Source organism: Ascaphus truei, assembly GCF_040206685.1.
Source record: "Ascaphus truei isolate aAscTru1 chromosome 12 unlocalized genomic scaffold, aAscTru1.hap1 SUPER_12_unloc_1, whole genome shotgun sequence".
Lineage (NCBI taxonomy): Eukaryota > Metazoa > Chordata > Amphibia > Anura > Ascaphidae > Ascaphus > Ascaphus truei.
Window position 1 is genome coordinate 310,185 of NW_027453837.1, and position 72,089 is coordinate 382,273.

A 72,089-nucleotide genomic window follows, 5' to 3' on the forward strand; every position below is an offset into this window, starting at 1 on the left:
AAAACCTACATCTCAGATAACAGATTTGTATAATGAGTCCATTCACTTCTCCATCTCACCATTATGTGTCTGTAGTGACGATGATGGGATAAGCTGCCTAACCAGGATCACCTTACAGTGGGGGATTTGTGGAGACTAATTAGCAGAGAAATCATTATCCTCCTGACAATGATGGATGACATTAAACTATGAGGTCACATAGAAAGCTATCACAGAGCCCTTACCCCACCTCCTCCCACCCCCTCCGCACAGCGCTAGGTACATGGCCGCCGCTGCTTCTCCTCTTGCTCCTCCGTCTTATTACATGAACCACATTCACCCACCGTGCAGCCTCCGAACTAAAGCCCGGTGCGCGGGGGATCACGGGAGATGTAGTTCCGGGGAAGTGAAGCTGGGAGTCAGGGACATGCATAGTAATGTATTGCAATGGGGACCCTACTGCGCATGCCCATTAACAAGAGTCTCGGTCACCATAGAGATGATAGACGATGCACTCGGCGGCCATGATTACTTTGGGCAGATCCCATTGAGTGTAATGATAACTAAGGGCAGAGGAATGAGGCAACCAAACTGTGCAAAACAATGTGACTGGAATAACATGGGATCTTTGAATGAATATTACGGAGCTTGGATTTAGAATATAGACAGTAATTGAATAGATGTAAAAGTTTCACAAGTGATGTTGGGATAGTGAAGGAACAGCCCAAGTGTTTCTTATTAATGCGAGTTATACATTTGTGTTTTGCTGCCTTTCTCCCTCTATAGATGTTATGGGGAATGTGGCATCTCTGGCAGTCTCAGCACCTGTACATGTATTTGTGTGTTTTGCTCAGTGATCATTTTGCAAATTCAGGATTTTACTCAATGTTTTTCATTACATTATGGGCTATTCAAGGGATTAAACCTAAATGTATCAAGAATGATGCAGCAATGTCAGAGTCCTATTGATTTGGACTTAATTCACACCAATTCTATTAAGGGAAGCCACACAACGTGCAGTGTGTCACAGAACTATCTGGGGGTGAAACCTCTGATTCAGATCACGTGAGAAATCCAGGTCTCCGGATACACGTTAGTGCCAAAGCAATACCGCCACCGTGTGGTGTGTGTGTGAGTGGCAGATATTAAATCCTTTGGCCCTTTTTTACCTTCTCTGTATATTTGTGTTGCCTCGAGACAAGCAAACAGAGTGTGTTACACATTAAATGTGTGGTTTTAGGATTAAAAAAAACCAGGACGTGATAAATATTTGCGATTTAGAGTTCTGACAAGTTATCACAAAACCACATCAACTGCTACTGAAATCTGAGGGAACACATGTTGCTCAGCCTTGTTTTTATACTAAAAAGGTGCAATCCCTGATAACAGATTGAACAAGGTGACAATAGAAGCCTTTAATGTAACACATCCCAACCTATTTAATGCAGATTTGACCGATTTCTAAATTAATGTCCAACCCAACAGGACAATGAGAAATATCACTTGTTACATTTATGTAAATGGAATAAAAAATGTGCGACAAACTATAAAAGGCCAATTCTGATAATGCAAATGAATATGCTCGTATCTAACGCATGTGGCAAACACGGATTGCATGGTCTGTTACTAATCCCAAACTGCACTAGAACTTTCCCCCGATCAGATGCGGTATATACCATGCGGGTGTGAGGGCATCATCGCAGGTTATTAAACCCAAATCCTACTTCCCGAGCACGAACTCCATTACTAACACAGCAGCGCCACCCTGTGGGATGTGTGTGACCTGCAGATTATCTGAAGGGGATTCTCGGCGATTGTCACTTTGTCTGCGGTTCTCCCGCCTCTTACTAACAAAACAACACAAGTGCAGCAAACACGTGGCTGGGTAGGAAGCCAGAAAGAGCTAAAAATACATCACATAAGATACTTTATAATATATAATAGCTACAAAAGCAAATAACTGAAAAAGTGCAATGTATAATAGAACACTTCCCTTTTATCCCGAGCACAGATGACATATGAGCATATCTCTGATAGTGATAAAGTGGGTGGCTCTTAGAAGAGCCTTTGTGTTTGTGGGTCAGTGATGAGATCGGGGTTACTTGGCGCTGGTATACTTGGTGACCGCCTTGGTGCCCTCGGACACGGCGTGCTTGGCCAGCTCTCCCGGCAGCAGCAGGCGCACAGCGGTCTGGATCTCCCGGGAAGTGATGGTCGAGCGCTTGTTGTAATGAGCCAGACGGGACGATTCCCCTGCGATGCGCTCGAAGATATCATTCACAAAGGAGTTCATGATGCCCATGGCCTTGGAGGAGATGCCGGTGTCAGGGTGAACCTGCTTCAGCACTTTGTACACGTAGATCGCGTAACTTTCCTTCCTGCTCTTCCTACGCTTCTTCCCATCCTTCTTCTGGGTCTTGGTCACGGCTTTCTTAGAGCCCTTCTTGGCCGCTGGCGCAGACTTGGCTGGTTCAGGCATGTCGGGCTATGCTTCCTCTCCAAACAGCAGAGAAACAATGTCACCTAACTGTCACTGACCGTTCTGTTCTGACTGACAGATTAAATCTGTCAGTGGTGATATTGGATACCGAGGCTTGAGCCTCATTACTCCAAGTTCTCTTGTTGAGTGTATTGTCGCACTCTTTAGGAAGCTTCTTGATCTGTGTTACTTGCCACAGTTGAGTTGGTTTCACAGGTTCAGCGCTGTGATGGGTCGTGGGTAGCGGTCAAATGGGTTTGCAGAGATCGCAGCAAGCTTCTTGATCAGCGGGTTTGAGTTCTGGTCCAGTTCCTTGTAGAATTTCTTGTTGAGCTTCTTTAGATGTTCATCTAACATCTCGATACCCAGTTCCCTATGAAGGTCTGCTATTCTTGTAGGAAGTGGAGCGTTGGACGCAATCCGCAGCGCCTTGTTCTGTAATTTTTGGAGAGATGATCTTTGATGTTGGTGGCAACCACTCCACACCGGGGAGGCGTATGTCATTGTGGGTCTAATGATCGCCTTGATCACATTGACTTTGCTCTTGATGGGCATGGTCCTTGTCTTCAGCAGAGGGTACAGTGCTGCCAGCTTGGTTGTTGCCTTCTGTTGAATCTTCTCAATGTGGTTTCTCCAGCTTAGTTTGCTATCTAGGATTACACCTAGGTAAGAGCTGTTTGGCTCCCATTTGACAGCCTCTCCGTTGAGGGTGATTGGTGGGTGTGCCTTGATCCTCTTTTTGGTAAACAGTGTAGCTGTAGTCTTGCTGGAGTTCAGTCCTACTTGCCAGTCGCTGTACCATGTTGATAGCATGTCTAGTGCTTTCTGGATGTTCTTAGCTACTTCTTTCTCTCTGAAGGACTGGGAGATGACTGCCACATCATCTGCGTAGAGTGCCAGTTGAGTCTTGTGGAGGTCTGTGGGGATGTCATTCATGAAGAGGTTGAACAGGAAAGGTCCCAGGACTGATCCCTGTGGCACGCCAGCGCGGATGGGGCGTGTTGTTGAGAGCTCTTCCCGCACAGCCACGTGGAATGTGCGCTCCCGCAAGTAGCTTGCAGTCAGCTTAATCAGGTAGTTTGGGAATTTCAGGTTGATCATTTTGTGCAGTAGTCCTTCATGCCAAACTCTGTCAAACGCTTTGGCCACGTCCAAGAAGACAACTCCAGTTGATTTGTGGATGTTGAATCCATGGCTTATTATGTCAACGACTCGCAGCAGCTGATGGTTGGTTGAGTGGTCCTTCCGGAATCCAAATTGCTCCTTTAGTAGAATGTTTTGTACCAGAGGCAAAGTGGCGGAGGCGCGTAAGAATAACTTTCTCCAGGAGTTTCGATAGTCCAGAGAGCAGGCTTATCGGACGGTAGTTTGCAGGATCCCTCCGTGGTTTTCCAGGCTTTGGAAATACAATGACCTTGGCTTCCTTCCAGGATTGAGGAAAGTGCTGGAGCCGCATGCATGCATTGAAGATTTCTGTGAGGCATTCCATGGCTGCCGGCGGAAGCTTCTTGATGGCCAGGTTGGTAATTCCGTCACTTCCTGGTGCTTTGCCATTTGCCAGCTTTTCTGCAAGTTGCGTTATCTCAGTCCTGGAGCATCCTTCAAGGGTTTCCGCTTCGGTCTCTGGTAGGTGCTCGGTAAGATGCCTGTTAACTCCTTGCTCAACTTCCCGTGCTATTTTGCTGGCTTGGTTAGGCCTAAAAGTTGTCTCCAGTGTGTCAGCGAGAACCTCTGCCTTGTCCTTGTTGCTACATGCCAGGTGGGTCTGGCCCTGGATAGGTGGATTAGGCTCCTTCTTCCCGGTCAGGCGTCGGGTCATTCTCCAAACAGAGTTGTCGGATTCCTTCAGCTTGGCTGTTGCGGCCTCCCACCTCTCCCCCCGGTGTTGGCTGATTTGCTGTCGCAGTAGTCTGGCAAGTGAGTTGTACTTTACCAGAAGGTCAGGTGTGCGGAACTTCTGCCACTGGCGTCGGGCCCTGTTTTTCTCAGCAATCGCTTGCTTGATCCCGCTCGGTAGGTCGTAGATGGAGCAGCGTTTGGGCATCTGTTTCGGGATGCTGTGCTCTATTGCATGTTGGACTGCGGTAGTAAAGGTGTTAACAGCATCATCAATGTCTCCGTTGGTGTCCAAGGGGCGGGGGTTTGTGATGTTGCTCAACTCTTCTTTGTACAGGCTCCAGTTCGCCCTGGTGAAGTTGTACCTGGGTGTTTGCTGGTGGGTTTCCATCTCGTCGCCAACAGTAATGGTAACTGGGTTGTGGTCTGAGGTCATGTCCGCCAGGGTTTCCAACTGGACAGAATGTTTCACGTTCTTCAGTAAGACAATGTCCAGGACATCCGGTGTGTGGCTTGCAGTGCCTGGGTAGTGGGTGGGTTCTGTAGGGCCAGCCACTACAAAGTCACTCTCCTTTGAGTAAGCAAGAAGAGCTTGTCCTCTGGAGTTTGCTGTCCTTGAGTTCCAGCACCGGTGTTTGGCATTTAGGTCTCCCCCGATGATGGTTGGGATAGTGGAGTCAAGCAGAGCTTCCAAGTCTCCCAAATGTAGCTTCACCTTAGGGGGGCAGTAGGTGGCAATTAGTCGCAGTGGTCCTGTTGCAGTCTTTACCTGTACTCCAGTGGCTTCAATACTCCGGAGGGGTGGTAGTGCAATCTCATTATGGCTGACCCGTGTGTTAACAATCACAGCCGTCCCACCACCTCTGGCTCCTGTTGCCCGGTCGGTACGGTATACCCTGTGGTTCGCCAGGCTTAGTTTTTGGTTTCCTTGAAGGTGGGTCTCCGAGAGCAGAGCTGCGCATACATTCCTCGATTCCATCAGGTGAAGGAGTTCATCTGTCTTCTTGCTGATACCATTTGCATTCCACATCACGATGACAGAACTGCGTTTAGATGTTGCTGCCATGGTGGTTAGTTTCTGTGCTCCTGAGAAGGGCCGGGATGAGATTCGCTATCATTGTCACAATGGGGTGAATATCCATTCTCGCAATAGCGCTCGCTATTTTAAGGATGATCTCTAGCCAGTTTGTTGGGCTTGCGGTTCCGCCTGCGGGGTCCGGGTTGGCCGCCTCAACGGGGTTGGTGGATGGTGTCCTGAGAGTTTCCGCGTAGGTCTGTCCGTCTGGGTTTTGCATCCTCTGGGTGGATGCCGTGCCTAGGTCTGGGATCAGGTGTTCTGTGGTCCTCTGTCTCTCCGGCGCCAGGCGGGGAAGCTGGTATTGAGTAGTGGGTGTCTTCCTTGGTGCCTGCTCCATCAGGTGGGGTGTCCGCTTTTCCCGTTCCTCTTGCTTTGCTTTTGTGAGGTACGGGCAACCACGGTAGCTTGCCGGGTGTGGGCCTTTGCAGTTTGCACATGTCGCCGGCTCCTTCTTCCTATCTCGTGGGCATTCCTTGGAGTTGTGGTTCTCTCCACAACACACACAGCGTGGCTTCTGGTGGCAGAATGCAGAGGTATGCCCGAGCCGTTGGCAGTTGAAACACATGGTTGGGCCTTTTCTGCCCTTTGGCGCTTCTGTGGTTACCACACAGCTACAGAGCTTGGTAATCTTGGTAAGATCTGCAGGCTGGCTCTCCGGGGTTTCTGCCAGTGTGACAATAAACAAAGGGAACTTCTTGGTCTTGTCCACCGGGGATGTCAATTGGGCTACGCTCTTGACTAGAAGTCCATGTTCCGCGAGGTCGTGGGAAATATCCCCCACGGAGGCGTTTGCTGGTAAGCCGCGAATTACAAATTTCTGGGGCTTTAGGCGCGTCAGTGGGAAGGTGTAGTATTCTATGCCCTGCTTTGCAAAGCAGTCCGTTAAGCTCCGGTAGTCGTCCACAGTTGTGGTAGTGATCTTTGCGTGGTTCGCCCGTGGTTTAACTACAAACGGGGAAGTGCAGTGCTCGGTGAGGATGTCGACAAGGTCCTTGTGGGTCTTCATATTCCTAACCATTACCGGTGGTATGCGAATCTTTTTGGGTGGGAGTGCAGTCTCTTCATCGTTGCACCTGGGCCCTGAGCAGTCATCGGCATTAGCAAGTGGCTCGAAGCGGTTTGATGTTTTGATGCCTTGGTCTTCCTTGTGCTTCTGCATCTTTGTCTTTGCTACCGATGGAGGGGAAGAACCATTGGAGCTATCAGAGTTTGCTCGCCCTCTCTTCTTCACTAAAGTGTAGTCCATGTCTTCTGCAGCATCATGTATTGCAGTCTCCATAGGTGGCACATTTGCCTCTGCCATAATAAGGCGCAGACCAGAGCCACGCACCCGCACGGCGGCGGGCACACGGCACAAATCAGAGCCACACGCACGGCGGCAAGCACACTGCACAAATCAGAGCCACGCACACGGCGGCGAGCACACGGCACAAGTCATAGCCACGCACCCGCATGGCGGCGAGCACACAGCCCAAATCAGAGCCACGCACCCGCACGGCGGCGAGCACACAGCCCAAATCAGAGCCACGCACCCGCACGGCGGCGGGCACACGGCCCAAATCAGAGCCACACACACGCACGGCGGTGAGCACACGGCCCAAAGCACGCAACGCAGGGAGCAAAAGCACACGGCGCAGGGGGGGGGGCACGGCACCAAGTTCAGGGGGGGCACAGCACAGAGCGCAGGGGGGGCACAGCACAGAGCGCAGGGGGGGCACAGCACAGAGCGCAGGGGGGGCACAGCACAGAGCGCAGGGGGGGCACAGCACAGAGCGTAGGGGGGAGCAGAGAGCACAGGGGGGAGCACAGAGCACGGGGGCACAGCACAGAGCACAGGGGGGCACAGCACAGAGCGCAGGGGGGCACAGCACAGAGCACAGCACAGAGCGCAGGGGGGCACAGCACAGAGCGCAGGGGGGCACAGCACAGAGCGCAGGGGGGCACAGCACAGAGCGCATGGGCGCACAACACAGAGCGCAGGGGGGCACAGCACAGAGCACAGGGGGGCTCAGCACAGCGCACAGGGGGGGGGCACTGAGCACTGGGGGGGGCACAGAGCACGGGGGGGGGCACAGAGCACAGGGGGGGGCACTGCACTAAACAGGGGGGGGCACAGCACTAGGCAGGGGGGGGGGCAAGGCCGGGGGTCACAGCAAGTCGGAGCTCTGGGCTCAGTACTGCACACAGAACTCAGCATACAGTGCAATAAAGCTATAAAGCAAAGCGATGGGCAATGACCCACGTGGCAGCAGCAGCTCTCCCACACGTGGCAGCAGCGGCTCTCCCCCACGTGGCAGCAGCGGCTCTCCCCCACGTGGCAGCGGCGGCTCTCCAAACGGGCCAGTCAATACATCCCCGACTGAAACTCTGGAAAGTGGTGTCGGCGGCGGGCGCTGTGATGGGAAGTGGCCCACTCGAGGAGTCATCAGCCTCTCCGGTCAGTTCAATGAATGAATGAATCTCAATGAAAAGACTCAAGTGAACTCGACTGGATTCTCGGTAACAGCAGAGAAACAATGTCACCAAAACCCCCAGCAGCTCTATTTATAGGAGTCCTATGCAAACTAGCAGCCCCAGCATTCTGTTCTTCTATTGGCTGACTTTATCATGTGACCGTTTATGACATCATCAGTTTTCTTTCAAATTAGACGATTGGTGGTTTCAGGATTATGGAACTGATTGGCTGTTTTCAAAACTGACCAATCACAGAGGAGTTCAGCTGCTTTCTGAGTGTATAAATAAGGGCACAGGGGGCGGGGTTTGTCACTTCTCTTGTTACCCGAGCTGCTGTCTGAGTGATACACGATGTCTGGAAGAGGCAAACAAGGCGGGAAAACTCGCGCTAAGGCCAAGACGCGCTCATCTCGGGCTGGGCTGCAGTTCCCAGTCGGCCGTGTGCACAGGCTGCTTCGGAAGGGAAATTATGCTCAGCGTGTGGGGGCCGGAGCCCCGGTCTATTTGGCTGCAGTGCTGGAGTATCTGACCGCTGAGATCCTGGAGTTGGCCGGTAACGCCGCCCGGGACAATAAGAAGTCCCGCATCATCCCCCGGCACCTGCAGCTCGCTGTGCGGAACGACGAGGAGCTGAACAGGCTGCTCGGAGGGGTCACCATCGCTCAGGGGGGTGTCCTGCCCAACATCCAGGCCGTGCTACTGCCCAAGAAAACCGAGAGCCACAAACCGGCCAAGAGCAGCAAGTGAGCTTCACCCCCGAGACCAGGAGCAGAGATCCCCACATACCCAACACAAAGGCTCTTTTCAGAGCCACCCACAGCATCAAAAAAGCGTTATAGTATTTCACATTTCCTGCAGGACATGTGTTTATTATATTTCTATCTCCATTCTAAGTCACTTTCATTGTTTATGATAATAGTTCTCTTCATTTGTAAAGTAATGTATAATTAAGTCCATGTATGTGGAGGTGTCAGTTCTGTCATTAGAAACAGTAATGCGTTTGATACGACACTGCAGAAAGCAAATCAATATTTAATACCATAAAGGCACCTACTGTATATATAACTTGGGGGTGAACTTTAATTACCGACATGATGATTTTAAGGAAAAAATCCCGTAAAATTGATGAACTGATTAAAGTGCATTTAGTTTGCTGGAACCATAACTATAAAGCTAAACAAAAAAACTGTTTCTAGTTCATCGCTAAATAAATTAAAACAAAGTAGTGCAGCATGGCTAATACACTATAAAGTAGTGTTTGTTTCTGTTTGTGATTATACAAAAGGCGCAACGTGTTGGTATTAGGAGTCTATTCTTGAAACAATTTACCACACGGTGGCGCTGTTGGATTAGAAATCGGTATCTTCATTACTTGGCTTGTAAAGGCTAAAACCTGTATTTATATCGGACACAAATTCGCAAGCCATGTAGGTGTATTATACTGAAAATGTATATAATGTATCATTAAAGACAAGTGAGTAACATTGATGCAAGAACATTTAAAAAAAAAAAAAATTCAACCAACGTTGTTTACAGATTGCCCTCGAACATGCAAAATCAAGTCATAATATAATTAATGTTGACATGTTAGAAAATAAAATAGCATAATGGTATAGAAAGATTCAATAACCAAAAGGCAGAACACATAATTACAGCATCTGGTCTTCGAAATAAACAGCACAAGTTTTTTGGAGGTACAATTTATCAAATTAATTCCTTTATGAGCAAGAACAATAATCAGAATTTATGTTTGTACCACTAATATACTCTGTGCTATAAACTAAAAATTACAGAACCTGTCCCTGGTCCATCTGTGAGCATGTGGCCCATATACTATCTGTCACGGACCGCACAAAAGTGAGCATGTAATATGCAACCAGGGTTAATACACACGGCTACTCTAGCCAACTCACCTTTCTCCTGCACAAAGTACTTTCAATATGTTTATATTAACCCATTACTCAATTGCAATCCCATCTATGTGCGTACATCACTGGATAATTTAGGCAAAATATGTAATTATTTACCAGAGTCTCAGGTCCCTGTTTATTATAGAAAAAAAAAATTGTGCACTTAACACACAATCAGTTGTAGCTAAATGTGGCAGCCAATGAAAATACTCTGTACAAAGCGTGCACCAGTTTATTCTGAGCCCCAACACATTACTTATTAAATGTTTTAATACCCCCGTCCATGGTCAGTCTGGAGTCCCTGGGCTCTGTTCCCTGTATGGGAGCTGGCGGCACTCACAAGCCAATCGGTTCTGGACTCAATGACCGGTTTGGCAGCGTGCTGCCACATGCCGTCTAAGCTCTGATCTGACAGCAAGGTATTGCGGAACTGCCGACTGTGCTCCGGCCCCTTGGCCCTAGTCATACTGGCAGGGATAGGGTTGTCAGTTTGGTCAGGTTACACCCAGCTTACTTTACTGGTCTCCTCCAGGACATCCAAGGGATGAACTCCAATGTCCGGGGACTGATGGTTTCATTCTTGGGACCCTCAACAAACATAGTGTCAGAGGTGGCAAGGTCTCAAGTCTGACAGCAGGTCACAGCCACAATGGGAAATAAAATTGGCAAATAGCCAAGGATAGCGTCGCACCACGAGCAGGAACAGGTGAAGAGGCTGTGGTAAAAACATAGTTATTGGCAACCAGAGAAACACACTAACACGTTTCGCTCCCACAATAGGGCACACTCGACGGACACACTCTACCCCTATTAGTGGCACATAAAATTGCCCTAATCAGTTCCCAACAACATGTTGGTGTTATGGCCTGGGAGGTCTCTGCCATTACAGATGCTCTGGGCCATGCCCTAATCGATGAAAACACAGGCCACCTGCAGGGACTTAGGGGCACCATCGGACAGGTGGCAGATGCTCTGGCCCAAACATATCAGGTTGGACAAGAGTGATGACCGTGCCAGGGTCCAACTGGCTGGCCACCATCATAGTGCTGATGGTATAAGGGCACAAATATTTCAACCGCACAATGATCTGCTCTAGCCCAATGGTGGCTCCTCTTTGTTTTGCAGCACAGGCAGCAATCTCGGCAGCCTCGGAGACTGGGACCTGGGTTGCCTGGGTGATATGGTGGGTCACCTGCTATTGCTCGAGCATAAGAATGTGACTTACCCTGGCGTTTATATGAGGAGCTGGGTTGTGGGTCCCATCGCAGGTGGATCCGTTCAAAGTGCAGTGGGGCAAACCACCCTCAGGTGGCACGCACTGTTGAAACCAAAGCATTGCCACTTATGGGTAAACGTGGTGGTCGGGTTCTGGAACTAGGGGGCACTGGGCAGCTCCACAAAGATGCATCGGACCTTGGGGTTTAATGTGTGCCGAGGAGGTTGGTGGCCAGGAACTGGAACACTCCATTGGGGTTGTTGCCAGAATAGGAGTCGAGCCGCCATGAACTCATCCGTAATCTTGGCAGTTTGCTGAGCCATTGATGGTTTGCCATCCATAATGCATTCACTCACCTCCGGGAAACGTTTGAGTACAAATTGCTCCTTCACGATTAAGATAAGGAATACATTGAAGGTACTCACTGAACACACAGTTACTCACCTCTTTGCATGATGGGCTGACCGGGCCACAGAGTCAGTGTGCAAATCCGTGGACCCCTTGTGCATGGCATAAAACTGGGTCCAGTAAGTCTCGGGCGTGATCTCATACTGAGACCAGAGCAGTGCTTTTACCACCTGGTAGTCACCAGCATCCTCCCAAACCATTGCTTGATAGGCTTCCATATCTTTCCCACGCAGCTTGGGGAAGAAGCCTGTCACAGGAGACAAGATTTTTTAACACACTTCGCCAACTGGGGTCTGAGGGAGAAGAATATAGCCTCAACTAGGTGCAGGGGACTGCTTCAGTAGATTTGCCCTGTACAGCTCCTTCTCAGTGCTATTGTCCCAATAGCACTATTTAAAATCCCGCCAGTCGCCTGTCCGATCAGCTTCAAAACTTGTTTGGTACTCTGATCGGCTTCTCCCCTTACATAGCTCTCGGGCTCCTATACTTTTCATGGAGCAGGGGCAACCAGCCAATCGGAGGACATTGTCTTGTCCGGCTGTACAAATCAGAGGAGGGGGCCGGCTTAGTCACTCTTGACATCCCCTCGAGTAGGGAGGGTCTAGCGAGTGGGAAATTTGATATAGCCAATGGAAATTGTGCCTATGGGACTCAGACCCGGCAACGGTTGAACTAGCCAGCCCCATACATCCCGCTGGGTAGGCACCTCAGCCTCTCATGTGAAAAAAGTATTTGCACCAACGAGAACCAGTTCCCCGGACCTGATTACCATCCCTTCCCTACTCACCATTGTCCTCATACTCACACCGACCCCACCTTCTGTCACAAAGCAGCTTTTCTCCGAAATGCTAGCAAAACAAAAGGCAGTGCTGGCTGCCTTACTAAATGTATGGGGAACATACTGTACTACTACAGGGCACAAAAGTGCCTTTTTTTTACCGATACAATCCCTGTTCCCAATTCCTACTGTTTTCCCCCTTCTAGAGATTACACAGTGATTAGCTCTTTTCTGGAAGAGGTTACACAAAATACATTATACACAGGTCAAACGAGCCTCACCGAGGTGGCTATTACACACAGTTTTGGGGTATCCAGCCGGGCTTCATCTTTATTATGTGAGGTTGGTTACCCCATACCATCAAATATCCCCCTTTAAGATGAAGGCTCTGGGAAAGCTACCCCATCAGGTGTCTCTCCAAGGCTGAAGACCCTGGAAGTCCGTTTATTGGGGCTGGGATAATCATGCTGGGAATGACTATTGGTGTTGCCGTGCTCATTGCACTTTTTTGTGTTGAATGGTAAAATTAAACTCCTGGAGGTCACACCAACTTCCCATTTTCACCTTACACTGGCGACACACTTTATTCGAGCTCGGCTAGTCCCACGAATTCGGGTATACCCGGGTGTATTGAGGTTTGTGACTGTTTTCTGCCCGAGTGCATTGAGGTATTTTCCAGGCAGGGATTGAAGCATTTTATTCCCGCTGGCTGCAATACTGCACAGTATATATATATATACTGCATTACAATTCATGAATTTATGCCATCTGGTAGACACGCGAAGCATTGCAGCCTATTAAATCCTAATCATTATCATTTAACAGATCAGCCGCCCGTCAGCCAGGCATGAACCCAGGCTGGGAAGGCAAACGCAACGGGGCTTGTCAGAGGTGAGGAGCGGCGCATTCCAGGTATCTGCCAGGTACATACTGGGTATTTGCTCGAATAAAGTGTGTCGGTGCAGTACACCCGCTGCAACAAGCTAAGGGGGTTGCGATCAGTGATCACAGTGAAAGGCTTCCCGTAAACATGACCTATAACTTCTTGAGAACCCACACATTGTTGAGACTCTCTTTCTCGATTGTGGCATAGGTGATCTCCCAAGGCAACAGCTTGCAGCTTAGGTAGGTGAACGTATCCTCGCTGCAATCCTCACCTACCTGGCTTAGCACAGCACTGATGCCATAAGTTGAAGCATTGGTTTGCACCAAGAATCGCTTGATGTTATCGAGGACAACCAGGATCAGAGCACTGGCTAGAGCATCTTTGAAAGCCTAAGGGGAAGGGCAGTGGGAACAGCGCTAATGCAATGAAAATAAAAAAATAGTGACAATTAGACAACTAATAAATATAAATACACCCCTAAATATTGAGGTGAAGGCAGCCAGGAAAAATAGGTGACACAAACCAGAAAACACAGTAAAAACAGATAAACCGGCGCCTAAAGGAAATAAAAATCTGACCAAATATAGTCCAATTCAAAAGGCTGGGATGAGTTCCATGGAAGTGTCCTCAATGTAATCTCAGACAAACAGACATGTAAGACGACAACATGAACGAGAAAAAAAGAAAGAAAAAAAGATCATAGTGCAACTAAATACAAACAACAAATCACTGATATAGTATGCAAAATAAGACAGCAGTTTAATACAATGATTAAAAAGTAAATATAAAAACAACAAACATGTGCTTGTTCGGCAAAAACCACTAATGAAGTGATGGCATCCAGTGGGGCTAAAATTGAGACCCTACTTACAGCAATGCTGATATGTATACGCCTGTAGCTCAATCACACTTAACACTCCGGGGCCTGGAGGGAGGATGATACAGCTCGACCGCCTAGAGACTCTGCACCGCTGGGAAGCACAACTCCTGTGGCTCCACGCCGCCAGCCGCCACAACTGTCCTCAAACGCGGGTCAGCTCTTGGGTAGGAAGCCGCCCAAACTCAGTGCTGCCGAAGGACTCACTGGGACAGTCACGCAGACCAGAGGTCTCGCGATAATCAATGACGTCACCGCTGTGAGCCGGAACAGGGGAGGGACGCACGCAAGTGCTAAGGGCTCAGACAGCCAAGGCCACGGAGGGAGGTGGAAGGACTAACAGGGAAGGAAGCCAAAATGTCTCTGCCAGAGAATAGTCCACCCTACGCGTCCTTTGCACCAAGAATCACTTGATGTTATCGAGGACCACCAGGATCAGAGCACTGGCTAGAGCATCTTTGAAAGCCTGTAACGCTGCCCACACTCAGGAGACCAGGCAACTAGCACCAACAGCATCTTCTTTGTTAAATCAGTCATGGCTTGAGCCAGGGCACTATTCTGGGGCAAAAACATTCTATAGTAGCTGGTGGTACTTATAAAAGTGATTACCTGCTTTATAGTGTGGGGGACCGGCCAGTCCACTATTGTCACAACTTTCGTGGGCTCAGGCTTGAGATGTCCCCGGCCTACCCGGTAGCTGCGGTACAATACCCCCGCCATGCCGACTTGGCACTTGGATGGCTTTAGTGTCAGGCCAGCCTCCCTGATCCTATCTATGACTGCTGCTACATTAACCAGATGAGTGTCCCAGTCATTAATACAAATGGCTAAGTCGTCCAGATTAGCCCTAACATAGCCCTTAATCCCTTCCAGCAACCGGTTGACAAGGCGCTAGAACGTGGCCGGCATTTTCTTCATCACAAATGACATGACCAAAAATTCTTACAAGCCAAGGATGTTGAAAGCCGACCTTTCCTACGCCTGCTGGGTCAATGGAATCTGTACAGATTCATGGTGGCCAGATACCTGGCCCCGATGAGCTCATCTAAGAGCTCATCCATGTGGGACAAAGGATAGGCATTTGCCACGGTCTGAGTATTAAGCCGACGTTATTTTACACAGAACCAAGTGGTCCCACCCTCCTTGGCACCACGAATACCGGTGAAGCCCAAGGACACTGAGCACGAGAAATTACCCCTAATGCCATCATGTCCTCAACCTCCCCCTTAATGCTCCACTTTACCTCCGCAGAGATCCATTACGCTTCTTGAGGAGCGGCCAATGATCCCTGGTGTTGACCGGGTGATCGGTTAGATGGGTAATGCCCTGATTATCTGTAAACATGACCTGGTACTGCTCTAGCATCTCTCGCACCAGCTTGGGAACCGCGAGTTGGGGACCCATCTCCACCTGCTCCACTAAGCCTCCCTGCCGGGATTCTCCCAGGAGATCGGGCAGAGCCTGGCTTGCCGGATCCCCCAGCAGCGGGCTACAAATAGCAAACACCTTCGGCCCGCTCTTGTGATTCTCCTTTAGCATATTGATATGGTATGTTCTGTGCCTACCTGCCTCTGGATCCTGGTTTACCACATAATTACACTCATGCACCCGCCGGTGAACCGTGTACGGGCCCGCCCAGGCGGCAAGTAGCTTGTTCTGCCAAGTGGGCTTCAGAACAAGCATCTGCTGCCCTGGGATTAATTCTCTACTACGGAAACTCCTATCATACCAGCGCTATTGCCTGATCTGAGCTGCCTCAAGTTTAGCCTGTGCCAACCCCATGTGTTCCTCTATCTGGTCCCTGAGCCCCACCATGTAATGTAGCACCAAAGCATCAGTATCTCCCCCTCCCAGCCCTTATGAAACAGATTGAGTGGTCCACGGACATGGCACCCATAGAGGAGTTTGAAGGGGGAACGGATGGTAAACTCCTTTGGCACCTCTAGATACGCGAATAGCAGGTGATGTAAGTGAGCTTGTCAGTCTCACCCTTTCAGCTTCCACAAATGCTTGCAACATTGACATTAAGGTCCCATTGAACCGCTCACATAATCCATTCGTTTGGGGATGGTAGGGGGTTGTACAGAGAGATTTGACCTCGCACATTGCCAAGAGACATTGGAGAAGTTCGGACATGCACTGTGCCCCCGGATCAGCCAGGATCTCACTTGGGAAACCTACCCTAGTGAATATCTCAATCAAAGACTCTGCCAATTGACGTGCTTCAATCAAGGACAGAGCAACTGGGATCATGTGCGGATCCACTATATTTACAGCTAGACGCTGGAAGGACTCACCGATCACTGGTAGCGGTCTCAGGGGAGCCTTTGTGTGGTCACTCGACTTGCCCACTAGGTGGCAGGGATTACAGTTATGGCAGAACACCAATACCTCCTGTCATCACGCCGGTGAGTAGAAAGTCTGTAGTAGCCGGGCTCTAGTATGAGTGACTATCTGATGCCCCTACCAGCAGGATCACATGGGATATCTGCATCAACTGTGCCCTATACTCATGAGTAACAACTATCTGTCGCCTTAATGTCCCTGATCTGACCAGAGCACTCTTGGATTCCTGTTATGAGACACTGTGATGCCAAAGGAACCGATGGGACACACCCTTGGAGTCAGACTCGGTCGCCCAAAGTATCATGCCCTCCAGTTTGGAGTCCGATCACACAATGTCCATGAAATCCTAGCTCAGTTCTGGTAGGTTGGCCCTGTCAAACAGTCAGAGGAAATGTTGGGACAGGGTTCGGGACAAATGTCTAGCTTGTGCTGGCTTACCTGCTTGGTGTCCACCGGGATTTCAGCTCTCTTTGGCTCCAAAAGCTGGGGAGAGATAATTGGGGTGGTGTGCGGAAATGCCAAAGGCACTTCCACCTGGGCAACTGCCTGACTTTTGCTCGGGGTGACCGCAGCCACTGGTGCATTCTCCTCAGAGTAGGAGCAAATAAAGTGCCCCAAGTCATTGCCCAGCAGGATGTTGGTGTCCAAGCCGGGTTACACTGTGACATCCCAGACTCCTCTACTAGTGCCCTGATCAAGTAACACCCGGGCAACTTGCAATAACTTGGGGGCTCTGTCCAGCATTCTCACCGGCATCCCCGTGCCTTGGAGAAGTTTCTCTGGGCTGACCATATCAGGTCGCACCAGATTACCGTAACACCGGTGTCCATCAGGCCGGCCACCCGGAGATGGCCTATGGTAACCGGGCACAAATATTGTTGGCGGACATCATTGGATTCCAGCCCGATGGCTGCGATTCCATGTCCCTCCAGATCCACTTCTGCATCGTTGACTGCTGCTGCTAGGTCTGCTGCTGCACATTCTGCACGGCCTCCACTTGCTATGCTTTTGGGGCCAATCTCACATAGGGGATTGGTCTCGCTGCTTGTGAGCATTGCCCCATATTGGGGTTACTGGAGCAGGGTGGGTTGGGGCAGTCCACCCGCAGATGGCCTAGCCAATTGCACTGGTAGCACCGGCGCTCATGGGCAAACTCTACAGGCTTTAGCTGCAGCACCTCCGGCACTCCACTTGTTCCATCCCAGCTTAGTGGCCTTGGGAGGGTAAGTTACGTTAGGTGGTGTTGTCGCTGGCACTGGATCGGGGGTAAGGACCTACTTCTCCAACTGTGGCCGCATGGTCACAAATTCATCTGCCATCATGCCGGTCGTCTGGTGCATTCTCGGCTTATGCTCTATGACCCACTCCCGCACCTCCGGTACACATTTGGGCAAAAACTGTTCACGGATGACAATGTCCATCCTGTCTAGGAGCGAGGTGACTCTGCATCTGGCTACCCACCGAGGGCTGTGAAGGTCTAGCCAGGAGTTGAACTCCATGTAGGTGCCCCGCCTCCTTTGTCCAGAGCCCTGAACTGGGCACAATAGAACTCCGGTGAGAGGTGCACTGGGCTATGCTCATTATGTTTGGAACTATCGGTACTGCGGTCTTGAAATCACAAACTACTCAGAAATGAAAGTCCCGCAAGAGATTCAGAACTGGGCCAAGTGATGTCCATTACTATCCACCAGATAAAAAGCCTGTCACAGGAGACCAGAACCTTTACACACATCCCCCGGGATCACACAGTGATTAGCTCTTTTCTGGAAGAAGTTACCACTCAATACATTATAAACAGGCCAAATGAGTCTCACAGAGGCAGCCATTACACACAGTTTTGGGGCAGCGAACCGAGCTTTCCCTTTATTATGTGAGGTTGTGATAGGATGAGGCGGAGGAGAGGATAGTTGGTGATGGACTGATTATGGTTTGTGAGGTTGGGTTGAACAGTGGTAGTTCATCAAGGGTTAGTGGTAATTTTAGTGGGGATAATTAATGGAGGTGTCAGTTAATAATGGAGCAATCTATGTAGGGTTTTACAGGTACAGTTAATGGGAGAATCATATTTTTTTTTTTTTTCAAATAATTTTATTAGGCATTTAGATATGTATGCAGGTACAACAAGCGATAAAGCCTAACATTTTTAAATCGACAATTTTTTTGGGGGGGAACAGATTGACAACCTCAGTTGTCAGTAAAGAGGGGGGAGTGCCTTCAGAGAGGGAAGGCAGGGGGGGGCTGGAAGGGTGAGGAGGGGAGAGAGGGGGGAGGGGTCGGAGGGGGTTGGGAGTCCCATCTGGCTGTTGGGGATGTGGTCTAGCAGGTAGTTTTAGTTCACTTCTGGGGAGGGGGTAGACCTCTGTCTCGTTTGAGCTGGTTGTCTGACCCTTTTGCAGGAAATCCACGGTTCCCAGATGTCCTCGTAGGCGGGGAGTTTTTGTCTCATGATAGCGGTAAGCCTTTCCATGATCATCACCTAGCCGACTCTTTTTTTGATCGTTCCCAGTGCCGACGTGGTTGTTTTCCTCCAGGAGGCCGCAATACAGCATCTTGCCGCGGTAAGAATGAAGGATATTAATTTCCTGGTTGGCCGGACTATGTCAGTCATTGGTGCGGCCAACAGGTAGGTCAGTGGTTCGATAGGTAATTCCAGGTCAGTGACCACTTTTATCAAAATTTGGACCTTAGCCCAGTACTTCACAATTTCTGGACAGGTCCACCAGATGTGGGCCATGTCCCCTCTATGACCACAGCCTCTCCAACATAGGTCTGATGCCAGAGGGTAGATCTGGTTTAATCGTGCTGGGGTAAGATACCAGCCAAACATAATTTTATAAATGTTTTCCTTTATTGTAGTGCATAGTGAGGTCTCTGAGGCTGCCTGCCAGATTTCTTCCCAAGTCTCTCTGTCTATATTTATATTCAGGTCTGCTGCCCATTTGAGCATATAATCATGCTCTTTGGGGGTCGAGGAGCGCTCTAGAGCACCATATATGTCCGAGATTAGACCTATCTGGTGGGTCTTTGTCTCGCAAAGTTGTTCAAACGTCGTGAGAGTGGGGTATTCTGGGAGAGGGCATGTTGTTCTAATAAAGTTTCTGATTTGGAGGTATTTAAATGTGTCCAATTCTCTCATTTTATATTTGGTCCTCAATTCTTGGTAGCTCAGAAGCCTCCCTAGGCTCAGTAGGTCCGCAATCGCCTCTATACCCCATGTGTTGAATTGATCGAACAGTTTAGATCCACATCCCGGGGGGGAACTTTGGATTGTTAAAGATGGGGGTCAATTGGGAACTTTTGGTGGTAAGGCCATATTTGTATTTACATCTTATCCAGACGTCCCACGTGAACCGTGAGGCCTGTAGTTTAAGATTGTGTGTATGCCCCTCTCCTCTGTCCAGGCTCCAGAGGCAGGCTTGCAGAGAAGGCATTTTGGCACATCGAGTCTCTATCTCTACCCAACTACAACGGCTCGGGTCCGAGTTCCACATTACTACCTGCTTGAGCTGTGCAGCTAAGTAATATCTGTGTAGGTCTGGTACTCCCAGTCCTCCCCTAGATCTTGCTGCCAGCAGGACCGATCTGGCGACTCTGGGTCTCTTGCCCTGCCAAATGAAGTGGAACAATCTGTTCTGAATATGTTTTAGATCAGCGCCCGGAACGTGGGTCGGGAGTGTTTGGAAAAGGTATAACATTCTTGGGAGTATATTCATCTTAGTAGATATCATTCTACCGAACCACGATATCTGGTAACCTTCCCACTGATCTAGATCCTTTTTGATCTTGTCCCATAACTTCGGGTAGTTATCCCGGTATAAATCCCGGTAGTGCCTTGACACATTAATTCCCAGATATTTAATGTATGAAGGGCACCATCTGTAGTTAAAGTTAGTTTTGAGGAGTTTGACTTCGGGATCTGGGAGACTAAGATTTAGAGCCTCTGATTTGTCGCTGTTTATTTTGTATCCTGATACTTTACCAAACTCCGTCAGTTCCTTCTGAAGGTTAGGGAGGGAAGTTAGGGGTTTAGTCAAAGTAAGAATGATGTCATCAGCGAATAAGGAAATTTTGTATTGTGCTTTATCGATAGGGATTCCCTGGATGTTCGGGTTTTGTCTTATTTTAGACGCCAGTGGTTTAATCGTGAGGGCAAAGAGGAGGGGGGATAGGGGGCATCCTTGTCGGGTACCATTTTTGATTTGGAATCGTTCAAGGCCTCCGCCCGAGAGTCGTACTGAGGCAGAAGGGTTCTGATAAAGTGCTTGAACACCCTTTAAGAACGAGTCTCCGAAACCAAATGTTATCAGTGTTTGGTCTAGAAATAGCCAGTCAATCCTGTCAAATGCCTTCTCCGCGTCTAGGCTTAATAGCATCGCCTTTGAGCCTGAAAGGTGGGCATGGTCTACTAAGTTAATTATTTTACGTGTATTGTCTGAGGCCTGTCGACCCAGGACAAACCCGACCTGGTCCTTGTGTATTAGTCTCGGGAGGATAGGGTTAAGTCTGTTCGCCAAAATTTTACTATATAGTTTAAGGTCGTTGTTCAACAATGAGATTGGTCTGTAACTGCCACATTGGGTGGGGTCCTTCCCTTCTTTAAGTATTATCGCCAGATTTGCGGACGACATTGTGGATGGGATAGGACTCCCTTCTAAGAATGAGTTGAACAAGCTTAATGGGTGTTTGGACATTTGTGAAACCATCAGGGCCCAGCGCCTTGGAGATCTTTGAGGCCCTAACGGCCACTTCTAATTTGTCCAGCGTAATTTTTGAATTTAGATAAGTATTTTCTTCCTCTGTTAGTGATGGAAGATTGCAATCGGATAAGTAATCAGCGGCTAATGCCGAGTTCGTTATACTAGAATTCGCAGAGTGGGTCCTTATGTTATATCATTTGGTGTAGAATTTGGTGAATTCCTCTGCTATTTTTTTTCCGTTGTATTGGAGTTCACCAGAGTTATTCCTGATCGCCGTTATTTGTGACTTTTTCTGTATTCCTCGTAACTTACTAGCGAGAAGTCTATCTGCCTTGTTCCCTTTATCATAGTACCTCTGACCCGTCCATCTAAGAGCTTTTTCTACATTTTCCAATTGGGTTATTCTTAAATCGTTTCGAGCAGTTGTCAATTGTTTGTAAATTCTCCGGGAGGGGTTATTTTTATGCTGCTGCTCTAAATTGATTATTTTGTCTGTAAGCTCTTTAGTTAATTTGAGTTTATTTTTTTTCCGGTGGGAGGTAAGAGATAAGATTTCCTCGGATTGTCGCCTTATGGGCTTCCCACAGGCTTGCTGGTGAAGATACAGAGCCTTTGTTTATTCTAAAGTATTCCCTGAGGGATTTTTTGAGTTCCAGCACTGTCCCGGAGTGGTTCAGTAGGGAATCGTTTAGTTTCCAGCTATATGAGATAATTTTCCCAAATGGAATGGATAGGGTCATGGTGATAGGGGCATGATCTGACCACGTAATTGGGCCGATGTCTGAGTCTGTGGTGGCCTCTAGGTTGTTCTTGGTAGCAAGAAAGTAGTCAATACGGGAATAAGACTGGTGAGGAGCCGAGTAAAAGGTATAATCCCTTTGCCCCTGATGTTGTGTTCTCCAAATGTCCACCAGAGAAAAGTCCCCAACAATGTCCTTGATTTTTTCCCCCAGTCTTTGTGACTGAGTGGAGTGTTGTCATCCTGGGTGGCTCGATTTGTCTTCTTTTGGGTTGAGAGCCATATTAAGATCACCTGCAATAAGTAGCGAGGATAGGTACTGTGGGTCAATTTCTTCCAGAACCTTCTTCAGAAATTCTGTCTGGTTCTCGTTCGGGGCATATAGGTTAAAAAGGGCGATTGTCGTGCCTGAAAGTGAGCCGTAGACCACAATAAATCTCCCCTCTGGATCTGCCTGAATTTTTGTTAAATTAAATGGGGTGCCCTGACGGATCAGAATGGCAACCCCTCTGCGTTTGCTGCTGAAAGATGAGAAATAGCTCAATGGGAACGCGTGTTGAAATATTTTAGGAGGTTCTTGAGACGTGAAGTGCGTCTCCTGGAGGAAAACAACATCTCCCCCTGTATTCTTTATCTCCTGGAGGGCCAGGCGTCACTTTCTATTGTTGTGTAGGCCCTTCACATTTAGGGAGACAATTTTTAGTGCTTTTTGGTGAGACATAATGACCTCCCAGAGGGTACCGCGTGTGTTGTCCTTGGACTAGTGCTGGAGAGAAACAGCCAAAATGGGCAGAGGGAGAGGGTTGGGTAAGGGGCCGCTGGGACAGTAACAGCGGCTAGGAAAAGAAAGGAAAGTCGACCCTAATGGGGTCTAAAAGGTGTTGAACCGGTCTTTAGTAAAGGACCGGTTAGTGGGGTTTAAGACCCTTGGGGGCGGGTCCGAAAACGGTCTCCAGTGAAGGCGGGCTGGGTGGAGACCCTTTAGGCTCTATGGTTTCATCCGAAATTACTTACACCGGGGAGGCCTGGTAGATGAGATTTCTGGACAGCTAGGCCTTAGCCTTGTCTTTCGATGTGTGGGCGGAATTGGGAGAAGGAGGGGAAGGTGGGTAGGGGAGGGGTGGGTTGGGGGTGAGAGCGGCATGGGAGAATCATTTTAATAAGGACAGTCATGCGTTAGTATTTGCGAGAGGAGTTGTACATTTTGAGAGCACTGGGAAGGGGACAATCAGATTTTGGAAGCATTGTGGATGGGAACAATGAATTAGGAAATCACTGGGGAACAATGGATTACGAATACTTTGAAAGGGAACAATCTGATTAGGAAACAAAGGGGAAGGGGCCAATCTCCTCACTACAATAGATTAGGAATAATTGAGGGAGACTACATTGCTTAGTACTTGAAACCAAGCACTGGGAATGCCATGGAAGTAGAGGCGGGAAACAATACAGAGTGGGACCACTGGGGAAGGGAGCAACCCACAAACTATTACAACAAGAATTAGGTAAATCTTGAAACACTTGAGAAGTGGACAATCAAAACAGGGCACTGAGGGAGGGAACAATGTGTTTTGAGCATTGGGCGAGCAAGAATGAGAACAATATATGAAACAGGTGACGCCGGATAGTAAGGAGGGGAGCATAGTTCTCGTTACATATTGCTTACTAACAATAGTTGCCACAGCAGACCAGGACTCTTTCACTGGATCACGTGCCAGACAGGACACAGCGATCAAATAAAGAGGTGTTTATTTCAGCAGTAGCCATCAGACACAGCACAGAATCTCCTAACAGAGCTATACTCGCACCAACCAGGGAATACAGGGGGAATCCTAGCAGTCCTAGGTGCCCAGTGCCACAGAAATGGCTTACCCGGAGCAGCTCCCACTCTTGTAGAGGATCAGGAATTCCGGCAGTGCTGAAAACAAGTTGCAAGCAGGCAAGTTTAAATCTTCTGCTTCAGAAAAGCACACAGCCTTGTCTTGGGTGTCTCTGGCATGACATCAGAGAATACCATTTAGTCCATCTCCATGCCAGTCCAGAAATGATCTGTGGAATTGATATCTGCCACCCCGTTTCTAGATTCCTGTCTCCATAGCAAATCATGGAGATAGGGTGGTGACCCATCAGAGTGCCTGATGTGTGTGGACACAATCACAGTTCCCCAGGCCTCAGTACACACCCCTGGGACCAGGCTTAACCTGTATTATTCTGGACCCCGTCCCTCCCACCTACCTGTCCTTTCCTGGGGCTCATCTGGTCACCGGACCCTAGAGCTGCCCCATTTTAATGTGCCATGCAACCCCTTCCATACCCTGTAACTGTAATTGTTTACTCTCGTGTTGTAAACTGTACCAAAGTATACACTGTGTGTGCATATATAAAGCACAGCCAGGGTCTCTGTACATTGGGCTGAGAATCCCACTGAGCAGCCCACATGTCCGGAGAACTGCTATTGCTTGGAGTGGAGGGGGAGGAGAGGAGCAGGAACAAAGGGAGAGTGGCTGGGGAAGAGATCGGGCTGACGGGTAAACACCCTAAAAGTGCAGCATTGCGCTGTATCCCGAGATATCGCTGATGCTCATGGGAGATATTCCTGATGGCCGGGAAGCCGCTGCCAGGCTCCCACTGACAGGCGCTGCTCCCACTGACAGGCGCCGCTCCCACTGACAGGCGCCGCTCCCACTGACAGGCGCCGCTCCCACTGACAGGCGCCGCTCCCACTGACAGGCGCCGCTCCCACTGACAGGCGCCGCTCCCACTGACAGGCGCCGCTCCCACTGACAGGCGCCGCTCCCACTGACAGGCGCTGCTCCCACTGACAGGCGCTGCTCCCACAGGGACGTTCATATTTCTCCAAAAGCCCTTTAACTCTCACCCACCCCGCGCCCAGCCATGATTGGCCAATGCAGATGTGACCTCACGTCCTGTCTCCCATGCAGTATCCACACATGATGGTCGCGGCTCCATCTACAGCGATTTCCTATAGCAGCGGGGACTGTATGTAAGGGGAACCCAGCAGCGCTCAGGGTCAGTGTGATCCCAGCGTGCAGGGAACTAAGCGGTGCGCCCCAAGGCTGCGCCAGAGACACCTTCACACGTCGCTGGGAGCTTCATCCAGCGGGAGATGTGAAAACGGTTCCGTGCTGCGGGACAGAGTCTCAGAAAGCAAACAGGTTTGAAAGCGCTGCAGTCTCAAACCCCACAGGAGTGGGAGCAAACCCTGGGGAGCCTTGGAAATGGCGCCTGGCACCAAGAATTCCCCTGTATTCCCTGTTTTGGGGAGTGTAAGGGGTTTGTGAGTTTGTGCTGGGCTGGATACGGCCAGAATAAATTCTCTTTATTGAAACGCTTTGTCCGTTCTGGTGCCTTAATCCCGGGGTTACGTTCTGGTCTCCGGGATAATCTTTGAGATAAAGTGTGACTGAAATAAAAAAAAACAAAGGATCATGGAATTAATAGAACAGATTGATTTAGTAACATTGTTCACAAAAGTAAGGAAGACCCCAAGTGTTTCATGTTAATGTGAGTTACACACGTGTGTGTGTTTTGCTGCCTTTATTTTGGTGCTGCTGCGTTTTCCCTGTATAGATTGTGTGGGAAATGTGGCATCTTTGGCAGTTTCAGCCCCCACATCAGTACACATATTTGTGCGATTTAAGAAGTGATGCTAGAGTCCTGTTGATTTTCAACTTAATTCACTAATTATATTAAAGGGAATCCGCAAAACGTATTTAACACAAATATCTGGAGGTGAAACTTTGATTCAGATCATTGTGAAAAATCCAGGTCTCCAGAATCAAGATCATTTCCAAAACAATACTGCCACCGTGTGGTCTTTGTTTGAATGACAGATAGTAAAGCTTTGGCGCCTTTTTACCTTCTCTGTATAATTGTTCCGAGATCCCCAAACCGAGTGTTTTACACATGAAATGCGGGGTTGTATTTATGATCATAAAACCAAAAAACGTGTTCAATATGTATGAGATTTACAGTTGTGACAAAGAATCATAAAAGTCACAGAAAGTGCTAAAGAAAATCCGATTGCATTTTTTTCTCATCAAAAGCTGATACATGATGCCCAATATATGGGTCTATTTAATGGAATATAAAAAGAGTGACTATTTTATGAAACATTTGCATTGGGGATTCTGTTTTAAGAGCAGAAAAGACAGCAAAATAATAATGAATGAATGCTCAAACATTGTCATTGTTTTATGCAAGTCTATAAAAATGTAATTGTTTTCATAGCGGTTAAAATCAATACAGATAAGGCATTTATCAGATACATTTTCTTTTGCAGATTGTACTAATGTGTAATGTAAAAAAATGTGTATATGGATCGAGCAATTAAAATCACGTATTTAAATCTATGTCAAGTGCAGACACTTCTAATTCAGAGAAGTTATATCAAAAAGTGAAACCAATATTTGTAGTTTGCTTTATGAATGAGCAGTTAATAGCATGAAGGGAGTATAGCAAAGTTTATATAACTCACGAGTGTACATGTCAATTCATAGAAAAGAATCGTACATAAAGCGCTGTAACAAAATGCTGTCACATACTGGTGGTTTTGTAGTGAATTGTATTTCTCTAACCAGTTTCCAATATGAAATATTGAGTCCCGTCAGAGACAGCAACATGAAAACGGGTAAGAATAAGATGGCGGTGTAACCAGAGCTCTATACAGGAGAATGTGGGTGGCCCTTAAAAGAGCCTTTGGGTTAAATGAATGTGAATTCCGTATCATCAGTTGGTAAGAAGTGTCACCGTTTAGCCTCCGAATCCATAGAGAGTGCGGCCCTGGCGCTTGAGAGCATACACCACGTCCATAGCGGTGACCGTCTTCCTCTTAGCGTGCTCGGTGTAGGTGACCGCGTCCCGGATCACATTCTCCAGGAAAACCTTGAGCACCCCACGAGTCTCTTCATAGATGAGACCGGAGATGCGCTTCACCCCTCCTCTGCGAGCCAGGCGGCGGATAGCTGGCTTGGTAATGCCTTGGATGTTGTCACGAAGAACCTTCCTGTGCCTCTTGGCGCCTCCTTTCCCGAGCCCTTTTCCTCCTTTGCCGCGACCAGTCATTCTGCAAAGTGTCAAAACAAGAAGCGAATGAGGTAATTGCGGTAAAGCTGCTGCTTATATGCAGTATGAGCGGACCTGAGTGAAAACCACAGACACCCCATGAGGGGAGAAAGTGAATTGCACTGGAAGACGTTCCTTGATTTTGATTGGCTGAAAAAGTCTTTAGTCTGATTGGCTCAGTGAAAGCCGTTACTGTTTATAAAAAAAGGCCGCGTGGTAATGGGATTGGTTGGAAGTTTATCTCATTAAAACAGTGATCACATTTGCTTTGCCTAGTATTGCCCAACTCACACGAACACATTTGTGTGCCATCTATTTCATGTATTTAATTATGTTGTGTCTGCATCTATATATCTGTAAATGTAATTCATTTGTAATATTTAGATGTGTATGATCAACTACATTCATCAGTATTTTTTTGAATAAATATCCCTGTTTTATTAATTTGCTTTTATGTCTAATTTACCCTGCATGAGGTGACACGTGGAAGAAATGCAGACCGGGGAAACAAGTTCAGCAAACACAAATCCTCCAGTAGAAATGTCTGAAGTTGACAGTTACTCCACAGGGTGGCAGTGCTGCTTCGAAATTGTGTGTGTGTGTGTGTGTGTGTGTGTGTGTGTGTGTGTGTGTGTGTGTGTGTGTTATAAAAAAAAGACATGTGAGAATAAATTATTTTTTAACATTGTGCAACTTTGATAAATATATTCACGCACACACACACACACATGCATACACACACACACGCATACACACACACACACACACACACACACACACACACACACACACACACACACACACACACACACACACACACACACACACACACACACACACACAGACACACAGACACACACACACACACACATATACACACGCACACGCATACACACATGCATACACACACGCATACACACACACAGACACACACACACACAGGAGACAGGGATCGGGCAGAAGGGGGACAGGGATCGGGCAGAAGGGGGACAGGGATAAGGGCAGAAGGGGGACAGGGATCGTGCAGAAGGGGGACACGGATCGGGCAGAAGGGGGACACGGATCGGGCAGAAGGGGGACACGGATCGGGCAGAAGGGGGACACGGATCGGGCAGAAGGGGGACACGGATCGGGCAGAAGGGGGACAGGGATCGGGGCAGAAGGGGGACAGGGATCGGGGCAGAAGGGGGACAGGGATCGGGGCAGAAGGGGGACAGGGATCGGGCAGAAGGGGGACAGGTATCGGGCAGAAGGGGGACACGGATCGGGCAGAAGGGGGACACGGATCGGGCAGAAGGGGGACAGGGATCGGGCAGAAGGGGGGCTGGGATCGGGCAGAAGGGGGACAATGATCAGGCAGAAGAGGGACAGACCGTCAGGGGTCGGGCCGGGAGCGGGCGCGTCACTGGCCGGGGGCGGGCCAGTGACGTCTCGGAGCTGGTTCGCCCTCATTGGGCGAACCGCTCACGTGACCGGCCTGTCTCGCTGGCAAGTGGGGGAATTTTAAATTCCCCTAAGACCTGCGCTTCCACAAGCGCGCGGAAGCATAGGTGAGCCCCTACTAAAGCCGCTCTAATTGCGGCTGTGGGGGCTCAGTGCTGAGCGGGAGCGCACGTCAGCACGCTCCCGCCAGCAAGCGCCAAACATGGCCAAGGCCTAAGGCTGTGCCTATAGTTATAGTGCCGCCGATGGTGACGGCGACACGACGGGTGACGTCACCCGTCGCCACCGGCGAAAGTTATGTTTCGCCGGGGCGGCGGCGGCACGGGATTCCGGGCATTTAATTGGTTCAAGGACCATCACGTGAAACGACGGCCCTTGAAAAATCAAATTTGCCGGCTTCAAGTTTTCGCGACGGCGACGTTGTGTGCACTATAAGCGCACGCGGCGGCGGCAATGCTTTTGTGTTTGTGCGATGTTGTGTCGCTGTTGCAGGCACTATAAGCACGGCCTAAGGGCTGTTAAAAAGTGTGTGCAGCCGTGCACAAATGTATAACATTTGTGCAAACACACAAATACACACACACACACACACACACATGCATGCATATATGCATATACATACATACATATATACACACATACACACATATACATACATTCAGCGCCGGTAGCAGCGTAAAAAGATTATTTTTCCCGTCTTCGCCGCTGTCTGTCGGCTCCCCGCTCCCTGGCGTGCGCGCGCGGCCCTTGTATAGAAGAGCTGACTCACCGCACCCCCACCACTATAGAACGGCCCTAAGGCTGAGGACCCGCTGCGGACGGCCGCGCGCGCGGACCACCAGCCCCTACCTGCTGCCCATCTGTCCCCGCTGCCTCTTTCCGGCGAGGCTCACTACGCGCTGTGACGCGTCAGCCGCCAGGGGAAGCAAGAGAATTGCGATCCCGAGCGGTGACGCGTCACGTGGTGCGCTGGTGAGTCTATCAGCGCCGGGTCAGGAGTGTTAGAGGCAGCTTCCCCACCTCCAAAAGGTGGGGGGGAAGTGTGTGTGCGCGTGTGTGTGCATGTGTATATATGTGTATATATGTGTATATATATATATATATATATATATATATGGTGTGTGTGTGTGGGGACGGACCGACTGGGGAGGTATAAGGGGGAGGGGGAGGAGGGTCAGCACGGAGAGCCCTCCGCTCAAACCACACCCCCCCCCCCGCTCAAGCTCCCTACAGCCCGCAGGTTCAATTGCCTCTCAGCGTGCCGCCTGCATGCAGTGCTTAGCCTAAACTATAACAAGCTGTGCAAATCCAGCTAAAGGCAAACAGCCACCAGGCACTTTTCTTGGCTATAAAGGTGCAATTCCTGATAAGAACATATGTTGGAAAGGGAAATAAGGTGAGGAAGCATGTTAGCAAGGTAACACTCCCAGACTATTTAAACATAGTCACATAATGCCACAAAATCAGGTCCTCAGCGGGAAAAAAAATAAGTTGCATGCATTTATCCCTAACCACTTTGCTGTATGGTGTGTGTGTGTTGTGTTGTGAACCCTTGTAGAGGTGTAATGGGTAAACAAAATGTATATAATTACTCACTGATAAAATATAGAATACATTTTTAATAGGGATAGATTTTAATAAAATTACTTGTACTTTATAAAACATTAATGTAAATTAATCTGTGCGATCATATCTGTGTTAAATAAATGTTACGCTGTGCTCACCACGGACAAGGAGGGTCCCCGAAACTGAGGTGAGATGGGTAACAAACTGCACCCAGAGCTACGGGACACGCCTGGAAAGTGGAAAATAGGCGTCTGGAACCGTCTGGGAGTATAAGATAAAGTAAGATACTCGCCAGACGAGAAGGGAGGTTCCAGAAGATAGGTGGTACCGAGAGCCTGGGGTCCAGAGCCGGGAGGTAGGTCGGAATCCGCAAACCGAGGTGAAGGGGTCGGCGAGTCCAGGAGGTCAGGATACAAACCAAGGGTAGAAGACCAGAGCGGATCCACAGCCAGGCCGGTTCGGTACGCAAGGGATCACTAAGGAGACAAAGAGACAGGAACTGAGGCAGGCACGACCGTGGTTAACACAGGTCATACAAAGCTATGCTCAGTCAAAGAATGAATGGCTGAACAAGGTATAAGTAGGAGGAAGGACCAATAGGGAGAGGGGGAGTAACAAGGGAGCGGTCCCAGGAAAGATAGGAATTGGTAGGGAGAAACTCACCACAGCTGTGCTAGATGTGCAGCTTGTGAGCGGTGCACGCACATCAGGCATGTGCGCCGCGCGGGAGAGGCGTGCGCGGCCTCAGCTGGGGGAGGGAACTCCCCCTGAGGGAGGACGTAAAAGTCCTCTGCCGTGCGCGCGTATACGCGAGATCAGAAGCCGCCGCGGGAAGCGGAGGAGAAGGGAGATCCCACCAGCAGCGGCGAGAAGGCAGAGCTGGATCGGGGGTGAGTAAAGTCACGGGGGGAGCCCCTTTAGAGAGAGGTGTTCCCCCGGACCTTACAATAAATAAACAAGAAACAACAACATAAACTATAAGCAATGGTGTATCTCTTAATATGGGGAACCAGGGGGGCCGAGGAACAAGGGGGAAGTCCAGAGGGGACCTGGACTATATGTGTTATTTGTATTACTGTATTTCCTCTTGTGTAAGCTGCCAGTGATTGTAAGACACACCATAGATTTGACACTTACAATCAAGGAACATTACTTCTCACTTACCAGGTTTCAGGAGAGGTCCCAGGTCAGCGGACGATGAAGTGGGTGGCCTTGACAGGACAGGTCCCACATCTGCAGAGGATTGAAGTAAAGACTGTCAGCAGTAGGTGAAGACCATCACGGCATGATAAAATGTTTGTGTTGATGTGTAGTTACCACATCCCTATCCCCACTTTATACAGTTTTCCACTTCCAGACATCAGTGATTAGCTCTTTTCTGGAAGGGTTACACAAAGAAAAAATCCTATACATTGGGCACAATAAGCCTGGCAGAGGTGGCCATTGCACACGGTATTTTGGTAGTCAGCCGTGCTTTGCTTCCACTCCCACTGGGGAGCTGCGAGCTTCAGATCTGTATCACCCTGCTCCACTAAGCCTTCTCCCATTGCTACTGCAAGGGCGTTGGGCAGAGCCTGGCTCTCTCAATCTCCCTTTGGAGGGTTATATACTACAAATGCCGCCGATTCACTCCCAGCCTCTCACTGGAAATGCTCACCTAGTCCCGGTGGCATTCTCCTGGGAGCTCTCACACTGTCCCCTGGCCATGCCTTTCGGCAGGTTTGCCGGGACCGGTCAAACGCTGATGCCTCCTGGGATGCCTTCAACCCACAGAACATTTGCACTAGACAGGCTCTGGTGTGAGCAACCCCTTAATGCCCCATAAGCAGGATCTCCTTAGCTCCCTATAAACTCTGTTTCCTACCCACCCAGTGACACAATAGCTGGCCCCTCTCTGCCCATAGCTGGCCCAGTACAAAAAACACATATGGTTTGGGGGACTGAACAGACAGACTCAGCCAACTGAGGTCTCATGCCCTCCATATCGGGGGACCACTCACTGAGCTCTGGCCGTTCACCCTCCGTCACACTGTCAGAGGATTTGAAAAAGGTGGGGGGGGGGGGGGGTTGGTATTCAAGTAATTAGGGACACAGGTTTTGCTTGGTTGGGCTTTGTCTGGTCTTACCTGCCTTTTCTCTTCACAGATCATGACACTCTTTGGCACCAAAAGCTGGGGAACAAGAAACACTGTGTCTGGCAGCAGCACCAAAGGCACCTAAGCCAGGGTAACTACCCAACATTTGCACCCTGTGAAAGCAGTCAAATAGCATCCTCTGGCAGCTCCACCCGCATCCCCGTTCCTGGGATTGGATGCTCTGGACTAACCATATCAGGTTGCTCAAGAGGTGCTGTAGTGTTGGGGTCCCCCAGTCCAAACGCCTGCCGATTACCTGGGACCCCTGGACGCAAAACTGTTCTTCTATGGACTGCATAGTCCTCCAGCCTGATGGCTGCACACAGCCGTAGGGATCGCTGACTTGGTCCTCCGCTGGAACCGCACGACTGCTTGTGGTTCCTTTGCTGGGGCTAGCCTCTCATAGTCGGTAAGCCCTGTTGTTTGGGGACTTTGCCCCAGATTGGGGATACTTGATTGGGATGTGTTGGGGTACTCATCTGCAGATGGTTTAACTGGTCTCCCCGGGAGCACTGGCCCTAATGGGCATCCTCTTCCGTCTTTGCTACAGCATCTTCGGCACCCGGCTGACCCACATGGCTTGGTGACTTGCAGAGAGTCAACAATTTGGGGTGCTCTCCTAACCGGCATAGTAGCAGGGGTCAGTACACACTTTTCTTGCTGTGTACTCGGGGGCACACCGTCGTCCGTCATCTTGGCGGCCAGAAGTCAAAGCACCTGTGTGGCACATTCCTAAGCCAGCAAGGTTGCTCTCATGGAGACAGATTCACCGGCAATGTCTCGGTCAATCTCTCGTTCAGCCCCTCTGGCTCATGGCTGACTCAACCTCGGCTAGTGTCTCATGTAGAGTCAGCTTCTGGAAGTACTTGGCTTGCCAGCACTAGGGTTGCCAAGTGTCTTGTCCAAAAATACTGGACACAATGGTGAAAAATGTGGTGTGTGGGGAGGTATGTTATTTATAAATTATCAGACCCCAGGGAGGTACTGGGGCCTCATTTCGAGGTCTGGGATAGGGCAGGAGAAGGTCTGACAAGGTCTCTCAGTATTTAGGATAACTGGAGGTGATGGTCTGCCATTGCGCCTTGACCCAACATGGCAAACAGAGCCTCACAATTATACGCCATAGTAGGAATGACAACTGGGGAAAGCCCTGGAGGGTTGAGGTCCGCCTCTGAGATAGTCTTCAGGGTCTCGGCCTCCGGGTGCTTAGCCCCACAAATAGTGGCCACAACCACTACCACATCAGCGTCCCGCCTGCTACACTGAGCTTCCCTGCCTTTGCTTCTCCAAGGACATCAGGCAGGATCCGGCTCTCCAGAACTCCCAGCGATGGGCTACAGAAAGGGAATGCCGCTGTCCCACTGAACAGCCTTGTGCTGAAAGGGCTTACCTAGCCCCGGTGGTGGTCTAAGGGGAGCCTTCGCACTGTCACATGGCTTGCCTACTTGCTAGCAGACATCCCAGGCACGGCTGAATGCCGATATCTCCAGTGATAACTTTAGGACAAATAGAACATATATTTTTGATAAAGTGCCTTTCTGGCTGCAGTTTTAAATGTACAGGCAGGATGAGGCTTTTTCTACTTGCCTTTGCAATGCAACCAGTAACCACATGTTTTACACCGATGAGCTGGGGGCACTTCCTTCTGCAAACTTCAGAGACTCCCTGTTAGGGCAATGCCTATGGATCTAGGTAAGTGTTGCAGATGAAAGCCCCAGAGCCACAAAGTGTGAATTAACCGGGATGCTCGCTGACCAGGAGATCCTGTTAGTCATCTGGGCTAGTTCACACCTTGGGTCCAACTCCTAGCCTGGGAGAAGCCAGGTAAAAAGGGGAGCACTCATATGGTAAGCAGCCCAGGTGTCAGAGTTGCACAGGCGCTGTATCAACTGGAAATCCCTGTAGTACCCATCTGCAAACTGGGGGCAAGATGGACATTGGTGGGATGGAGGTTCCCGCGAAGGGGTGCTCCCTAAGCTATCCCCGTTGTCTTTTGTCTCTCTTTTACAATGTGAACAAATTTCCACTTTGCTTCTACAAGCGGATAAGAGCAGCAGCAACGATTCCCTAACGCAACAAGTTAATTACATCAGAACCAAGGACATAACACTTCTTCAGGATTCCGTTAGTGCTGGGGGTTATCTAACGAACCCCAATGGACCAGAAAGAACTTTGCAATATTCACAGACTTATTGGGCTGGCAATTTACGCCCCTTGCAAAAGGACAGCATTTTAAAAGACAATATTCTGGTGCTTTGTTTTACTTCTGGACATTCTATCCCATTCTCTTCCTCAGTAAGTGTTTTGTCAAGTATATTCTAAGGTTGTCGTGTGTCTGTCTATTAAGGAAATAAATGTCAGTTTATTTTGCTCAACTTGTGTGCTCAATCTATTTCCCTAAAATATAAAATTGTTGATACGTTCCGTCCATCGTGACAGTGGCCACACGGCCTCAGTTGGAAAAGCGTTTCCTTTCCCTTACTCCAGTGCTGGCGGTCAAAAGACCTAAGGTAGCTGACCCTCCCCAGGCCAGCAAACCAGGGGGGAAGAAGTCAAAAACCCAGGGTGTTGAAGTAGAGCCGATGGAGGTTGCCCACGAGGGCCAGTGCTCCTTGTGTAACTGGCTGGGCCACCTGCGTGTTAACTGCCCAAACTACCTCTATCCAGTGTAACAGGGTATGTCCCATAATACCTCTCTTTCCCACATAGTGTATCTATTATGGAAGTCCCTATTATGTTCAGAGCACTAACAGGTTAATCTATGAGCCAGTGACCCCCCAGTGAAGGAAGTAAGGTGGTGACTCATGGCCTGTGTAAGCCTATCCAAGATGGGTACAGTCCATGAGCCCGCCCCTTGCAGAGACTTCCAAGTGGGAGTATCTGTAACCCGTAGCTCACTACAAACGAGGCGTGACCGTGGGGCTGAGGTAGGGATTTGTATAGAACGCCAACCACAACCACGAGGGCACATCTAGAGTATAGGACAGTCGTACAGGCCGGATCAGGGTAACAGAAGACAGGGCAAGTGAGGTACTTGTGAATCTTGGAGTATAGAGCAGCGGATTGTTGGGGTACGTAGCCAGGGTCAGGGTGGTAGAGCGTAGAGTAGTCGTGGAGCCAAGCAAGGGTCAGTGCAGGAGAGAGTAGCGTCGCCGTGGTTCCAAATCCAGGGTCAGTGCAGGAGAGCATCACAGAGTAGTCGTTGCCAAAGCCAAGGTCAGTGCAGGAGAGCATCACAGAGTAGTATCCATGCAGGGTCAGGCAGCAGGGTTCAGGCAGACAGGAACTAGGTGATGAGTGCAGCGTCACACAAACAGAGGTTATGCTCGGCAATGACTGGGAGCTCTGAGAGCATATTTATAGGACCTCCCACCAATGGGAGGCAACCAGGAAGCAGACGTGCGGACAGGATAGGCTGCTGGATCATGCAGGTGTGTCCTATTACACAGCCAATAGCTACCGCGTCAGAATTTGTGCATGCCCCCCGCAAAACCCGTAGGTGACCTGGTCACGCGCTGTCATTGTGCGCCACGACACCCGCACCGCCATGAGGGCAGAAACCAGAGGCGAGACCCATGGAGATAGAGGAGGGGCGCAACTGCGCCGCATAACAGTGATATCAGGACAGGGCCGGGTACCAGAGGCAGGACCCGCTGAGGTAGAGGCGGAGTGAGGGGCGTAACCGCGCTGCATAGGGGTGATGCCAGGACGGGGGCGGGTCAGAGGGGCGGAGACCGCAGACCACAGGGAAGACCGTGTACCATGCATGCGCGCTGCGCATCAAGACAGGAGGAGCAAGAATGCGCTCCATGCCCAGAGACCGAAGGGGACTGCACAGAACCCGCGCACCGTGCGTAAGTTCCACCCCAGTTTGCCACTCTTGAGTGTTATGGTAGTCCAATGGGCAAGTGAGGGTTAAAGGGGCAGGAGGAGCAGAACAGTGAATCCTCACAGTATCACATTTAGTCAGTCTTGTGCTGGGAGGAGAAGAAAGCACAAGGGCTGTCATTGTTCCCCATCGGGGGAAAGCATGCCCACCCCAGGCTCAGGCCTGGGGACCATTAAGGCTCATGGTGAAAAAAAATGGTGAGCAGGAAAGGGCTAGAAATAAGGTCCGGGGTCCGGCTTTCACTGGGCTAGAGCCAATTGTTTCCCGCAGACCTGGTGGCGCCTTCCAAGCGGGATATTTGGGGCTGACCAGGGGGACCTATTGCAGGGTTGGTCTTGAGCACTTAAGCTGATCCCCTTCCCCCATTTGTGCAGCAGGGCGAGCGCTCATCCTGTGTTTGGCGGCAACGTCACAATACATATTGTGATTGGTCAAGGGCCCCTGCTCCATGTTAAGGATATCCAGCAGGGGCTATGTAAGGAGTGAGGCCGGTGTAGGGAACCAGACAACCTATGGAGGCGATCGGAGACGCGCTGGCAGGCTTTTAAAAAGTGCTTTGTGTTAAAGAGCATACACAAGCACTGATCTCAGCTGAGAAGCGCCAGAGAAGCCCGGTCAGCGGAGCAAGTGGGAGTTTTACGGAGACACAGCTGAGAGACGCCAGGCTTTACCTTATTATGTGAGGCTGGCTACCCCAACCGTCATATGTATGTTGTGTGTTTTCTGGCTTGCCAGAATAAACTTTTGTTTATTCAACTAGTGTGTCATTCGGGAGAAGGAGTGGCTCAGTGAGTAAACACTGAGTAAAACACACTGGCAGTGAGAGTGAGTTTGAAGCCTGGTTCAACTCCTAGTGTCAACTACTTGTGACCTTGGGCAAGTCATTTTATCTCCCTGTGTCTCTGGCTCCAACAAAATAGATTGTAAGCTCCACGGGGCAGGGACTGTGTCTGCAAAATGTCCCTGTAAAGTGCTACATAAAACTAGCAGCGCTATACAAGAACGTACTATTATTTTTATTATTATTATTATTTTCTGGTGATAGTGATCCTGATGTAAAGATGTTAAAAGTTCTGGTCTCTGGTGACAATGGTCACAAAACATGTCAGTTCCTATACATAGTGCTAATAGTGACATTACATAGTTATGTAACACACAGGGTGATTAATAACCTAATCTTCCATTAATATCACATACACATTTTTTGTAACCCACAGATAAACATATTTTTAACACTTCCCAATTGTATTATAAAGCTTAAACAAAATAGTTGTTTGATTATTACATTATTAAAATATATGTACTGTCATTCACATGATGTGTATGTTACTATGATTGTTTTTAGAAAACATAATTTACATACATATCATTATAAACTATTCATTTGCAGAACAGATGGAATACAAAACTTTTCGAATCTCCCATTTAATAACCAATATTCATAAATGACAATGGAATAATACAGAGCTTAGTACCGGGGAAATGGAACAACATGAAATAGCAATGTACACTGCACAGGAATTATTGTGCTACTTGTACATATATAGTGAATCCCCAGACCATGTTTATATATTTATATGCACATTATTTTAAACTGATACTGTAGAATAATATGTCCTTAGTGTCACTGTATGAGGATGGAGGTTGCACATTTAGTCTGAGCAAAGTAAAAGTGACAGAAATAGACAGATATGAATGAAATCTGGCAAATCCCGGGCTACAGAGCCGAACTTTCACCCATTATTCCTAATTGTGTTTGTACTTTCCCAGCAGAAAAATGATACAGCAGTGAAGAGAATATAATTCCTTATAAATTGCATGCAAGAAGGGGGGATGTGAGTAATAATTAGGGGATAAAATGCCCTTTTCTTGCAGCCTCAGAAACACAAAGTCAGAGCAGTGTTTGTGATCCGGGAGGATGAGAGTCAGGGGCGGGGCTTAGTGATTATACCCAATGAGAAAGAAGCTCACTCCGATAACTAACCAATCACAGAGCAGCAGGCTCTCTATATAAATCCCGGCAGGTCCCCGCCCCCAGTATAACTTTCTGTCAGTGTGTTGGGGGATTTTACCTGCAGCTGCAATGGCCGAGACCGCTCCTGCTCCTCCTCCTCCAGCTGAAAGCGCCGCCAAGAAGAAGCAGCCGAAGAAAGCGGCCGGAGCCTCGAAAAGCCGCCCAGCAAAGTCCGGTCCCAGCGTGTCCGATCTGATAGTGAGAGCTGTGTCCGCCTCTAAGGAGCGCAGCGGGGTCTCCCTGTCCGCTCTGAAGAAGGCTCTGGCTGCAGGAGGCTACGATGTGGAGAAGAATAACAGCCGCCTGAAGCTGGCTCTCAAGGGCTTGGTGAGCAAGGAAACCCTGATCCAGCTGAAAGGGAGCGGAGCCTCCGGGTCGTTCAAGCTGAATAAGAAGCAGCTGGAGAGCAAGGAGAAGGCGGCCAAGAAAAAGGATGTGGGGAAACCCAAGAAGCCAGTGGCACAGAAACCCGCCAAGTCCCCCAAGAAACCCAAAAAGGCTCCGGCGGGAGTGAAGAAAAGCCCCAAAAAGGTCAAGAAACCGGCGGCCGCCAAGAAGCCAGCAAAAAGCCCGAAGAAGTCTAAAGCTGCCAAGCCCAGGAAGGCTGTGAAGAGCCCGGCGGCTAAAAAGGCTGCGAAGCCAAAAACTGCTAAGAGTCCAGCTAAGGCCAAGGCAGCCAAACCCAAAGCAGCAAAGCCCAAGAGGGCGGCAGCTCCTAAGAAGTGAGACCGACAACTTCAGCCTCTTACAAACACAAAGGCTCTTTTAAGAGCCACCACAACCCCACATAGAGAGCTGTGCACATAATGTGTAACTGGGAATGTTTCTCCAACTTATCCCATGCAGGGGTTTGTGTTACACTGCCAGAGCACAAGTGTATATGAATAGATACTGCGAGCACTGTAAGGTGCATGTGTAAGTTTGTAGTCCCTAACCTATTTCACGAATAAATGTTTCTCAGACAAACTGACATATTAGGTGACATTATGGTTTTGTTTGTGTCTACATAATGTTCACATACACGGTTTATAGAGAATAAAAATTAAAATAGTGTAGTTGACATCAGAAAAACGTATTTATCACCATGTTATAAAATAAATGTGTTTACATCACATTGAAAGCATGAAGCACACGCTATTCCCTAACACTTCAGTATAATCACCAGTGGCACATGGGAGGGGGGACATTTACAGGTTTGTCTTTACGTGCAGCCATATACAGCATGAAATGGTGACTATGCATGCAAGTCTATATATCACATGACAAAGAATACACAAATATTGAAGGTGCGTTTATCTATATTGTCACACATCAAGTACATATGTTGATACAAGGATAACACACTTCTTTAACTCTCTATATTGAGATCAGTATCCGTGTGTTAATATTGATCAGGCAATTTCATTGAAAATGTGGTGGCTCTTAAAAGAGCCTTTGATTTTGGGGTGTAAACGAAGTCAGGGTGCAGCCGGCCTAAGCTCTCTCCCCTCTGATCCTGCGGGCCAGCTGGATGTCCTTGGGCATGATGGTGACCCTCTTGGCGTGGATAGCGCACAGGTTGGTGTCCTCGAAGAGCCCCACCAGATAAGCCTCGCTGGCCTCCTGCAGAGCCATGACAGCCGAGCTCTGGAAGCGCAGGTCAGTCTTGAAGTCCTGGGCGATCTCCCGGACCAGGCGCTGGAAGGGCAGCTTGCGGATGAGCAGCTCGGTGGACTTCTGGTAGCGGCGGATCTCCCTGAGAGCCACAGTACCGGGCCGGTAGCGGTGAGGCTTCTTCACTCCGCCGGTGGCCGGAGCGCTCTTTCTGGCAGCCTTGGTCGCTAGCTGCTTACGGGGAGCCTTCCCTCCGGTGGATTTCCGGGCGGTCTGCTTGGTCCGGGCCATCCTGTGCTGCTGTGTCAGTGCGCGTCTCCGGTCAGGAACTAATATAGAAAAAAAACGCTGCAGCTGCGTATTTATGGATGCAGGTCGCTGTGATTGGCTGCTTTGGTCCCGCCCTTCGCTCTGATTGGTTCTGTGAAAGCCGTTGCGATGTTCAAAAATCCCGCCTCAGACCGATATCGTGCTAATAAAGTTATTATTTATTTAGTGCTTGTAAGTGGGACAATTAAAAAGATTTAATGTGATAACATTAGTGTTTGCACAGATACAGCACAGAGCTCTCTGACATGGAACATGTACTTATACCAAGTATTCAAATGATCTTTAATCGGTGAAATGTAATATGAGGGGTTTTCTTTCCCAGATCATTGCTTCAATGGGACTTTCTTGGTTCCTCTTCTTCTAATGTTCACATTGTGTTATTATTATAAACCCGAACACAGAGACACAAAGAAGCAGAACCGCGCGGCTCGTTTCCTTAATGCCTGCAGTTCCCAGAGCACCACACGGTGGCAGTGCTGCGCTATAAATGGGGCTTCCCTCAATGTCTTCTCGCTGTCACTGCTCTGTGTGATCTGATCAGCTCCTAACCGGGCTCTTTGGCTTCCCTCTAATGCTCCAGTCACAGTAGTTTGCTTTTAAATAAAATACCAAGTCTGTATATGTGTATACCCAATGTGTTATAGTTTAAGCACAAATTAAATATTCCATAATGTATTGTGTATTTTCTAAATAAAGATGAACATCTGATGTTAGAGTAATATAACTAGACTGAACAGGGGCCTGTATTTAAAGATATCTATTAAACGTATCCTCATTCCTTATTTATTGAACTATATCACTGCATATGAAATATTAAAATTACCAATGTAAATACACACTATCTAATACATTTAAACAGAAGCTGAACTATATCAAGACTTGTTTTTTATTTTTCAGATACAATATTAGCATTTAAGATGACTATTTAATTATGCATTAATTGTTGCTGTGTTTTTGAATCTTTTTTCCAATGCTTGTCAAACTATTTCACCATTTAGGCAGATCTGGATAAGGATATATTTCCATTGTTTCAATATGTTTTTTTATTATTAATTAATGTATCTTCTCATACTGTTCATTCTTTTTTAAACTATAGATTTCTTATGTATCCTGAATAAGTCAGTTAGTTATTTGTAACTACAAATTGAAGAGATATTTTCCCCAAAGCTGCACTCAATATCCCATTCTTAATAAGCCTTCACTTTTAATACTTGTTACACTATTACTATGAACAAACATTACACATGAACCTACCAATCTTTACTTTAAGTGGTGAAGAGAAAAACAGTTGTTTTTTTCCAATAGTTCACCTCCTCTAATTAATATATTATCTATAACGTATCCAATGCTGTTTTGTTCTTTTATTATTTATAGATAAAATGCATTACATATGTATTGGAATTAATACATTCAATACTCTAATTTTTTGGAGACCATAATTTTTTTCCCCACAGAAATAAGTAAAATAAAATTAATACGTTGTTTGTGACAACCTCAGTGAATGAAATCTAACATATAATAATAATAATAATAATAATAATAATAATATTATTATTATTATTATTATTATTATTATTATTATTATGTGCCTAAACCAACATGGTGATTACTTTTACCTAAACAGGTGCTCAAGCGACCAAGTTAATAACACTAGTGTGATCATTTTCTATGCAAATAACTACTTAGTGCTCAAATGTGTCACAATATCCACTAACCAATCCTACTAAGTAACTATCTCCTATACAATTGCTATCATTAGCTACTCTTACAAACTAGTGTAACAGTGATATATGTTGCAACCAATCTACAATAATAATCTCAGGGGGAAGGTATCTCTCTAAATTGAAAACATTCAGTGTTTGATTCAATGTATCAATCTGCAAACCTTTCTACTCTCCTCTGTAGAGGAAATATTGTATATCGTATATTGTCTGTAACCTGGCATATCACCATTATCTTGTGTTATACCATGTTTCCACTGCAGCTATGGATTCTGGGAAATAAACACACATATAAGCATACAGTGTCACCTTTAACTTAATATCCATATTAACATGATCTCCTATAAGCATAGTTCTGCCTTATTATACTGAATTTTTTTTGCACAGCTTGCTACATATCGTATAACTTCTATCAAGTTTAAAATATAGTTTATATTTCTAAAACATATGTTAGTATGTCTTTGAATATCTGTAATCTAAACAGCTGTTAGATTGTTTTGTGAAATGTAAATGAAGGGAGAGAATGAAAAGCCTGAAAAGCTCCAGCCTCATTGTATTGTATGGGGGCTATGCACTAAGCTCAATGGGTTTGTGTTCTAATGTTAAAAAATAGCATGTCCGTTAAAAAGTGAGGCCGGGGACGCGTTTCACTAAGGCCTTGAGCCCATTTTTTAACGTATGTGCTCAAAACACCCACAGCGTACGTGTTGCTTTTTTCCCCCCTGCTAGCATTCTTAAACTTCCCATATGCTAGCTGATAGAAAAAAAAGCTGCATGTAACATTTGCATGGTGATTTGCCATCTCCATGCAAGGCTGTTACACAAGCGATTGTACACTAATTAAAATCATTTTAATAATAGTGTACATGAGCAGGGGGTCTCCGGAGCTGAACCGCATTGGTTTCAGGTCCGAGGACCCCCTACTTCAGGAGATACAGGCCCCGTTATGGGGTGCCGGTATCCCCTGCAGCATTTAAATGTCCCGGTCACGTGACGTGGAAGCTTGAAACTGCAGGGGATACCGGCACCCCATAAAGGTGCCTGTATCTCAGGAAGCAGGGGGTCACCGGACATAAAACCAACGCGGGTCAGCTCCGGAGACCACCTGCGCATCTACACTATGAAACACATGTATATTAAAAAAAGATTTAACAAACATCAATACACGACTCTCCGCCCAAACCCATACAGTACAGTAATGTGCAAAATAACTATTATCCAGATATGGATAAAAGATTATTTGCCCATTATTAAACACTGCATTAGCATACCTAAATAAAGTAAATAAAAACAGTAGCCAGCTAAGCCAATGAATACAAGCAATAAACAACATGAACAATGAATTAATTAAACCATTAACCAATGAAACCAATTAATTCCTAAACCAACTCAAAATGAATAGTAGCATTAACCAATCAAACCAATGAATTACTACAACATTAATGAATGTAAACATTAAAAGACAAAGAAATAAATTCAAACAATATCTGAAATAACCATAAAATGCATTAGCTAATATAACACAACATTAACTACAAACGAACACCAATCGCAAACATTTTATTAGCATTAAGCAGGAAAAAAATAAACAATCACATCCACATAAGAAGTCGGAACATTTGTTTAACAGCCAATCAGGTGGCTGTTAACCCTTTTGAGGCTAAATGTGACGTCACAGCCCCATTTAAGGCCGTGACGCCTCGTTTGAGCCCAAGAGGACGACAAGACAACATCGGTTGGGATTTACCATGGTTTCTTTTTGGATTGACAGATGAAGATAGAAGAAAAAGAATATCAAGAAATGGTGACAGATGAAGATAGAAGAAGGTGATTAAAGAAAGAAAAATGAAGATTTGGGTACCTGAGCCGGATCTTCATGGCGATGGCATCGGATGCTGTTTGAGGCCTTCAAGGTACGTGAGCTTCCTGTTACCCCGGGAGTCGGAGGGGCACCGCTTCTAATGGTAAGTAATATATTCAATGTTTGTAAATGTCTATTTTAACAGGTATCTTCATTGGATGTGTTTTTTTATTTTTTGGGGGAGGCACATTGACTGATGATATATTAATCTGTACCCCTTTAAGGTACAGATTAATACATTATTATGACAATATTTGGGGGGCATTTGTGGCTTGTTATTGCTGTTGGTTTTTTTTATGTCAGTTTCTTATGTGGATGTCATTATTTTTTTTTTTTCCTGCTTAATGCTAATAAAATGTTTGCGATTGGTTTTCATTTGTAGTTAATGTTGTATTATGTTAGCTAATGCATTTAATTGTTATTTCAGATAGTGTTTGAATGTATTTCTTTGTCTTTTAATGTTTACATTCATTAATGTTGTAGTAATTAATTGGCTTGATTGGTTAGTGTTACTATTCATTTTGAGTTGGTTTAGGAATTAATTGTTTTGATTGGTTAATGGTTTAATTAATTCATTGTTGATGTTGTTATTGCTTGTATTCATTGGATTAGCTGGCTACTGTTTTTATTTAGTGAAGTATGTTTTTTTGGAGTTAGGTTTTATTATTGTGTATCTGGTGCATTAATGTATTGTAATTAGGGTGCCCGTTGAGTGCTATAGAGGCTTATCATGCCCATATTATTATTATATGGGTATGATGTACCACTATACTACTCAATGGGTACAGGGTGGGTATAGTCAGTTCAGGGTGGGTGCTTAGGCCTCCCGGGTGTGTATCGGGGCAGGCTGGGTTAACCCCTTAATGACTATAGCGGTTAGTAAACGCTAAGGTGATTAAGGGGTTAGGGGCCATTAGAATGTCTTTATTATGTATATTCTGTATGCTTTCTTTCAACGGAGGACAGAGAGACCTGTTGTTGTGGTAAGTATAACTGTATTTATTTACTTTATTTATGTATGCTAATGCAGTATTTAATAATGGGCAAATAATCTATTATCCATATCTGAATAATAGTTATTTTGCACATTATTGTACTGTATGTGTTAGGGGGGTGTATTTAGTTAGAAATAATGTTTACTATTTTTGTAAGCACAACATTGGTACCGCAGGCCCGCGGGTACCCCGGGACTCTCGCGGGGTAAGCCGGGGACACCCGCGCGACCCCGATCTCTCTGGGGGACCCCCGTGGGGTCTCTCGGGGACACCCGCCGGCCTGTTGTATGGGTTTTGCACATGCAGAAATGTAGAGCAAGAAATTTTTCAAAGTCCAGCTTTTTTTGCGTCTACCTTGAGCTGACGTGTTCTGTTGAACGCAACTTTCGCGTACGCTAAGGTTACGTAGCTTAGTGCATCCCGCTTAAGGGCAGAATTTAACGCAAACAAAGTTGGACTTTGAAATATTTCCTGAAAAAAGTCAGTTTTAGAGCGCAAAGTGCCTGTTTGCGTGGCTTAGTGCATCGTGTTCAGCGTAACATCAGGTTCTAAGAGCACTTTGCGCTCTAAAAACGACTTAACGGAGCTTAGTGCATGACCCCCTATGTCTTTATTTGTATAGCACCATTAATGTACATAGCAATTCCCATTAGTAATACACGTGGTAATCATATAAATAACACATAAAATATAAATAACTGGTCAAGGGAATAAGTGCTTCAGACAAACGTTACATTTAGGAAGAGGAGTCCCTGCTCCGAGGAGCTTACAATCTAATTTTTGAGTGTCTCTGGCACAGTCTCAGGGGGCACAGCTTAATCTATCACCACGTTAGGATCAGAATAAGATCTGAAACTGATTGGGTTCCCATTTCATAGATTTCTTGCTTCCCTAGCAAATCATGGCAAACAGGGCTGCGGCCAATCACAGCATGAATGATGCACAGGAGCCATTCAGGACACATGGTCTTGTCTGAACTGGCCAATCAGGGCTTGAAATTAGTGATTGCAAATTAAAGGGCAGCGGAAAGAAATATGAATTGGCCAATGGGAGCAGCATCCACCAACGGGGCCCAACAATGGCTTCGTTGGCTGACAGGATGTCCCATGCTGGGCTCGGCGTCCGGATATTTGGATGGATGACAAAATGTTCTGCTTTTTGGGTTGATTGCCCCCTGGTCTGATCTTCTCCCACAGTCACTCCCCCTTGTGTTCCTGCACCGCTCTTCACCTCCAGTCACAGAATTTGCCAGTTCTCTCGACATGCGAGCTGCACAAAGGGTTTCTCAGCCCTGCATGTACAGAGACCTTAGCTATGCTTGTGATGGAATGAGGCCCAGGGACCGGTTAATAAAGGTTACGCCCTGTCACTTGGGTTCATCTGGCTCCAAGGCCCCTGAGATACAGGTTTTTTTTGCATGCCTGGTTGCACCTTGCATCCCATGTAAATGGAATGCTTTATTTCTAATGTGTTCTGTCAAGAGACCGGGACTCTTTTGTGGGATCAAGCACCAGAGAGGACACAGAGATAAACAAATAAACGGGTATTAATTTCGGCCGACGCCACCAACATGACTTTAACGGAGCAGATTCTACTTTTGCCGCAGGTCATGAGTTTCCAAGCACCGCTGGATGCAATAGTGAATATAGAAATATAGAAAATAACCTGGCACAAAGTGTACAATACATTTGTGAATATTACTATAAAAAGCAATGTCCATAAAAATAAAGGATATAAGTGATGAGAGTGGAGTCCTTCCTTTCAGATGTTTGAGTGGTAAATGGACTCAGTTCCCAAGATTTGAGAAGAAAAACGGGAGGAGTTTTTTTCTTTTTTGCTGCAGACTGTTATCCTGTGGTGTATGATAAAAACCATGGACAAAACATTGCACAGTATTGTTTCATCAAATGAATTCCCCCATATACAGCTTCAACCCGTACCTACTTACTAGATGCAAAGCAGACAGCATGCAGTGGAGAGAATCTGTGATTTTCCAAGTCCCAGCGTTTTCAGGCACAGCACAAACCCCACGAGGTGCGCCGTCTTCGGATAGGCTCAGATAGAATCTTTTTCTCCAGGTGTTGTCATCTGTGTCCACTCCCGTATTCCTGTATATGCAACTCCAACCAGGGATAAAAAAGGGGGCAGAGGATTGCGCAATACCTAAAAACCTTTTAATACGTCCAATGCACAAAACAGACATATACTCACAGACACAGTGAGTTTTAAAATCAATAGGAGCGCCCGACCCGGCTGTCCAGCAGCAAACACCAGTCCCTGGCAGTCCTTGCCGGTAGCCGCGTGTATCTCGCGATGCTCCGGTGTCAGCGCGGTGACGTCACCGCTTCCGCTTCCACACAGGTAGCTGAATGTGTAAACAGGCCGGCGTCTACTTAGGCTCCTCCCTAAGTACAGAGACCTTAGCTATGCTTGTGATGGAATGAGGCCCAGGGACCGGTTAATAAAGGTTACGCCCTGTCACTTGGGTTCATCTGGCTCCAAGGCCCCTGAGATACAGGGTTTTTTTTGCATGCCTGGTTGCACCTTGCATCCCATGTAAATGGAATGCTTTATTTCTAATGTGTTCTGGCAAGAGACCGGGACTCTTTTGTGGGATCAAGCACCAGAGAGGACACAGAGATAAACAAATAAACGGGTATTAATTTCGGCCGACGCCACCAACATGACTTTAACGGAGCAGATTCTACTTTTGCCGCAGGTCATGAGTTTCCAAGCACCGCTGGATGCAATAGTGAATATAGAAATATAGAAAATAACCTGGCACAAAGTGTACAATATATTTGTGAATATTACTATAAAAAGCAATGTCCATAAAAATAAAGGATATAAGTGATGAGAGTGGAGTCCTTCCTTTCAGATGTTTGAGTGGTAAATGGACTCAGTTCCCAAGATTTGAGAAGAAAAACGGGAGGAGTTTTTTTCTTTTTTGCTGCAGACTGTTATCCTGTGGTGTATGATAAAAACCATGGACAAAACATTGCACAGTATTGTTTCATCAAATGAATTCCCCCATATACAGCTTCAACCCGTACCTACTTACTAGATGCAAAGCAGACAGCATGCAGTGGAGAGAATCTGTGATTTTCCAAGTCCCAGCGTTTTCAGGCACAGCACAAACCCCACGAGGTGCGCCGTCTTCGGATAGGCTCAGATAGAATCTTTTTCTCCAGGTGTTGTCATCTGTGTCCACTCCCGTATTCCTGTATATGCAACTCCAACCAGGGATAAAAAAGGGGGCAGAGGATTGCGCAATACCTAAAAACCTTTTAATACGTCCAATGCACAAAACAGACATATACTCACAGACACAGTGAGTTTTAAAATCAATAGGAGCGCCCGACCCGGCTGTCCAGCAGCAAACACCAGTCCCTGGCAGTCCTTGCCGGTAGCCGCGTGTATCTCGCGATGCTCCGGTGTCAGCGCGGTGACGTCACCGCTTCCGCTTCCACACAGGTAGCTGAATGTGTAAACAGGCCGGCGTCTACTTAGGCTCCTCCCTAAGTACAGAGACCTTAGCTATGCTTGTGATGGAATGAGGCCCAGGGACCGGTTAATAAAGGTTACGCCCTGTCACTTGGGTTCATCTGGCTCCAAGGCCCCTGAGATACAGGGGTTTTTTTGCATGCCTGGTTGCACCTTGCATCCCATGTAAATGGAATGCTTTATTTCTAATGTGTTCTGGCAAGAGACCGGGACTCTTTTGTGGGATCAAGCACCAGAGAGGACACAGAGATAAACAAATAAACGGGTATTAATTTCGGCCGACGCCACCAACATGACTTTAACGGAGCAGATTCCACTTTTGCCGTAGGTCATGAGTTTCCAAGCACCGCTGGATGCAAGTTGTGGAAAGGTAACTTCAAATCTCCAGCTTGGCGTACAAGCAGCCTCGACTTCAGGTGTCTCTGGCACATCCTCAAAGCCCCCCGCTTAGTCTATCTTCACGCCAACCCAGGAGAGGCTTGTGGAACTCAAATTGGTCGCTGATTTTCTAGGTTGCAGTTCTCAATGGAAAATCATGGAGAACGGGGCAACGACCAATCCCAGCATTGATGCTGAATGGGGAGCCAATCACAGAATGAGGGCTCATCTGTGTTGGCCAATCCGGTCTGAGGGTGTGACAGGGAGGCTGAGGCAAGGAAGGTGGGAATTATGAACCAGACAATGAGAACAGCGCCTCACTCCCTCCTGTTCTCAGTGCCAGCTCACTATCTCTTGGTGAGATAGGTGCCTCTGTCTGGGCACTGGATCTATATCATGAATACATTGCATCCCTACGGTATTAATACCGATTGGGAGCTTAAACATTTCCTAGTCTAACTAAAGAAATATGTTTAAGTTTTTGCTTGCTTCTGCTTTTTGCTTCTCTGGTGTTGTTATAATGTCATTTAGATATATGCTGTTGCTCACCATATGGGATATTATGTATACTTTATTATCAGTATATTTATGATATGCTATATTTCTATTATTAAAATATTTATTTTTATATTTAGCTTCTTTATTATTGTTTTCATTTTTGACAATTTCTTATTTTTATTTCTTTCATTTATATTGATATAAGACAGGTTATTATTTATGATTATTATAATTGTTTTATTATGTTGAGTGGTTATAATATACTTTTCAATATTGCTGATTGTCATATAATATATATTTTTTACCTGTCGTTTATCTTTCTTTATTATATCATTTCTTTATATTCTAATCCATTCCTTGTTTTCATCTATGTTGCTTGAATGTTGGTTTTAAATTATCTTTTGCTACTACTGTTTATACTATTTTACAGTAGTTTTGCAATAAGTTGTTTATTTGTTGTTATACATGTACTATGTATACACTTGTATGTTGTTATCCTTCTCTCCCCTTCTACACACCACTATGCTTGTATAGATGGAACGACAGTCTCATTAATTAACCTACAGCTGCATATAGGAGTTGCCGTTCTAAATCAATTTATTATTGACCTATCACAGTCAAGCTGGTGGTATATAGAGGTGTATGAGATAGTTCACCACTCACGCCCCATCTGCGCAGGCGTGCCGCAGGGATCAGTCCTGGGACCATTCCTGTTCAACCTCTTCATGAATGACATCCCCGCAGACCTCCACAAGACTCAACTGGCACACTACGCAGATGATGTGGCAGTCATCTCCCAGTCCTTCAGTGAGAAAGAAGTAGCTAAGAACATCCAGAAAGCACTAGACATGCTATCAACATGGTACAGCGACTGGCAAGTAGGACTGAACTCCAGCAAGACCACAGCTACATTGTTTACCAAAAGGAAGATCAAGACACACCCGCCAATCAGCCTCAACGGAGAGGCAATCAAATGGGAGCCAAACAGCTGTTACCTAGGGGTAATCCTAGATAGCAAGTTAAGCTGGAGAAACCAAATTGAGAAGACTCAACAGAAGGCAACAGCCAAGCTGGCAGCACTGTACCCCCTGCTGAAGACAAGGACCATGCCCATCCGGAGCAAAGTCAACGTGATCAAGGCGATCAATAGACCCACAATGACATACGCCTCCCCGGTGTGGAGTGGCTGCCACCAACGGCTCAGATCATCTCATCAAAAACTACAGAACAAGGCGCTGCGGATTGCGTCCAACGCACCACTTCCTACAAGAATAGCGGACCTTCATAGGGAGCTGGGCATCGAGATGTTGGATGAACATCTAAAGAAGCTCAACGAGAAATTCTACAAGGAACTGGACCAGAACTCAAATCCGCTGATCAAGAAGCTTGCTGCGATCTCTGCAAACCCATTTGACCGCTACCCACGATCCATCACAGCGCTGACCCTGTGAAACTAACTCAACTGTGGCAAGTAACACAGATCAAGAAGCTTTCTAAAGTGTGCGACAATATACTCAACAAGAGAACTTGGAGTAATGAGGCTCAAGCCTCGGTATCCAATATCACCACTGACAGATTTAATCTGTCAGTCAGAACAGAACAGGCAGGTTCACCACTCACTCTTTGACAAAGTCCCTTGCGGGATGAAACGCGTAAGAGGTTCCTAGCTTCATGATGTTTGTTCCCTTTTTTTCAATAAATTAGTCATTTTTTTGATAGAGCTGCGTGTTGTTCTCTACTTACCTCAGTGCACCGCTTCTTCGTTTGGCTGTTCCGGTACCTTTGCTGGTTGCACGTGGATTCCAGGACACACATCACTGCAGGCATTCACTCAATGGTGCTTCAACTTTATCTCTTTGGCTACACCAGATCAAGCAGCATGACAGCAGGTATTATCATTGGCAGAGGAGATGGTGGGTGACTTAGCGTCAGCCTGGCTGTTCTCTGGATGGTCGGCGCCTCTTAGCGTCACCTCACCTTACCCCTCCCCCCAGCCTGCTCCACTGGGTCCGCTTAATCCGCTTGTTTAGAGTGATAGTTATATGCTGCAGATGTGTGCCATTATGTTCTAAGAATAAGACATTCTACGCTTTGGCCCTTGAGCACTGGCAGCAGAATTCTTCTGTGTTCCCTCTGGCCTCTGTCTGGACAGACAATGACTTTGCTCTTCGGACCGACGCCTGTGAGATTGGAGGCTTGCCCATCCCCATCCTCTATTGTCTACAAACTCCCTGTGGAACCAGCCTAACCAGGGTTCATGGTCGTGGAGACTGGGTAATTGTATTTTTCCAGCTTGCATGCCCAGGGAATAAATAAATGCATTTAACATCTCTGGACATGCAGGGCTGAGAAACCCTTTGTTCAGCCAGCATTTCAAAAGAAAATGGTAACTGCAGGGTCTGGAGGCGGAGGAGAGGGGCAGAGTACAAAGGCAACAGCATCCAGGGGCGGAGATCGGGCCATGCACATTTGCTGCCTCCCCAGCCAGAGCGGTGCCAGCCCAGGGGGAGATATCCTGTCAGCTGGGGAAGCCGTTGCCGAGCACCCCTGGTAGACGTTCATTGACTAATAACATAATTATCAATGCTTGTAGTCATACTGTTGGTAAGTGTGTTAACCTGTGTACCTACCATGTCCAAAGAAGAGCGTACTCCGGTAGGCACAAATAATGCTTTCCAAAGCAAGTTCCGAAATAACTTCATCAAATCCAAATCAAGTTAAAAAAAAAATATCAGCCCGATTTGTGGGCACAAATCAGTTATTTTTGCATCTTATTAGTCTCTATGTCCGTGAGAATATAAATCAGAAATATTCACCATTGGTAAAACCTGAGGCTTTGTGATCTTGTGACAATCCGACTCTTAGCTGACCTGCATTTGTGTCCTTATCCGATATAATTTCTTTCCACGTTAGACCGGTTGTGACTGTAGGGGTAGCCAGCATAACATAATAAAAGTTAAGCCAGGCAGGCTGCCCCAAATCCATGTTTAATTGCCACATCTGTCAGGGTCATTTTGGCCTTTGTGCAATGTGTTTTGTGTAAATCTCTTCCAGAAAAGAGATAATCACTGTGTGATATCTACAAGGGGTGAAAACTATGTGTCTTGGGGAGCCGGAATTGTAAAAAATCACTGTCTTTCCCTGTGTTTGTGTTTTCCCCACACAGTTAATAATCCAGCATTGTCCTTTGTGTTGCTAGCATTTATCTGTATGCAGACACAGTAATTCACTTAGCTGGGCTGCATCCAGAGAAATGTCTGTCCGTGACAGAGCTTGGGAGCAGCTGAGTACCTGGAAAATGGTGAGTGGGGAAGGGCTGTAATTCAGGTCCAGGAACTGGTAATCGACGGTTCAGAGCCTTTGTTCCCCGAAACACTGAGAAATTGGGCTGGCCAGGGGATCCTTTACTGGGTCTCAGCCCCGAAGGCATGATTTCCATTGCCCAGATCTAATTTCCCACACGCCAGCAGCTCACACCCCGAGAAGCAGTCCAGAGTCAATAAGCCGGACACCTGCCCTAATTGGTGCAACCGGACAAGCACTCATTCTATGATTAGCTGCACCATCACAATCTGTGCTCTGATTGGCCGGTGGTCTCTGCTCCAGCAAAAAAGATAGGAGACTTAGGCCTATGTAAGGAGCACAGCCGATCACAGTACCATACAAGTTTGCAGAGTGGATCGGAGACAGTGATGTCACGGCTGGTGGGCTATTTTAAAAGTGTTGCTTGCAGAAGAGCACAGAGAAGCCGGGGAAGAAGCCGTTAATGCCAAGCCTTCCGAAGCAGGCTCCTGCACCTGCCTGAGGCTAGATTATTGCCCCACTTGGTGAGTGTCATACTGTGATTGTGTGATTTGTGTGTTTGCTGGCTTGCCAGAATAAACTTTTGTTTATTCAACTATTGTGCCCTGTCTGGTGATAGTGATCCCAGTGGTAGTGTGATAATACTGCTGGTCTCCCGTGAGACTGGTCATGATCGGTGAGGGATGTTGTGAGTATCCTCGTTCTAAAAAATCAGAGTGATTAGAGTCTGAGGATTGATGATAATAACTTCTAGTGTGGAATATTCTCGGGAAGGGCAATGAACCACATTGTGCTTCAAAGCATTGATATGTCCAACGATTCACTCTGCTCGACTGGTAGCCCTAAAGATCCCTTTGGAACGTTATTTTTTTTCCATCTTGTCATGGGAGATCAGGACTTTTTACATATTTATACCGGGATCAATCACTAGGCAAAACAAGGTAATAAAAAAAAATGAAGTTTATTCGGGTAAACCCGCATGCACACAATGAATACACAAAATAGAGACAACATACACACTTACTGGGGGTCTGGGTAGTGAAATCTAGGCTCAAATAGGTGCCTGCTTCGGAAGGCTTACCCTGACCAAGATATACACCTGGGCTTCCTGGTCCTCTTTTCGGCTAAAGATCCTAGCCGCGACCGCTATGTTCAATTCTCAGAACTTTGACTTCACATCTGACTTAGTCCCTGCAGGGCAGACTGTCCTAGCTTCAAAACAAAGCCAGTTGCTCAACAATTTCAAACAGAGCAACTTTGAAAAGCCTGACCTAGCTTCATCGACACAAGCCAGTTGAAGGTATGGCTATCTCAGTCGGCTACCTCCTTACATACCCTCCACTGTTCTATGTTCAGCATGGAGGAACAACCAATCAGAGTGTGGGAATTTATTTCCACTACCTATTAGGAATAGGGGCTCATTCTTTGGCTGACATCAGAGGAGGGGGAAAGTTAAGCCAGCTCAGCTTGCCCAAATGGGTGGGACATATGATTTGACCAATGGGAAATACACTGATATTCTCTGGATTCCCCCAGTCAACCCATTGCCACCTACTGCAGGCTCAACTGACTCTGGCAGATCAGAGTGTCCTCCCCACAGGGGGTCTCTGTTCTCCAGATACAGTACTTCACCATGCTCTAGCCACATAACACCCCACATCCTCTCTCCTCTTTGAACTCCGATATCTATCCAGACTTCCCGGAACTTGTATGGAGCCTGTACTGACTGAATAGACATTTACAGAAATTGCACAACCATGATAAACCATATTTAAATACATGATATACTTTGGGAAAACCCATATATATGAGGGAAATAGAGTTGGGATATCTGAGCTTGAAAACCTGGAGTCTGGGGGATACAGGGCAGCCACGGTGTAATTCAACCCGCATACAAGAAAATCATGCCTGCACACCGGGGATAATTAGTTGACTACAGGTATATTTGTCCCCCAAACTCCTGCAAACAAAACCACTGCATTTCTACCAAAAATTCCCACATAAGAGTTGCACACAGAAAGTGTCATGAGTCTGGGATAAAGTGAACATGAAAAGTGGAAAAACAGGGGACACTTTAAATTTTACATGTTATAACCCATGGAAATGGCTTATGGTGCTATGCAGCTGCCAGGGACCACAAGGGTTTCAGGGGTAACAAGATGGGCTTAACCCGGAATTTATCAATACATTCATTGATTTTACATTTTTTTTTTCCAACTTGAATTTTATTGGTAATTCATATGTACTGCACCGACACACTTTATTCGAGCAAATGCCCAGTTTGTACCTGGCAGATACCTGGAATCCGCCGCTGCTCACCTCTTGCATGCTTCGTTGCGTTTGCCTTCCCAGCCACGGTTCATGCCTGGCTGACGGGGGCCTGATCTGTTAAATGATAATGAGAAGGATTTACTAGGCTGCAATGCTTCGCGTGTCCACCAGATGGCATAAACTCATGACTTGTAAAGCGCCGAATCAGTAATGTGTGGGCTTGCAGTTGTTTCGTTTAAAAAAGATACTGTACCACAGTGTGCCATTGTACAGTAACTTGGCCTTGGCCTTGAGACTGAAGGAAGAGTTGCAAAAATGTATCAATTTAGGCTTTACATACTGTATTAAATAAAGACAAAGACCTGTTTCAGTTACAGTACACTATTCTCCAGAGACTCACCATGAGTGTCCAAGTGCAGCAGCCCGTGTTCCAAAAACCTGACAGAAGTTATGCTTATTTAATATGGGCCGCTATTAATGCAACAGAGGATAAGATGGCAACAGTTGTTCAAATTTATCAGTATTTTATCGAAAACTATGACTTTTACAAATTTTCGCCAACTCCTCATTTGTGGAAGCGTGCAATAAGGAAAAGGTTATGTAGTGACCCCTGTTTTCACCGTATTGAGCCCCAATTTGTTGGAGGGTATTGGTGTGTGTCACAGGGTTTTTCCCGTATCTATGATCATGGAGGCGGCAAAAGGCGAAGGGTCGTGTTAAAACCAACTAAGAAGCGACAATCCCTGCCAAGCAATGCACCAGCACCAGCACCAGCACCGGCTTCCAATGACGGTCCCACTGTCAGTGACAACCCTTAGACAGAGTCGGATTTCGCGGCCAGTTTTGATGAAGCTTGCATGTACCTAAGCGATTTCCCGCCTCACCTGCTGACTACAGGTGGGCTAGTCCCGCTGCTAACTATCGACGTGGATGATGAAGAAAGCTGTACTGGCAGTGGACCGGCGCCGACGCAAGCTGAATGGGAAATAGTATGGTGAGTACTGTATTGTTGCCGTATTATTTTGGTGGGGCTGGCTGGGTACTTCTTTAGGGGGCTGACCATTACTGTACATTAAAACTTTTCATTTTGTTTTTCCTCAGAAAAGAAAACGGCTAATGGGGGGATTTCGATGGATAATATTGTGCTGTACTGTATGCTGATGTTTTCCGGCCGAACAGTATACTGTGTGATAAACCCGAATAAATAAAACTATGCATTTATTCTACAGTACATGTTCAGTAAATTACTGCACATACTGGGGCCGAGATGTGTTTGCAGCAGAGAGAGATCCGCTGCTCTCTCTGCGCAAACATCGGCACATTAAAAATGATTTGAAATACATTTTATTGATAGTGTAGATGTGCAGGGGGTCTCCGGAGCTGAATCGCGTTGGTTTTAGGTCTGGGGACCCCCTGCTCCCCGAGATACAGGCCCCTTTAGGGGGTGCCGGTATCCCTCTGCTTGGTTTAAAGGGCCCGATCACGTGATCGCGGCCTTTAAACCAAGCAGAGCAGAGGGATACCGGCACCCCCTAAAGGGGCCTGTATCTCGGGGGGCAGGGGGTCCCCAGACCTGAAACCTGTGCGCTTCTGCTCTGGAGACCCTCTGCACATGTACAGTATCAATAAAACACATACAATATACAGTATAAATAAACACTCGTTCTTTACCTTAGCGGCTATGCGCTATGGTAAAGAAGCATCATTTCTGTATTTTAATAATACAGTATTGTACAGTGAGCAGGGGGTTCCCTGAGCCAGAAATTAATGCTCAGGGACCCCCCCTGCTCCTGCTCAATATTATTAAAAATACAGAAATGCTGCGTCATTACCATAGCGGATAGCCGCTAAGGCAATGAAGGGGTTAACCCACCGTGCCCGCTTTATTGTGTGTAGTGGGGATGGGTGAGGGGGGGTATTTGGCCCTTGGTGTGAGTTTAGGACTTGCGGGGGGGGGTTTGCGGGTGCACTTAACCCCTTCACGACCGTAGCAGTTAATACCGCTACGGTCATGAAGGGGTTAAGCCCTCCCGCTAACCCCCCCCGCAAGCCCTAAACAACCATCGTTGGGGCTAATACCCCATTCACCCACACTCCCGCTACCCACAATAAAAAAATACACACACACAGCACAGCAGCCGCCAAAAAATAAATAAATAAATCTAAATAAATAAATGACAATAAATACATTTGAAATACATTTTTATTGATAGTGTAGATGTGCAGGGGGTCTCCGGAGCTGAATCGCGTTGGTTTTAGGTCTGGGGACCCCCTGCTCCCCGAGATACAGGCCCCTTTAGGGGGTGCCGGTATCCCTCTGCTTGGTTTAAAGGGCCCGATCACGTGATCACGGCCTGTAAACCAAGCAGAGCAGAGGGATACCGGCACCCCCTAAAGGGGCCTGTATCTCGGGGGGCAGGGGGTCCCCAGACCTGAAACCTGTGCGCTTCTGCTCTGGAGACCCTCTGCACATGTACAGTATCAATAAAACACATACAATATACAGTATAAATAAACACTCGTTCTTTACCTTAGCGGCTATGCGCTATGGTAAAGAAACATCATTTCTGTATTTTAATAATACAGTATTGTACAGTGAGCAGGGGGTTCCCTGAGCCAGAAATTAATGCTCAGGGACACCCCCTGCTCCTGCTCAATATTATTAAAAATACAGAAATGCTGCGTCATTACCATAGCGGATAGCCGCTAAGGCAATGAAGGGGTTAACCCACCGTGCCCGCTTTATTGTGTGTAGTGGGGATGGGTGAGGGGGGGTATTTGGCCCTTGGTGTGAGTTTAGGACTTGCCGGGGGGGGGGGGGTTTGCGGGTGCACTTAACCCCTTCACGACCGTAGCAGTTAATACCGCTACGGTCATGAAGGGGTTAAGCCCTCCCGCTAACCCCCCCCGCAAGCCCTAAACAACCATCGTTGGGGCTAATACCCCATTCACCCACCCTCCCGCTACCCACAATAAAAAAATACACACACACAGCACAGCAGCCGCCAAAAAATAAATAAATAAATCTAAATAAATAAATAAATAAATTACAATAAATACATTTGAAATACATTTTTATTGATAGTGTAGATGTGCAGGGGGTCTCGGAGCTGAAGCGCACAGGTTTCAGGTCTGGGGACCCCCTGCCCCCCGACATACAGCCTCCTTTAGGGGGTGCCGGTATCCCTCTGCTTGGTTTAAAGGGCCCGATCACGTGATCGCGGCCTGTAAACCAAGCAGAGCAGAGGGATACCGGCACCCCCTAAAGGGGCCTGTATCTCGGTGGGCAGGGGGTCCCCAGACCTGAAACCTGTGCGCTTCAGCTCCGGAGACCCTCTGCACATCTACACTATCAATAAAAATGTATTTTAAATGTATTTATTTATATTCATTTATTTATTTAGATTTATTTAGTAATTGTGCTGCTGCTGCAAGTCCTAAACTCACACCAAGGGCCAAACACCCCCCTCACCCCCAATAAAAAAAATTCACGCACAGCAGCCCCACAATTAATAAATAAATCTAAATAAATAAATAAATAAATACATGAAGAGAAATACATATATACTGTACTGTAAGTGCCCGCTTTATTGTGTGTAGCGGGGGTGGGTGATGGGGTTTATAAATGTGAGTTTATAAATAAAATAAAGAATATTATTTCTAGGGGCCCTAGAACAGAAGTTCCCATGCCAATTTCGCGCTCATTGCTCTTTTTTTACAATGTTGCTGGTCTTGCGGCTTTGCAGTCTGCAAGCAAAAAGCAGTTTGTAGTAGTACTGAGTGTGAGATAAATTATTTATCAGTGTTGATCAAAGAGAGTTGATCAGAAGGATTCCCCTTATATACAGTACAGTACAGCACTCTATTGTCATTCATACAGTACAGTGTAGTTAAGGGTAGACAACAAATGGTCTTGCAGTATACTGTATTACTACAAATCTGTCAGGTTGACCAGAATCACTGCGGATATCGGAAAATAATACAATTTTATTAATTCTATGTAGAATTAATAAAATTGTATTATTTTCCGATATCCGCAGTGATTCTGGTCAACCTGACAGATTTGTAGAAATACAGTATACTGCAAGACCATTTGTTGTCTACCCTTTACTATACTGTATGAATGACAATAGAGTGCTGTATACTTTATAAGGGGAATCCTTCTGATCAACTCTCTTTGATCAACACTGATAAATATCATATTTACTGTATACCCCTTTAGCACCTGTCGTTCCATCCTATGCACCCATTTACAATGGTGATTGCGGTCGTATTCACATACTTTATGTGAGATAAATTAACCAGTTCTTTTATTGCTGAAGTCGCCACAAAAAACTTTTATTTACAAATACAGTACAATACAATGGTGAAACATTTCAAGTTAACAGCAATTCAAAACCTCAACACACAATAATACATACTGTACATTACTGTATGATTATTTATTTATAATACAGTATACAGCTCTGTACTGTATATGCAGTATACAGTATACTGTACTATATTTGGGCCTTGTCTTTGGGGGTTTAATCATGCAATTATTAGGGTGACCTGCCGTTGGAAATACTGACACAGTACAGTCCCAGCTATTTCAGCCACCCCACCCCCTCCCTTAGAGTTTTTAATCCCTCCCTGGCCAAGCATCAATCGTCTGGCTAATCCAATCCAAGCCATTGTTTTGTTAATCTGGCCCTGGGCTGGCTACGGTAACAAGATTCAGCAGGAGGCCAGCCAGCGTATGATCCCACCATCCCCCTCCCTTAGAGGGAGGCCTGCCTGCTTTGGAAAAATCCCCTCTCGAATTGGAAATGTAAATCTGATGTGCATCCGTTTGCTTACAGTAACTGTTCTGTTCAGAACAGCCACTGCTTCTAAATTACTGAAAATATACAGGATAAATATACAGTAATGTGAAATAATCCGTTCTGTGGGTCTGAGAGGGTTGAAAGTCACCAGGTCCTCATACAGTACAGTACATTCTCGAATACCTTTAGAATAAAAATACAGTATATACTGTATAAATATACAGTATAAATATTGCACAGTATAATGTTAAATAACCCATCCTGTTCTTTTTCCCTTCATACTGTAACAGTATCCTCATTGTGTCTGCGGTACAGTAGTTCATTGAGAGAGGAGAGGTTTTGTGTACATCATTACTGCTGTTTATATACTGTACATTTGACTGCACAAGCAGATTTGACGGAACACAACGCCCCCACCTCCCCCTTGGGCACCCTTTTTCCTGGAACGACAAGAAAACAAAAACTTTGTTCAGTTACTGTACTGTACTGTATGTGCGTACTGTATTATGGTAGAACTACTGTACAGTAGGTGGCTGGTGCAGCTTTCTCTGGAAAGAAAAAAATGGAGCAGTTAGTAGGCAGTTACTGTAGTACTGTTAAACTAGTCTACTGTACTGTATACTGGAACTACTGTATACTCTGACTATTGGGAAAGAAAAAATCTGTGCCATACTTACCTGTATCATACTGTACTTACTGTACAATACTACAGCACTGTATTACTTTCCTGATGCTTGCCCATTGCGCGCGATGACAATGGGCAACACAGTGGCAATATGGTCTATATATTTATTGCATCGTTCCACGGTGAGTACATCGTTCCAAAAACTCATTATGGCTTTATACAACTCGTCCTTCTTGGAGGGTTTCGCCTCTTTACGGATGTGGTCCTTCAGCTGATGCCAGACCATTTCGATCGGATTGAAGTCTGGCGATCTGTGATTGGAAAGAAAGGACAATTAGTTTAAGAGATACAGTACACAGTAAAAACAGTGGGGAACATAAATGGGACACGGTCTACTGCACTTACTCCGCTGGCGTCTTCACCCAGTTGATGCCGCGCTCAAGGATATGCGCCGTCGACGCGGTGTGCTTGGGATCATTGTCCTGATAAAAGCGATGCCCATTGGGAAAGTCACGTCTGATGTATCGCACTATCACGGGCACAATGTTGTCTTGGAAGAAATCTTTATTCATGATTCCTATAGCAAGAAAAGAAAAGGGCTCAATAGTACAGTACAGTGCATACGGTAAGGCAACACTAGTCAAGTACAGTGTATTAGGCGGCATTATATTTGAGAAATTGTACCTTCAAAGACGACAATGCATCCCGGTCCACGCCTAGAGATGGCACCCCACACATGCAGCTTCACAGGGTGTTTTGGCCGCGGCTTCAAAGTTATGCGGCCTTTTTTGTGGAACGCAAATCTTGCAAATCTCTCCAGCGACACAGTAGACTCATCAGTGAAGATGCAATCCTGGAAAGTCTCACCGCTGTCGATCCATGCTTGGGCCTGTAGCACTCTTTTGATTTTGTTTGCGTCCCGTATCATGGGGTACGCTCTGTAATGACAATGAATAAAAAAATTTAGCGTCACAGCGCAGTACAGTTTGCAAAACAACACTTCTACTTTACAGTACCTCCTGTACTGTCCAGTACTAACCTCACACGTCCATATTTCCATCCAATTCTGCGTCTCATCTTCTTTATGCTGCTCTCGGATACAGTCAGATTGTGGTTTTCCTGCAGAGTGTTTTTAACCCTTAATGCGCTCCTCTCATCATTCTCCTCACTTATTCTGTCCACCAGAAGAGTAGTCTCCCTACAATGCAAAGAAATTATATTGTGTTATTAAAATGCAGCAATATAAAATGTGTACTGTATACTGTACATGTAATGTTGTAATATACAGTAAATATAAATATACAAAAAATGTATACTGCTGTACTATAAATATAAATAGACAAAATATACAGTATACACTGGCGACACACTTTATTGCAGTGTGGCCAGTACCGCAAGCCGGGAGATTTCCCGGCTTGCAAGTGGCAGCCCCTCGGCGTGCCGCGCGTCTCCGATCATCGGGTGCCTGCACCCCCTGCACTCACGTCCAGGGCTCCCCGAGGGAGCCCTGGTGTCCCGCGATGTGGGGGACGGCGGCAGGGGGTTCTGGGGGACCCGGCGGACCCGGAGAGGAGAGGGGGAAGCTGCGATCGGCGGGCCTCTCCTCCGCTGCTTCGGCGCGCGCCCGGCACCCTCCGGCGCGCGCCAGGTAACTGCTGCGGCCGAGAACGGGCAAATGCTCCAATAAACTCGGCCGCAGCAGTACAGTACTGTTGTAATATAAATATACTATATAAATATACTGTTGTTATATCATAATAAATACACATCATATACTGTATATTCCGTTGTAAGATGAATTGCAATATACCAAAAGTGTATACTGCTGCACAAAAAATATAAATTGACCACACATACACTATATACTGTTGTAATATAATAAATATACTATATAAATACGGTATACTGTTGTTATATCATAATAAATACACATCATATACTGTATATTCCGTTGTAAGATGAATTGCAATATACCAAAAGTGTATACTGCTGCACAAAAAATATAAATTGACCACACATACAGTACACTATATACTGTTGTAATATAATAAATATACTATATAAATACGGTATACTGTTGTTATATCATAATAAATACACATCATATACTGTATATTCCGTTGTAAGATGAATTGCAATATACCAAAAGTGTATACTGCTGCACAAAAAATATAAATTGACCACACATACAGTACACTATATACTGTTGTAATATAATAAATATACTATATAAATACGGTATACTGTTGTTATATCATAATAAATACACATCATATACTGTATATTCCGTTGTAAGATGAATTGCAATATAACAAAAGTGTATACTGCTGCACAAAAAATATAAATTGACCACACATACAGTACACTACAGTATATACTGTTGTAATATAAATATACTATATAAATACGGTATACTTTTTTTTTGGTTAAGTTTTATAAATATACTTACGCATTTGTTACCTTTGGTGCCTTTTTGAGGTCTCTGTTTTTTCCGTGTGCATGATAGCACACGGTGTTTGATGGCACAACGAGGCCAGAAGCAGTTAACCAGCGCTGGATATCTGCAATTCGTTTTCCGCTCGTGTACATCTCCTTCATTCTCATGCTGAGATCCTTTGAAATCTTCTTAACAGGCATTGCTGCGAGTAGAAAGAAATACAAACACAAGAATGTATATTCGATGTTTAGTCGATGTGTATTCAATGTGCAGTGAATCCACAAAATGGATGGTGTATTTATATGTTAATGACTCACATTACAGACCACCCACTTTCAACACCTGTACCTGGCCGCCATGCATAAAAGGTTGTACACGTTGCATAGCCCACCACTTGCTGATCTTTATCTGAGCCATTGTCCAGATACTGCATTGTGCCTCCCACTTACATGGAGCAGCCCCGGTTCTATGGACGCAAGAACCATCTCACCTCTGCTGTGCCTGCCACACTGAAAAAGAGAAAGGCAGTTACCGTTTCCAAGCCAAAGGCAAAGCGACAGGCTAAGGCCAATAAAGAAAACCTTCTGCTGACCCCAAAGGCTAAGGGTTTTAAAACACGTCAGCCTTATTATGTGAGGAAGAAATACGGTACTGTGCTCGGTACGCAAGACGAATGGCAGCCAACTCACCGAATCCGCAGACCACTTGCTCCCATAAGCTTCGACGACTCTGCTGTAGCTGTCCCGGAAATCTTCAGCCCGGCTTCTCCACCCCCATCTTCTCCGGTTCCATCTGAAGATGCTGCTGCCTCTGAAATCCACGGTTCATTGTCTCCTTTGCTCTTGGACGACTCTGCTTCTCTCCCGGAAATCCAGCGGTCACCTTCTCCATCCCTCTTCGACGACGCTGCAGCTTCTCCTGTACCGGGCATCCCCAGGTCACCTCCTCCACTCTCCATCGATGCCGCTTCTCTCCAGGGAACCCCCATCTCATCCTCCGTTGCACCCATCCCCCCAGATCTCCAGATGCCATGCACAAGCAGCTCGTTAGACCGGATCCTGAATGGGCTAACTGTGGATCTCCCCGGGAATTCTATTGTGCTGGCAAAGCTAGATCTGCTTCTGGAGTCGGTGTGGAGCAACGGATGCTACATATGGAGCAACGGATGGATCAACGGATGCTACATATGGAGCAACGGATGGATCAACGGATGGACAAGATAGAGGCTGACATAGCGGGCATACATTATTTGCTCGGTGTTAATGCCCCTGTTTCCCCGACGCTGGAGCAGGGGGGTGACATGGATGTGATGCATGGTACCTTCGGCCCCCGTCCATCACCAAGCACACCCCCTCCACCAGAAGATGCAGTGTACTATGCTATTGAGGAGGACATGACAACCCCGTCAAGACCACACCAGGAGACAACCCGGCAACCACTACCAGAGGAAAGCTTCCTCCCAGACACCCTACCATTGCCCGTCGCCTCAAGTACACCCGCTCCCAAAAGACCTCCTACACCCACTCGCATAGAAACAGTGCCCGACATCTCCCTGTGTGATCTGCCACCGGCGCTGAGGGAGAAGTATAGGGTGAGGAGTGCTGGTATACCACACAAGTATGCCTTGATCATATTTAAACACCATGTTCCCTACACATTGTACCACGAGTGGGTGTTCAAAGTAAATTACGATGGGAATTGCCATAAAAAGGCCCTTCCTGCTAATTTAAGGAAAAAGATTGTGGAAGAAATGCAGCGCTATTATCCTGTTACAGATACTGTAATGAGAGGCATTAGAGACTGCATTAATGGCGTTTTGCGCCATGCAAGGCATCGGCCATGGATGGAAAATGGGGAGGACTTTCAGTGAGACCATACTGTAATATTGTGCTGTACTGTACAGTACATGTTTTACCCTACAGTACCTGCTGTACTTAAACAAAGGATACTGTACTGTATGTTGTTGTGTGTTGCACGGTTTTTGTACTGTATTTGTAAATAAAAGTTTTTGGTGGCGACTTCAGCAATAAAAGAACTGGTTAATTTATCTCACACTCAGTACTACAAACTGCTTTTTGCTGCCAGACTGCAAAGCCGCAAGACCAGCAACATTGTAACAAAAGAGCAATGAGCGCGCAATTGGCGTGGGAACTTCTGTTCCAAGGCCCCTAGAAATAATATTCTTTATTTTATTTATAAACTCACATTTATAAACCCCGTCACCCACCCCCGCTACACACAATAAAAAATAATCACACACAGCATCCCCGCAATAAATAAATAAATAAATACACATAAATACATTTGAAATACATTTTTATTCCTAATGTAGATGTGCAGGGGGTCTCGGGAGCTGAACCGCACTGGTTTCAGGTCGGGGGACCTCCTGCCCCCCGAGATACAGCCCCCTTTATGAGGTGCCGGTATCCCTCTGCATTAGAGGCCCCGATCACGTGACCGCGGCCTGTTAAACCAAGCAGAGCAGAGGGATACCGGCACCCCCTAAAGAGGCCTGTATCTCGGGGAGCAGGGGGTCCCCCGACCTGAAACCTGTGCGCTTCTGCTCCGGAGACCCCCTGCACATCTACACTGTGAATAAAACACACACATCATTAAAGAATCATTCTTTACCTTAGCGGCTATGCGCTATGGTAAAGAAGCAGCATTTCTGTATTTTTAATAATATTGTACAGTGAGCAGGGGGTTCCCTGAGACAGAAATCTAATCTCAGGGGACCCCCTGCTCCTGCACAATATTATTAAAAGTTCAGAAATGCTGCGTCATTACCATAGCGTATAGCCGCTAAGGTAATGAAGGGGTTAAGGCATAATAACCAATAAATACATTCAATACACTACCCACTACCCATGGCAACCTCCGCTGCTGCTGCTGCTGTACAGTAAAACAGAGAACAAAATTAACACTTTCAAAGTAATGTCCCCTAACCCCTTAATCACCATAGCGGTTATTAACCGCTACAGTCATGAAGGGGTTAACCCACCCTCACCCACCACTCGGGATGCCTACTGTACATACCCTCCCACTCTAACCCCCCACCCCGTGAGGCCTAACCACTCTCAACCCTCACCCACTAACTACCCACAAGGGAGGCCTACCCACATACCGTTGGGGAACCCCCCCCACCCCCAGTCCCCGCAATCAAAACAATGCACAGCCCCACAATAAACAGCATTCTATTTATTAAATACATTACCCACCCCCTGTGCCCCCCTATAAATACAAGATTTATTATTTTACATTCAGGGTCCATAACGCAGCCCCACGCTAGTCCCCGGTGGGATGGCAGGGCACCTGGACAGACCTACAGTTTACCAGCAGCATTCCACAGGTTCTGGAGGCCTGCTGGTGGATCCTGCCAGGACCATGGCTCCCAGGTGGTCTCCTTGGGTCACCGTGAGCCACAATTGGGTCCCCACGGTAGGCCCAAGGATGTCTGGGAGCCCCTCGGGTGGTTCCCATGGGGGTCTGGGGAACTCACGGGTGCTCACTACGGGTCCGCGGTGCCCCCACAGAAGTGGGACCACACATCATCATCCCCGCACCTACGGGTCGGCGGTGCCCCCACAGAAGTGGGACCACACATCATCATCCCCGCATGTGTCACCCGTGGAACCACCAGCCTGATACCCTTGGGATACCCGAGGATACCCACAGGTGGTCTCCATAGGCCCCACGCAAAACCACGGAATCAAACCCTGAATGTAAAAAAAATAAACCTGGCCTATACATTCAATACATACACCCTCCCCCCAACACCTACAGTACAATAATGTGCAAAATAACTATAATCCAGATATGGATAATAGATTAATTGCCCATTATTAAAAACATTAACTAGCATATACAAATCAATAAAGTACTACTGACCTCATCAATACGAAGTGTCCGTTGCCAGCAAAATCCTTGTCTTGCCCACACAATACATAGCCAAAACCAAGGCAATACATTGCAAGTACATTCAGATATCAATTAACCCCTTAAACACCTTATCGGATAATAACCGCAAAGGTAATTAAGGGGTTAAGCCACACAGGCACGATACCCACCCTTCACCCATGAATTTGTACTGTGGCTTCATCATGCAACTATATATATATATACTGTATATATATACAGAGAGACAGAGAGAAAGAGAGAGAGAGAGAGAGAGAGAGAGAGAGAGAGAGAGAGAGAGAGAGAGAGAGAGAGAGAGAGAGAGAGAGAGATACAGTATATATATATATATATATATATATATATATATATATATATATATATATATATATATATATATATATATATATATATATATATATATATATATATATATATATATATATATATATAAATAAATGTAGAAGGGTTATCAAAAGCACTGTCCTACAACCAAACACTTCTCCATACATACACACTAAATTAAAATCAATTTCCTTTAATATTCATAACTGATCTCTCAATCTAAATCATCACTAAACCTCTGAAAAGCCATTTAAACAACTTACATTCCAATATAAATGATGCCTCAATATCTATGCACCATACAGTATACATTATGCAAATTAATCAAACGTAAACAAAAATCAATTAGCAATCATTATTTACATCCCTAAACAATTCACACTCAATCACGAACAATGAAACCATTAACAGATTCACGCCTAGAGCAGAACAATTAAGCCTTTGAAAAAATATAAGTACCGACAAAAATACAACCAAGGCTATCTATCCCTGACCTTCCTCAAACACACAATACAATACCAAGGAATACATCTACTGTATCTAATTTTAAAATACTTTAAACTCACAAAATAATTAAAAACACATCTAATCCAGCTTTTAAAACATCATCATTTCTTACCCTGAATGTATACTGTACAGTATATCTCTCTAGACATATATACTGTACATACATACATACAGTGGCAAGAAATGATATACCACAAAAAAAAAAAAAAATACACATGTTAAAAAACCTTTTGAAAAAATTAACAAGTTAAATAAAATACATTTCTTTACTGTAGTTCACTTACCATTACTTGCCCCCACCGATTCCCGTTGCGCAGCTTACTCACGAACCAATCCACGATCAGGAACCCATAAAATAATAAACCAGAAAATAATAAACTTTAAACTAAAAATCCAAATCAATCCACGGGTCTTCTACTTGTAATCCATCTTCATCTGTATTCTTCTTTCTTCTATCTCCTTCCGGGCGGGGCAGGGCGTGGTCTTCTTTCCATCATCGGCTGTAGCTGTAGCTGTTAGATAGTTGCTGAATAGGTGATAGTAAAGTGAATATCCAAAGTGTTGTTATTAATATAATCAAAAAATGCTAATAAACTATCTGTGCTCCCGTGACAAATAAAAATGAGATTGTCTATGAAACGTTTATAGAAAATAATATTGTGTCTGTAAGTATTAGTGCTATTATAGATGAAATTATTTTCCCACCACCCCATAAAAAGGTTGGCATAGGAGGGGGCAAAACTTGTCCCCATTGCCGTACCCCGAAGTTGCAAGTAAAATTTGTGCTCAAAAAGAAAATAATTGTGTGTTAAAAGAAAAAGTATAGCTTCCATGATAAATGTGGTCATAGGTAATGAGCTACCTGGACATTCTATAAAGTGACGGACAGACGTCATGCCTAGGTCATGTCGTATAATTGAGTACAGGGAGACCACATCCATAGTTACCCATAAAAATTCCTGCTTCCATTTAACTTCTCTCATTTTGGTAAGCAAATCACCTGAGTCCAGAATAAAGGAGGGTAGTTGCCTCACAAACGGCTGTAAGTAAGCATTGACATATCGTGATAGACCATCTCCCAAAGATCCTATGCTAGAGACTATAGGCCGACCAGGAGGGTCGACCAAAGTCTTGTGGATCTTTGGGAGATGGTGGTAAATGGGGATAACTGGTTTTAAATTGGTTATAAAACCTGATTCATCTTTATTCAGAACATATGTAGCTGTTCCCAGATCAACCAAATCTAGGAGTTCTTCTAAAAAGAATTCTGTGGGGTCTCGTGGTAGCTCAGAGTAGGAAGACACATCACCAAGTTGGCGAAATGCCTCCCTGAAATAGTCTGCCCTACTCTGAACCACCACAGCACCCCCTTTGTCTGCATATTTAATTACCAGCATGTCATTTTCTTGCAAAGATTTAATTGCAGCACGTTCTCCTTTATTGAGATTGTCACCTCTGAATTGGGAAAAAGAGAATCCCTGTGCTAGTACTCTGAGGTCCCTAATGACTAGGTTCTCAAACATTGTGAGATATGGACCTTTAATGAAGGTTGGGTAAAAGATTGATTTTTCTTTTAATGTGGATTTCCAAACCCCAAGTGTGTATGACTGTGATTCATCAGTTACATTACTCTGCAAAAGAAGGTCTTCCATATCTCTAAGTGCACATTGATCCCTAAAAGAGCTCAAGGTGTCTATGGGTGGGCTTGAAGGTGTGTGTGTTACATCAAAGGGATCATCCTCTGAATTTGTCACTGTCGGGGACTCACCCCCATGAGGTTGATGATAAAATTTCTTTAAGGCCATCTTGCGCACAAACTTATGGACATCGACCACTGTGCCAAAGAGGTCAATGTCCATAGTGGGTGCATATTTGAGTCCCTTATTGAGGAGCGATATCTCCGACAGCGACAAATCAATCCCAGAAATATTGATTACATTATTGACATCATTAACATCACTTAATAGTTCTTTTTTCTTTTGTTTGCCCTTTTCCCCCCTGCGTCTCTTCCCTCCCCTCCTTGTCCTCTTTGGTCTTTTCTGAACATCATGTAGTTTTTTGACTGCTGATCTGTGTGGTAAGTGTCTAGTACTTGTGCTGAGGCGATATCCCCTCTGGATGAGCTCCCATCTAATGGGCGTCGTTCATCTCTGGTTTGATTATTGTCACCACGCTGTGATCCGCTTGATCTATTCTCCATATCAAGAAAAGACACTGAGTGTGAAGTTGTTTCTACGTCAGACAGTTCAGAGTCACCACTTTGGTAATCAAAATTTGTAGGTTTTAAAATGGACTTGCTTGGTGTAGACCTCCTAGACCCCTTCCTCATTGAATCCTGTAGAGTCCGGTCAAAAACAGGTACAATTCTTTGCCAGCTATATATCTGATTTTTTTCGTAATCAATACGATCACGATCGTATTTGCCTTGTTTCCTGATCATGATTTCTCTCTCAGCATCCTCTGTAGTTTTAGCCAGGATTTTATCAAATTTTGTAAACCCCTCAATGTCCTTAAATCTGCGTAGTTTATCCTGTAATTCCTTAATCTGATTATCAAGTGTTGCTTTCTCATTAATCTTGTGTTGTAGAATCTGGTCCATTAAATTGAATGAACAGGTGTTTAGAGTTTCTATCCACCTTTCCTCAAAGGCTTTGTCAGGGAAGCCAAATGTTGGGGCCTTTTTAACCCTCAAGCCTCTGGGGATTCTCTTCATTTTAAGGTAGTTTTCTGTGGCAACAATGTCCCACCAGATGCGTGTTTTGTAAATCAACAATTTTTCTAATTTTTGGAAATATATCCTTAAATCTGCAACATCATTGGAATCAGTATCCACCACGCTTTCAAAGACACGAAGAGCCTTTTTTTTCCTGGAGGAATCATCCCCACAGTTGAAAGTGTATATCACTGGTACAGAAATATCTTGAACAGCCTCACTGTCATCCATTGTGAATTCCTTTCAGCTTAATTGTATTTAGTGTCCATAAAAACAAATGAAGAGCACAGACCTGTTCTTATGTCCTGAGTTGAGTAAATCACTTCTTATAACACAGGAGATAAGTCCTCAATATTAAATTTCACCTTTGAATAGACACGAGCTACCTTGAAGAGAGTAAACGTGGTTTGGTGAAATAAGGTGCTCTTAAAGTGTACTATGCATAGGAAGGAGGGGAGATACACTCTGGGTAATAAAACATTGATTAATGTGACACTGAATATTGAGCAATGGGGCACCAGATACCCTGAAGGTTGGGGTAGGTAGTCCAAGGACAGCCCCCCCTACCTCATTGGGTTGGCCCTAGGTACTCACAGTATTAGCTTGTCACCAGAGTCTCCCCTCCACCGCGTGCTGCTGAAGTGAAATGGAGTCCAGCAATGTAGAAAAGAGTGCAGCGCACCGCGATCCAAAAGAAGAACAGGTCTGGCAAAAAGGTATCTTTAATAAGGAATCATAAAAGCAAGGGATGCAACCCTTCTACGCGTTTCGTGCTTGGCACCTGGACAGACCTACAGTTTACCAGCAGCCCTTTTTACACAGGTTCTGGAGGCCTGCTGGTGGATCCTGCCAGCACCATGGCGCCCAGGTGGTCTCCTTGGGTCACCGTGAGCCACAATTGGGTCCCCACGGTAGGCCCAAGGATGTCTGGGAGCCCCGGGTCAAACCCACAGGTGTCTGCGGGGCCTCGGGTGGTTCCCATGGGGGTCTGGGGAACTCACGGGTGCTCACTACGGATCCGCGGTGCCCCCACAGAAGTGGGACCACACATCATCATCCCCGCACCTACAGGTCGGCGGTGCCCCCACAGAAGTGGGACCACACATCGTCATCCCCGCAGACTACGGGTCCGCGGTGCCCCCACAGAAGTGGGACCACACATCATCATCCCCGCATGTGTCACCCGTGGAACCACCAGCCTGATACCCTTGGGATACCCGAGGATACCCACAGGTGGTCTCCATAGGCCCCACGCAAAACCACGGAATCAAACCCTGAATGTAAAAAAAATAAACCTGGCCTATACATTCAATACATACACCCTCCCCCCCAACACCTACAGTACAATAATGTGCAAAATAACTATTATCCAGATATGGATAATAGATTAATTGCCCATTATTAAAAACATTAACTAGCATATACAAATAAATAAAGTACTACTGACCTCATCAATACGAAGTGTCCGTTGCCAGCAAAATCCTTGTCTTGTCCACAACATACATAGCAAATACAAAGCCAATACATTGCAATTACATTCAGATATCAATTAACCCCTTAAACACCTTATCAGATAATAACCGCAAAGGTAATTAAGGGGTTAAGCCACACAGGACCGATACCCACCCTTCACCCATGAATTTGTACTGTGGCTTCATCATCCAACTATATATATATACTGTATATATATACAGAGAGACAGAGAGAAAGAGAGAGAGAGAGAGAGAGAGAGAGAGAGAGAGAGAGAGAGAGAGAGAGAGAGAGAGAGAGAGAGAGAGAGATGCAGTATATATATATATATATATATATATATATATATATATATATATATATATATATATATATATATATATATATATACACACGTTATATACACACCCATGATAAACCAATATACAGTACAAATAAATGCAGAAGGGTTATCAAAAGCACTGTCCTACAACCAAACACTTCTCCATACATACACACTAAATTAAAATCAATTTCCTTTAATATTCATAACTGATCTCTCAATCTAAATCATCACTAAACCTCTGAAAAGCCATTTAAACAACTTACATTCCAATATAAATGATGCCTCAATATCTATGCACCATACAGTATACATTATGCAAATTTATCAAAGGTAAACAAAAATCAATTAGCAATCATTATTTACATCCCTAAACAATTCACACTCAATCACGAACAATGAAACCATTAACAGATTCACGCCTAGAGCAGAACAATTACGCCTTTGAAAAAATATAAGTACCAACAAAAATACAACCAAGGCTATCTATCCCTGACCTTCCTCAAACACACAATACAATACCAAGAAATACATCTACTGTATCTAATTTTAAAATACTTTAAACTCACAAAATAATTATCAAACACATCTAATCCAGCTTTTAAAACATCATCATTTCTTACCCTGAATGTATACTGTACAGTATATCTCTCTAGACATATATACTGTACATACATACATACAGTGGCAAGAAATGATATA

General features: G+C 46.2%; 5 protein-coding genes across 5 annotated transcripts; 2 read left to right on the plus strand and 3 right to left on the minus strand.

Moving 5' to 3' along the window:
* Positions 1 to 2,077: 2,077 nt before the first annotated feature.
* On the minus strand, positions 2,078 to 2,458 carry LOC142473407 (histone H2B 1.1-like). Its single transcript, XM_075580654.1, has one exon. It carries the CDS (start codon positions 2,456 to 2,458, stop codon positions 2,078 to 2,080), a length of 381 nt encoding a protein of 126 aa, XP_075436769.1.
* Positions 2,459 to 8,177: 5,719 nt separating this feature from the next.
* Positions 8,178 to 8,573, plus strand: LOC142473408 (histone H2A type 1-like). Its single transcript, XM_075580655.1, has one exon. It carries the CDS (start codon positions 8,178 to 8,180, stop codon positions 8,571 to 8,573), a length of 396 nt encoding a protein of 131 aa, XP_075436770.1.
* Positions 8,574 to 26,319: 17,746 nt separating this feature from the next.
* Positions 26,320 to 26,933, minus strand: LOC142473430 (histone H4). Its single transcript, XM_075580673.1, has one exon. It carries the CDS (start codon positions 26,766 to 26,768, stop codon positions 26,457 to 26,459), a length of 312 nt encoding a protein of 103 aa, XP_075436788.1. The 5' UTR covers positions 26,769 to 26,933; the 3' UTR covers positions 26,320 to 26,456.
* Positions 26,934 to 37,850: 10,917 nt separating this feature from the next.
* On the plus strand, positions 37,851 to 38,779 carry LOC142473431 (histone H1-like). The gene has a single exon (XM_075580674.1). It carries the CDS (start codon positions 37,885 to 37,887, stop codon positions 38,539 to 38,541), a length of 657 nt encoding a protein of 218 aa, XP_075436789.1. The 5' UTR covers positions 37,851 to 37,884; the 3' UTR covers positions 38,542 to 38,779.
* A 474-nt stretch (positions 38,780 to 39,253) lies between these two features.
* On the minus strand, positions 39,254 to 39,723 carry LOC142473432 (histone H3). Its single transcript, XM_075580675.1, has one exon. The coding sequence runs from the start codon at positions 39,697 to 39,699 to the stop codon at positions 39,289 to 39,291; it is 411 nt and encodes a 136-aa protein (XP_075436790.1). The 5' UTR covers positions 39,700 to 39,723; the 3' UTR covers positions 39,254 to 39,288.
* Positions 39,724 to 72,089: the final 32,366 nt, after the last annotated feature.

Coding starts and splice junctions, on each gene's coding strand:
- LOC142473407 (XM_075580654.1), bottom strand. CDS start 2,458: ATGCCTGAACCAGCCAAGTCTGCGCCAGCGGCCAAGAAGGGCTCTAAG.
- LOC142473408 (XM_075580655.1), top strand. CDS start 8,178: ATGTCTGGAAGAGGCAAACAAGGCGGGAAAACTCGCGCTAAGGCCAAG.
- LOC142473430 (XM_075580673.1), bottom strand. CDS start 26,768: ATGACTGGTCGCGGCAAAGGAGGAAAAGGGCTCGGGAAAGGAGGCGCC.
- LOC142473431 (XM_075580674.1), top strand. CDS start 37,885: ATGGCCGAGACCGCTCCTGCTCCTCCTCCTCCAGCTGAAAGCGCCGCC.
- LOC142473432 (XM_075580675.1), bottom strand. CDS start 39,699: ATGGCCCGGACCAAGCAGACCGCCCGGAAATCCACCGGAGGGAAGGCT.